At 35.4% G+C, this 72089-nt stretch overlaps 2 protein-coding genes and 1 long non-coding RNA gene across 3 annotated transcripts; 1 reads left to right on the top strand and 2 right to left on the bottom strand.

Annotated features, from left to right (window-relative positions):
- Nucleotides 1–14085: 14085 nt before the first annotated feature.
- LOC129896858 (uncharacterized) lies at nucleotides 14086–16819 on the top strand. The gene is made up of 2 exons (XM_055972834.1): nucleotides 14086–14207; nucleotides 16281–16819. Exons 1-2 carry the CDS (start codon nucleotides 14101–14103, stop codon nucleotides 16516–16518), a joined length of 345 nt encoding a protein of 114 aa, XP_055828809.1. The 5' UTR covers nucleotides 14086–14100; the 3' UTR covers nucleotides 16519–16819.
- A 799-nt stretch (nucleotides 16820–17618) lies between these two features.
- Nucleotides 17619–28557, bottom strand: LOC129896149 (uncharacterized). Its single transcript, XM_055971982.1, has 7 exons — nucleotides 28362–28557; nucleotides 28147–28291; nucleotides 26169–26270; nucleotides 23349–23461; nucleotides 18694–18968; nucleotides 18505–18595; nucleotides 17619–18159 (listed from the first exon to the last, which is right to left on the bottom strand). Exons 1-7 carry the CDS (start codon nucleotides 28503–28505, stop codon nucleotides 17716–17718), a joined length of 1314 nt encoding a protein of 437 aa, XP_055827957.1. The 5' UTR covers nucleotides 28506–28557; the 3' UTR covers nucleotides 17619–17715.
- Nucleotides 28558–30404: 1847 nt separating this feature from the next.
- Nucleotides 30405–49262, bottom strand: LOC129896049 (uncharacterized). The gene is made up of 5 exons (XR_008767907.1): nucleotides 49185–49262; nucleotides 47205–47451; nucleotides 46954–47023; nucleotides 31375–31508; nucleotides 30405–30608 (listed from the first exon to the last, which is right to left on the bottom strand). It is a non-coding gene; the product is annotated as an uncharacterized LOC129896049 (long non-coding RNA).
- Between the last annotated feature and the right edge of the window lie 22827 nt (nucleotides 49263–72089).

Raw genomic sequence — 72089 nt, 5'->3', positions numbered from 1 at the left:
GATAGAAGAAAATTCATATCTCACTGTAGGTTGCTCTAAATTGGTTGATTCTTGAACGATATGAAACTAGACTTCCATATCTACAATTCTTATGAAGACACCAAATCCTAATAAGGAATTTATCTTATTCAAACGCAGCTTCGAAAATGAGTATTCTGTTAAAAAGAACTCATCTTACCTACCATGGAAACATCTAGATGCATTTGACATCATGCATGACATAAATTGTCCTCCATTTAACATCATCCATGACATCAATATATTCCATTAAATTTTCAGATTTTTCTTTATAATTATTTTATTTATTGTTAGGTCCCTCTTTCCCACCTATAAATACCCACCTTATTTCCTCATTTTATTCATCAAGCTTTCTTAAGCATTTCTTCTCTCTATATACTTCTTCTCAAATATAGTTTTAGTTTTAGTAGTATAAAAATACTACTCCGGTGATTCTTATACTCCGGGTAGTACACAAAACACTCCGGCAAGAAGAAAAGGCTAGGGATCCAAGAGTGTTCCAATTCGGAGTAAACCTTTGGATTTAAGGTATGTAAGGCTTTCATAGCATTGGATTGAGTTCATCCATGCACCCAATATTTAAATTTATTATAATTGAGTTATAGTTGAGTTTTATTCAAATCTTGAATTCTAGATGAATTAATTCTTCTTCTATTGAGTTTGATATATTTATGCATTAATATTATTATTGTTATCTCTCATATTATTGGAATTATTGTTCATGGCTACTTTCCCATGAATCCTAATTGATTTGATGTTCATGAATATTTTTACATATGTTTTGAGTAAAGATGTTGGCTTTTTATTATTTTTATTGATAAAAAGAGAGTTATATGAATTAATACTATATATGTATTTTATTGAGTTTTGAAAGAGTAAAAGAGTTGAATTTGAATGAATTTGAGAAAATGATATTTTGAGCAAGATGTTTTGATGAGATGTAAATGATGTTTTTGGAAGTATAATGATTGATGAACATGAAATGAGATGAGTTTGATGATTTAAATTAAAGTCCAATGAGACTAGATGATGAGTTTAATATGAGCACATATTTTGGGAGTAGTATTGAGCACCGAGTTGGGTAAGAGTTTAATTGACTCAAACTCCAGAACTACGTAGCCAGCGTAGGATGGAGGCTATGCCTCTTAAGTCCCAAAAAGAGGGCTTTGATGAATGGATCCAAGATGGTGATGTCCTTTACCCTGGCAAGGTATTGGATGGATGTGGCAACGACATCACTTCGTTGTATCATCGCTAGCTCATAAGTGATGGTTGTCGGTTAGAGAAACTCCCAACCGAGTAAGCATTGCTTATTACTATTATTTTTATTATTATATTTTAAACTTGCATTACATATTCATGTTGAGACGATGTTGAGTTCTGAGTTGAGTTTTTTTTAGAGGAGTTTCTTGATATCTGTCCTTACCTTCCTGCCATTTTACATACTCGTACATTCCACGTACTGACGTCATTCGACCTGCATCGTTTTATGATGCAGATACAGGTGTTAGAGATCCTCAACAGGCGCATCGTTGAAGATCATTTCTTTTTAGCTATTTGGTGAGTCCTTCTTGTATTCGAAGGAACTCCTTATCCTTTTATTATTGTTGAGTGTGATGTTTCTTTTGAGGTAGCCATGGACATGTCATTGGCACCATCTAAGAGTATTAGAGGCTTCATAGACAGAGTCTGATGATGTAATCGAAGTAGTTCTCCTTAGAAACTACTTCTTCTAAGAATTATCTATTTTTCCTTTGATTATGACAATCCACATTAGTATTATTAAGTCTTCCGCTGATGAACAAATGAGTAATGAAACCAAGTGGTTATCTCAGAAGCCAGAGATGGTTTCTGAGTGCCGGCCACGCCTAGGGTACCCTCTCGGGGCGTGACAGAGTTTCCCGATGGGCCGAGTATGTTATCGTGCGCAACTTTATTACTCCTTCATCGAATCTCGGGCCGAGTATATAGTTTAGAATATATATATATTCTTCATATATATATATATGAAGAATACAATGATAAAATGCCAAATTCAAAATACTAAATAATCTAAACTAGATGAAGTTATTCATCGAATCCCGAGCCGGATATATATATATATGATGTTATGATGAAAATGTGGATTGAGCCATATGTTCCTTGGCATTGTTTTAAATTATAGATCGAGCCGAACGTTCTTCAGTATATTTTACTATGTGATAATGGCACCGAGTCCCATAAAGGGCCAGGTGCGGTACGTTATATACACTACTCTTTCACCAAATCCCTCACTAAGGGTTCGGATACTTACGTAGGCATGCATATGAAAATATAGGGATACACTTGTGACCCGAGCCCCTTAGTGGACCGGATGTACTATGATGACATATATGATAAGATTATGCCGCATATGATGATATGATGTCGTATACGATGACCTGATGAAATAGTATACATGATGAAAGGGGATGAGGATATGGTGATATGGTAATATGATGAAATAGTTATGATACCGAGTTCCTTAGCGAGCCGGGCACAGTATATGAGGATGTATATGACTACGTGTCCTAAGGTGTAGGTACATTAATTTGTTAATTATTACACTTGTCCCCTACATCTTTGTTTCAGTTATGGTCTCAGTTATGATGTGTTATGTTTTACATACTCAGTACATATATCGTACTGACCTCCCTTTCTTTGGGGGGGGGGGGCTGCATTTCATGCCCGCAGGTATATATACTTACTTTAGAGATCCGCCAGCTTAGGACTCCCACTCAGCTATGTCGAAAGTGCTCCTCTATTCAGAAGCCTAGCTTTTAGTGCTGATCATGTAATGTATATAGTTATTTATTCAGGGGTACGGCGGAGGCCCTGTTGTAACACCCCTCAAAATTTTTCCTTAAGATTCGGACCTCCCTTGTATACGTGTAGGGTCAAATTTATTTATTTTGAAATATGTGCATGAGTTGAGATGAGTCTTTGAGAAATTAAGCAGTGTTGGAGGTGATGTGGGGTCACAAAAGACCCCTAGGACCAAGCTATGTCCAAAAGGTTCATCGTGGCTAAGTTTTAGGATGAGTTCGTATATGGGGTCGACTTCTAATGACTCTATATTTTGAAAGACGACAATCTGGGTGGCCCACGACCCATCAAATTAAAGGTCGTCGAGTCTTCTTTCCAACGCCACTGAGAATGTAATTTTTGGAGTTCGGAGTCAAAAGATATGACGATCCTAAGATGAACTAGCACAGTAGGGATTTTCAGGCCTGGGTTGCATTTGCTGGAAAACTGGGCTTGGCGCCGCAGTGGGGCGATGCGCCACTATCACGCCAGGAACACGCCTCAGTAGTTTGGCCCCTGGCGCGGCGCGCCACTACGAGTTGTGCAGGGTTTTCAAGCCAATTTCCAAAACCCAGAAAATATTGGCCTTGGCGTTGTAAGGGTGCGACGCACCACTATCGCGCCAAGAATGTGCCTCAGTAGTTTGGTCCTTGGCGCGGTGCGCCACTAATTGATGTGCATGTTTTTAGGCGAAATCTGTCTGGCGCTGCAATGGCGCGACGCGCCACTATCGCGCCAGGAGCATTTTTAGCCTATTTTCAGAACTCTTGAGAAGGGGCAATTTGGGAAATTACCCAAATTATATATTTATCACCCTTGGTCATTTTGGGATCATAATTTTTAGCTCTCTCTCTCTCTCTAAAAGTCCTAGGAGTTCCTCTCTCTCTCTCTCTCTCTTCTTCTTCTCCATTTTCAACAAAGAATTGTTCCAAGAGCTTCAAGATTCTAGTTCTCCATTGAAGACCCAACAACAAGTTTTCTTCAAGAGTCTATTCTAAGGTATGTAAGACTATCCAAAACATGGGTTGAGTTCACCCATGTGCCCTATTCTTGCTTTGAGGTTAGATGCCCATGAAAATGGAGTTTCCTGGGATGGTTTATATTTGAAGGAATTTTGTTCCCTATTTATTTGATTCTATATGTGTTGATGTTGTTGAGCTAAAAAGTTCCTAAAATCTTTATGTTAGTATGATTTGATGGAGGTGACTTGTTAATATGCTTTGTTGATTTTCTTAACCATGTGATTATGTTGAATGTGTTAATTCCTTTAAATATGTTATTCCACTTGAATTGTTGGGCCTAAGCCATAGAGTTGTGATGAGTCTTGAGGAGATGTCATAAATGCTTATCTAAATGAGGCTTGATTGAGTTGACAGGAGGATAGAATTGACGAGTGGACGAGGTCCAAAATGGGACTTGCCATTATGCCTTAATTGAGTTGAAATGAGAATAGAGTTGATGAGTTGGCAATGTCCCACATGAAACTAGCCGTGAGGGCTTGTTTGAGATGATTGGATGGAGTCTTATGAGCATAGAGTCATGGGAGGAGTATCGAGCACCGAGGTGGGCGAGAGTATAGTCCGTACTCGAACCCTAGAAACTACGCCGCTAACGTAGGTAGGGATGGAACCGTTAAAGTCGGATGCTTCCCATGGGATCGAATCGTTAAAGTTTGATGTTTCCCATTTATTTGTCCTGAAATGAAAGGACTTGACTAATCGATGAAATCCATGATTAGGGAGGCGTTCATGCCCTGGCAAGGTATGGACGGACGTGGCAATGACGTCTGATTGTTGTACTATCACTAGCTCATAGGTGATGGTTGTCGGATAAGAAAAACTCCCATTTAGGTCTTGATAGTAATCCGACTCAGTTGAGTTGAGTGGCATGAGATTTGGTCTGGTCTAAATCATTTCTTGTTAGACTTAGGACACTTGAGTGAGTTGTTATATATATATGAGTTGAGATCCTGAGTTGATATTGATGCTTTCTTGATGTTTGTCTCATCCGACCATTTTACATACTCGTACATTCCATGTAGTGACGCCATTTGGCCTGCATCGTCTTATGATGCAGCGATAGGTACTAGAGATCATCAACTGACGCTCCGTTGAAGATCCACATACACTTCCAGCCAGTTGGTGAGTCCTCCTAGTTTACGGAGGATGTTGAGTTCCCTTGTATAGTTTTGTTGTTGTTCCTTTTATTTTGGATTGTTGGTAGCCATGGGCTTATTATTGACACCTTCTAGACTTTGATAGTCTTCATAGACTAGAGTGTGGAAAGGTTGGACTGCTATTTTTGAAGAAGTTTTATTATATTGTATCAATGAGTTGATAGTGATTGACCCTTGTTGACATCCAATTTTGACCGACCTATAATTATTTTTCGAATCACTATCTTAATAGATAGACATTTTTAAAAATTATTTTCTTGTATTATATATATATGTATAAATTTATATATTTTTTAGTTTTTACAAAAAATAATAATAATAATAAAAATCATATATTTTGGATTTCATAGCTTATAATATTTTTTTTATTTGTTAATATTATTAACATCATTTTTTATCGTTTATGAAAATAACAAGCTTTGTACATTCAAATATTTTTCCACATTATTTAGTATATATTATACGTGTGTGTATTTTCTTCATATAAAATATTACTGAACTAAGTATATTTTATCAATTTACTTATTAATATTTATTTGTGCATATCGTATACCTAATTTAATACGACTTATATACATATGCATATAAAGTTATTACTTATTTAAGTTTATTGTAGATTTTAGTTAGTACGTATGTCATACATCTATTTTAGTGTGCATACGTTGCAACATATATATATATATATATATATGTATATATATTTGTATAATATATACATGAATATTTTCTTTATATAAAAAATATATTATTTACTAAGTTTATTTTATAATTTTACTTATTCATATTAATATATACGTATTACATATCTATTTTAGTATGTTTTATGTGTATATGTATATAAAAGGTTATTATTTAAGTTTATTATATATTCTTACTTGTTTATGTTAATATATATTACACATCTATTTTTAGTACATATTATATACATGTGGTATTTATATATATATATATATATATATATATATATATATATATATATACGCATGTATTTATATAGTATGTACATGCATATTTACTTTATATATATAATATTACTATTTGATGAAGTGTATGATATACGTTATTAATTAGATGACTATCTATTCAATTTTCCTCCATTTTATTTTAAGCATAGTCTTTTTTATCCAATTTAGTACATCTCTAATTAGTCCACTTCCAATTTATTTCAATTCTAGCCTAATCAAATGTAATGTGGTCTAATTTTAAATCTCAATTTTAATCTTGTCCGTTCATTGATAATCTATGGACATGACTAATCCTAATATTTTTCCTCCTATTTTTCTAATTACTCACTCCCCAAAAACCCTACCACATTTTTTTGGTCATCTTCCCAAAGAGAAGAAGACAACAACGCCGCCTCCCTCGATCTCTCTCTCACGCTGCCTCTTCTCCATAGCGCTGCAACAACGAACCACTCCAGCGAGCTCGCAGCGATGGCAACGCTGCCATCAGCAGCCATGGCGCACAACAGCGAACCAGCGACAGCAACGACGCAGCGACGACGAACATCAACAGCGGCAACACGCGAACACGCCGACGGCGACACCACGGCAAGCTGCTGTACAGCAGCAGCACCATCTTCATCGCGCCGCCACAGCAGCGAATCTGAGCAGCCATGGTGTTCACTTTGTCTTTTTTTTTTTGATTTTATGTACAGGTCTGAGCCTTTTGAGAAGGATCCTTAGGAAAACTCCTGTTCTCTTCATTTGTTGGTGCTGTAACAATGATAATCCAGTTAAAGACGGATCTATACAGATCCGTCATAGGTATGTTAATCTAATTTATTTATTACTCAGTCTTCTATGAATTAGTTCTAAAACATTTTTGTAAAAAAAAAGGTTTAATCACCATGTATTTTATAAAATTAACTTGTTTGCAGGTTATCTATGCCTTTAATATATTTCTATACGTTTGAATATAATATGCCCCTTTATGATCTGATACGTTTTTGAAATTAAAGTTATTGATTCTTGACTTTGTGCGTTTTGATTGATAATTAAATTGTCAATTCTTGACTTAACTTGATGAATTTGGGTCTGATAATTGCAATCTTAACTTATTATGTTCTCTAATAGCTTCTTATCAATTATTGGTAGTAGATCCTTTTTAGCATGAGTTTTGGGACTTTTGGACAAAGTTAGTTGTCTTTTAGCTTGACTTATTCATCACTTTGATTTGGTTGCTGAAAGTCTTGATCTTGTTTTAATTTTGTGGACAAAACTTTGAAAATCCTACTATCCTTTTGAAAATTTTGTCCTCACTGACTTATTGGGTTGAAGTTTGAATTTTAAATAAATGAATAAATAAATAAATAAAAATCCTGGCCAGTTGTCCTTGTTGACTTCATTGCATTTTACCCACGAGATCATCAATATAAAGAGACATAGAAACAGACACAAAAGGAAAAAAAAAAGAAGAGAAAAAAAAAAGAAGAAAGAAAAGAAAAGAAAATATTTCTACTTCATATTCTTAACACCTCCAATAAAAACAAAAGAGTTTCTAGCATACTTTAATATTCTGTTTTCAGTTCTTGGTATCGCTGTTCAGACTTTTTATTTTCTCATTCCTCCCAACTAAGATATCCAGGTTAGTCCCAACTTTTCTTTACATATATGAATCTATATTTATTTTTTTGAAATGTATTCTTATCTTTATTTGATTGCTTTGTTAAGATAAAATTGTATAATTATGTTATACCTCTATATTATTAGCGTACTGCTTGTATTTTCTTTATGATTTAGCAGGATTTGGATTTCAAATGCAAGACATGAAATGTTCATTTGGAACAAGATTCAAATAGTTTTAGTTCCTCTCCTATTATTTCTATTTGTGTATTATTTTTTTCTTAATTATTTTGACATGTAATACTAAACTCTGTATATAATAAAAGGGGGAAGAATACATGGGGAGGGAATATACTTGCTACTTGTTTTAGTGATTTATTTTTTAGTTCATCTTAAATTTATGTGTGCTTGGAATATTTGTGAAATTAGTTATACTAATTCATTTCCACATGCTTAGGTCCATTTATTCACGATACGATTTTTTTTTACAAGAGGTTTGCTTTAATAAAAAAATAAAAAAATAAAATGATCTAAGAATAATTTGTTAAATATTGTTTATCATCCTATATGTTTAAAAAATAATTTGTCTATTTTATATGTCTTATATTTGTTTATGACAAATCTCATTAAATAATTACTTTGATGATATTTCTACATTATAACTTGTATTTTAAACCTAAAACCAGGAATATAGTTTTTTTAAATAATAGTTTTATCATATTAAATATTTAGACATTATATATGTAGGATTTACTAAATAATTTTGAATGTAGTGATAATCATATTTAGATTTAAATGTCATTTTGTGTAGACATCATGTTCATAGGATTTACAATTTTAATTATATCATGTTTAAATATTTTAATTAATATTTTTAACATTCTAGTCATTTGGAAATCATGTGCATAAGATTTTATGTTAAATATCATATAGCAAATCATGTCTATAGGACTTAATGGATATTTAAGTATTTATAATATTATGGGTCTTACTAAATATTTTTTAAGCTCGTTATATGGATGTAATAAATATTGGCAAAATATTATTAGTTAGTTTCAATATGAAATAATCCCTAGCTTGAAAGATTTTCTTTGATATTTTATTTAGGAATCACACCAATAGAATTTTAATAATTATCATATTATTTTTATATCGAAACTATGCCTATAAAATTTTAATAAATGTTTATCATGATATTATGTATAGAAATTATGTCTATAAGATTCTAACAAATATTTACTGTATTATTCCATTTTGAGGCCATGTCTACATTTTAATAAATTTTCATTTCATTTAGAAATCATATCTATAGTATTTTAATAAATCTTCAGCATGTTATTAGCTAAAATCATATTAATAGGATTTATAAACACTATTAGTTAATAACTAAAATTATCAAGCATGTCTTCTTTATTACAATCGCCTTTGTAATTAACATTGCCTTCATATATTTAAAATAATGAAATTTATTGTTTATCTTATTCAAGTTTTATATTTTATAATATCTACGTCTGATTATATGCACACATAATTATTATGACTTTCACAACTTATCTGTGTTTTCAAGCATGCTAATTAATTAATCTAGAGGCTTATTTGAGATTTTATTTGCTAACTGGTTGTCCTATCTGTTTTGTTTGACGATAGGTCTAATTAGGACGCCTATATTTTTTTTGGTCTAAAACCTACCCTAATAGTATATCCAATGCCTCTTGGACATTAAGTTGGGTCGATAGACACGCTTTAGGACGTTAGTTTTTATTTCTTTTAGATCGCTTTAGGATTATAATAACAAATGAACATAGAAAGGGTAGGGGTAGATAGGCCCTTCGGAAATGATAGAAGTTGACCCGAGCAGAAAAATGACAAAAACTTTATATATTTTGTCTTCCGATTAATGAGCCGGCGCTGATCCGAAGAAAATAAGAACGTAGATAATTTTATTTCCTGTCGACTTCTAAATATTTTTGTTTGTATATATATTTGGGTTAGTTTAATATTTTAAAACTCAATGATTTTTTTGCATCCTTAATCTTATTAGAGATTTCACCCAAATTAGATTTACAACATATTACATATTTATATATCTACACTTGCCTATTATCTTATTCATTTTCTTTTATAATGGCTACAAATAAAGTAATCATTGCTAATACTAAATATTTATTTTACCATAAATTAAGTAAGTTATTTATTCAAATGATTTTAAAATATACATTTGTATTTTTATATATTTTAAGTATATTATTTATTATTTATTTTTACTATACAATAAACATATTATTATTAAATTTGGTTCATTCATATATAAGACGTATATATATGATATACCTTATATTTTTCTATTTTTCTCAAATTTAATAAGAACCCTTACTCTTAATATTTCTAAAACGAACAAATGAATAAATATCCCTAATCATTTTTCTAAAACTAAGTTTAAGGACTATCTTCGGATAGGCTCTGAGGGATGCCTAATACCTTCCCCTCGAGTAACTAAAACCCTTACTTAGAATCTCACAAGTTTCGCAAATCAAAACAGAGTTTACATTTACAATGGTTTTCCTAATATTTTCCTTAAAATTAGGTGGCGACTCTAAACAAACAATTACAAAATCAGAGGCATAGCCATTTTTTATGTTGTGAACTATTTTGACCCGTTCTAAAATAGGGTGCGACAGCCCTCGGTCCTTATATTATGAATAGTGTGTCTATGATTGAGTCTCCCTCTGAGTGAATATGAATGAGTGACAGTGTGATTGAATTAGGTGGTTCGCTTGAAGGCCAGAAATGGCTTTCGAGTGCCAGTCGCGCCTAGGGTACCCTCTCAGGGCGTGATACCTGTCCCGCCTTATGTTTTTATTTCTTTTACTCTTAGAGGTCTGTAGACATGTATGTGGGTTGTATATGTATGTGTGAATAGTTGTGCCTATATGTTACGATAGCCTCGTCGGCTTATATATTGTCTTTTCTGTTGGCACGCTATGACTCAAATAGGAGACATGTTTACTTATAGTTAGCAAGGGTACACACGAGTGTCCATTTCGGGCATCCGTCATGGCCTACGGGGTTGGGTCGTGACATAAATTAAAGGTCATAATATTTGAGTAAAAAATAAAGGCGGAATGATCGGGGAGACCCTTGTACTTAGCTCTGTTTGTAAATTGGATCCTTGTACTTATGACTTTACTAATTGAGCCCTTAAACTCATTGAATCACAATATTTTAAACCTATTTCTCATCCGATGTGTTTGTGTAGTACACTCATTTTACACATAAAATTTCATATTTTTTTAATAACATGTCATAATAATAATAATTTTTTCAATAACACATCAAAATTAAAAAAAGTGTAATTTGCTCTCGCTCATTGTACTCTCATTTCCCCCATTCTCCACTTCATCTTCCTCTTTTCCACCCCGCCCCTCACCCAAAAATAAAAACCACCTTCTACTTCCACCACTTTGATCTTCTTCCCACCCAAAAACGTTCTTAATCACAAAAAGTTGTTAGTATTGTAATGTGTTAGATTGTAATTAGCCTTTGCACATACTTAAAAAAGGATTCTATTTATTTTGATTTGGTAAAAAAATATATCAAGAAAACTTTAAGTTGGGAAAAAATATTTTTATGAGTAAATTCAAGTAATAGCTCTTGAAAAATTAAGTTTATAAAAATCATGAACGATTATATTTTCTAGCAATTTTTCTTTTTTTGATGATCATGGTGATGAGGGTGTCTGCCAGAGAAGAAGATTAAAGAAGAAAGTAGGATAGATTGAGGGATGAAACAGAAGAGAGAGTGATGAATGAATGGATGAGTGGGCTGAAAAAGAAGAATGGAGAAAAGGTGGGGGTGGGGGCAGGGCTGAAGAAGAAGAAGAGAGAAGGGGTGACAGTGGGAGTGGGAGTGCGGCGGGGCTGGGGCAGAAGAAGAGGAGAAAAGGAGTGGGAGGTGACAATGGCAGTGGGGTGGGGCAGGGTTGGGGTTGGGCTAAGGTTGAAGGGATTTGAGATTATTATTTTTTTGAATTTATTATTATTGTTTTCTCTTATAATTTTGAGATTTTTTAAATAAAACATTGCATTCACTTGCTTTAGAATTGTGTAGTCACGCATTTGTCCAGCTCAGTATTTTAATGCTAAGTTCGATCAATGATTATAGGGGTTTAAAAAATAGAATTTCATCGAATTTAAGTTTTCATTTGGCAAAGTGACAAGTAAAGAGGGTTCAACTGACAAATGAAGCCAAGTACATAAGTCTCGAAGGTCATTTCGCCAAAAATAAAAGAAAAGATTACACAAATTTCATAGTGTTAGGAGCTAATTCCATCTTATCCCTATTCTTTTTCAAATTACAAAAAATTCTTAAATTTGGTGGAATCCGGATATCATCCCAAAACATCCTCATACATCACGTAAAGTGATGTATCCGACTGATTCATTGCGTAAAGTGATATATCCAATCGGTACATCGCGTAAAATGATGTATACGACGTCCTAATACATAAATAATTCTCTTTCTTCATCATCAATCAAATCACTGTTCGCGACCCAGAATTTTATTTTCTCATCAATCCAATCCCCATTCATATTTTTTTTCTTTTTCTTATCAATGAATGAATCTCTTTACTTGTATGACTTAGATGTCTTGTATATCTAAAAAAGCGATTCGATTGATTGAGATTTGAAAGTAATGTATTAGGCCGATACATCGCGTAAAGTGATGTATACGACTGATACAAGTGATGTATCTATACATCACGTAAAGTGATGTATCTGACCGATACATCGCGTAGAGTGATGTATCCAAGAATCGGAGAAAGTAGAATTTTTTGTAATTTTTTCAAATGGTAGGTAATTTTAAAAAATATGATAAAATAAGTTGTGTATTTTGATAATTTTTCCAAAATAAACACAACTCTAAAATAAGAACAATCCGTGAACAAACTTTGATTTTCACCTACAAGGGCCTGGAACCAGATGATTTTTGACAAATAGCCACTTTTATGGCTACCGAAGGAAAATCAAAGATAACTAAAATCAAGTCACTTTTTAATAAATAAATAATATTTTTTAGATAATAATACACTCCACGGATCACCGGCATACAACTGTTTTTTTCTCCATCTCAAACTTCAAGGATGCTATCTTGAAGCTTTACTTATAAAAATTCGAATTTCAAGATATTATCATGAAGTTTTAATTCTACAATTGAAATTCTATTATTTTAAATTTTATTTTTATCATGCTAATATTCACATTTTGTTACGCTTAAGTCTTTGATTTAACTGTGTTTTCTGTAAATATATCTTCCTATCCTTACTGTTATAAAAATAAGCTACCTAAATCAATATGTACATTTTTTTATAAGAAAAAAGAGTCAGACTTATATTTTGAATTATGTGAAATGGTTTCAATTTATCTTAAATATTAAAAAGTATGATAATTTCTACTATTAACTTCAATACTCAAACCTTACTAACTCAAATTAATCACTTTGAAACCTCAAATGAGTCTCAATGTAACTCAGACAATGATCAATTATAATATTAATCTGAATTGCAATATATGTCAAAACTCTATTGATACAAATATATCATCAATCATTTTTAGATCTCCAATAATAGTAACAGAGCTCTGTATTAACCCCTCAATCAATTAAAATTTGAACAAATTAAATAGATCAAACTCTAGATTGAATTTATCGCCCTTAGGTGTATCATATTTCCGTCTTTTGAAGGATTTGACTTTATGTGAATAGAAAATTTAAAAACGTAGAAAGAAATTTTACTTTTATATAGAATTAGAGCTAATTCGGATAATAATAAGCTAGAGTTTGATCCCAATTTTTTAAATATTCTTGACAAGAGATTTTTGGGTGAAGTTTTTGTGAAATTTCACCATACATTTGACCACAATGTTTTTCAAGAATATTTGACTGTTTCAAAAATATTTTTTTGTACTCATAAGTTCTAAAAATTATTAAAAATATCACAAATTTGTATTATTATTTTATAATAAACATATTCCGTTAAAAAAATCTTATAACATAATTGATAACAACCAACAATAACAAAATAACAATATGTGCAAGAACAATACATTAATCACATTTAAAACAAATTTGTTTTTTGTAATTTTTCACTCAAACTATTATTTTGCGGAGGAGGTATATAGAGATGTTATTTAATGATGTTGGTTGACCACGTTAATTGAGTAAGTTGGTAAATAAATATTAGTTGAAATTAATAAATGATATGTGTTTTTATTAAATATAAAAATTGAGATGATTATTAAATTTTTAAAACTTCCTAAACATTAGAACTTGGCCCAAGTTCTAATTTTTTCTAAAAGTTGAAAACTTGTGATGTTTGTCAAATATATTTTTTAAATAATGATAAATTATATGGCGAAACACCAATTTCAATTTTGTTTTTCAAAAACTATTTGGGGTGTGTAATTTTCGTAAAATGGGTTATTGTACAAATCGGCCCATTGTACATCCGGGGCGGGTATATTCATGTCAAACAGGTTCAAAGGGAAGATCGTCTTCACTTTTTATGGTATCACAGAAAAAATGGCTGCTCAAGAGGAAGTAAAACAATTGGCAGAGTGCTCAGTCTCCAAGTTAGTTTCCTTTTCCTTCATCAACAGCATCTTTACTTATCCCTTACATTTTTGTATCTCCAATATTTTCTGAATCTATAGGCACAATACCCATTTTTTATTAGGAAGGAAATTTTAGGTTGAAAGTTTCTATGCTTCTTCCTTCAAAGAATCAATCAATTTTTTTGTAATTCTTTCCGATTGAGAATGTTAAATTAACAAAGAGGAAAATGGCTAGTAATTTCATCATTTGATTTTCAATATTTGTCATCTCTAGAAAATTAATTGTGAATCAAAACAATAATTAAATCCACAATAATTTGACATTTTCCTCCCATGTGTTAATTTATCACTAAAGGTGCCGGTCAATGAAGTAGAAATGAAGAGGATGAAGTCCAGGACTTTTTTTTGGAAGGGGAAATGGGGGAGAAGATTACAAGGTGGAGAATCGAACACTCGGGTAGCCAATCAACTGAGCTACTAATATTCCCCAAGTCCATTACTGAAATACCAGTAGAAGCAAAATAATTAGGCAATTTATTTCAAGTGGCTTAAACAGTGGAAAAAATCACCCAGTATGGGAAATGTTGAGGGTGTCTCAAAGGTTAGTGTCTTGTTGCTTAATTTGGGGGTGATATAATATTACAGAGACATTGAGTTATTCCCTCTTATCTCTTTTCTCTTCTCTTTTTGATATTGCGAGCTATTATTTTTTTAATTTTAAACACTTGTTTTAGGCAGACATTTTACTCTTAATAACTGTGTGGGTCAAAGCAGGTCATGTTTGATAGAGTGGAGGTAGTACCAAATATAAATGCTTTTGTTCAATAGGAAGATTAGAACAATGTCCAAGGCAAGGGTGAGAATAATGGTGTCAGTATAATATTTGTAAAAAATATGGTGTCAGTATAATATGTAGTGCCACACCCTTTCATGCCATTCTAGTTCCTGCCAAGGTCATCATTCCTTGTGCCGCATATGATAGCAGTAACATACAGTGATATGTGAACATGAAAGTTATGAGAAACCAGTATGATGGATGATATTTATCACCACACCGTTTGGTCGAATTTTCATGGCATTGATTATGTGTTTCGTTTTCTAAAATTGCTATTTACTTCCTTCTATTTTAAATTGTGTACATCTTTTCTTTTCTATCCGGTGTATGTTATTTGGAAATAAACTTTCATGAGCTTCTGGTGGTTATCATACTGTATAAATGAGTCACTTTCATCTTGTCATTTGAAGTATTTCTTCTTTGATTGAATTCAGTGTTTCTATTTTGTCTTGGAGTATTCAGACAACTTCAAGCTACAACGGTCATGTTCTTCTACCTTTCTCATTTTTAAGTATTCTTTTGCCCTGAACAACAGTTATCCCTCAATTAAACAAGTTGGAGTTGGCTATATGAATCCTCATTGACAATGTTTCTTCGTTTACATTCATCTCATGCCAACACTTTACAAAAAATAAAAATAAAAAAATAAAAAATACTAGAAGTTCTGTAGTCCAGAACATATAAGATTTCTCTGCCTTTACGAGCTTGTGTGATGATTTTCTCCTAGGTAAATTTTTTGAAAGAAAAAGGGTAACAAATTGGAATATATTTGATCTCCGTGAGGATTGCAGCTGTGACGTAATTTCTTATTCGTATCATGCGGTTATTATATTCCCCTGTCATTGCATTTATAAAATCAACAATGAAAAATTTAATGTTCATGAATGTCTTTTATGAATCTATTATGCAGAGAAGTTGAAATTCATGCTCCTAATACATGTTTTTTTTTCTTCTCTTGAGATGGATATTAAAGCTTAAACTTTTAGATGGTTGGAAAGATTGAGGCAGTTTTCTTATTATGGGTTCTAAAAACGAGTGTTTTTCCTCTACTAGTGAGTGCTTTGAGCTTACCTCCTGGGAATTAGGCAATGCATGGGATACCTCAAAATTCTGAATGTGAATTTCAATGTTTGTATCTGTCATGAGAGAAATTGAATTCATCCTAGACTTTGTTCTAATGAACTTGGTATAATCATGTTGCTTGTCTTACTTATTCTAGTCCGAAGCTTTCTGGTCTGATATTTAAATTACTGCAGTGCTCTGGGGACATGGGTTTTCTCTGTAGCTGGTGCACTGCTTGCAATTCCAGTGGGTATAAAACGGAAATCTTTGGCACCCCTCGTATTCTTTGGCACAACTGGTACGATGCTGGATATAATTATGGGTATCAGTGCTTGTGAAAGAGAACACGCAGAGCGGCAAATGAAGCTTATGGAAGAAGCACAAAGATCTGCAGCTGTTGATACCTTGGCTGATGCAGCAACTGAACATTGATGGCATTCAGGTCGTTCTGGATTTTGGCTTCAACTAATAGCTGAGGTTCATGTAGCATTGAGTATTGTTGGCCTTCAATTTCCGGTTTACTTGGCTTGTAACTTGGATATTGTCATTAGCAGAAAAGAAGGGAAATAGTGTATGGGGTGATTGCACTTGTGATGTGGCTAAAAAGCTTTCTATTAGTAACCATGTAGAAGTCCTTACTCCATCATGGCCTGATGGTTTTGACATTTTCATGCCTTGAGTTTGTTTTACATTCTTGTTCTTATGAAAGAAGTTTACATTTTCATGCCTTGAATTAGTAACCTCGTACTCCAGGTCTTCGTTTTTAGGTACAACTCTCCGTTATAATTAGTCTTTTTTAACTATCTGTCAATCCGAGAAGTGCAACCAAGGTCATATCTATATCACGATCAAGACCTAGTTCTAGTTTCCAACGTAGCTCTTAATTTTCAGACCCAAAACTTACATGATTTCCTAGTGTATAAGTAAATCAAAATCGAAGTTCTGGTACAAACATCTGAAGTTCATCTGAAATGCTTTTTGAGAAAACTTGTTTGGGCATCTTCTGGCCTTGGACTGGAGTAACCTCCATTCACCTAAACCTTTAGCCACAAAAAGAATTTCTATGTGCAAGTTTACTGCAGGACGATAACTTAGCCTCTATCTAAAATAAATGGGAGTCATCAGCTATATGAATCCTCACTGAATTTGTCATTCCATTTAAGCTTATCGCAAACCCATACTATACAACAAATAGTTCTCTTCATTTTCTATTGGCATATAAGTAGCTGAAAGGACTAAAATACTTCTAAAGAGAATAGGACTTTTAAGTAACCATACATCACTACAATGACATTTTTCCTTTACATGATGCACCCAACTCAACCCAAGCTTTCCACTCCAGGAAAACATACCCTAAAATCAATTTTGTCCATAGAAGAAGCATCCATTAGATGAATACAAGGACAAAACGAACTATGCAGAAGCATTTACGGGGATATTATTCAAGATAGTAGATTCACCTAAATAAGAGAGTTATTTCACACTTGAGTAATAGGGATATTATTCTTAATTTCTTCATTCAAGGAGTCCAATCCAGAAAAAGAACTTCCAATTATTGAGTTTATGAAAGACACATGAATTCTTCTGAGAACATTGATATTTGAGACATTTCAGATTTTAAAAAAACTCCTATACTAAACTGACATCAGATATAAAGGACGGCAGAGAAACAGAGATCATCTCGTACCTCCCACATTCGCAATCTCTTGTTGCATTAATAGTAACTTTAAATTTTAAAGGACTGTTAATCTCCTGTTGCAGTAGCAACTTCAACAAAATTAACCAAACCAAATAGAAATTAGGTCTTACATCAAATTTATTTTTTCCTTTCAATTCCTTGCCCTCATTGATGCGTGATGTGTCAGGGACCGGAATATCTTCCCCAGCAACACTATGTTCACTTTCAGCCGTGCCCTTCCTTCTGCAGACTAAATTTGAAGCATGATTATTTCCATCCTTCAGCCTTTTGTAACAAGAGAACACTTCTTCAGCTCTGATGTTTCCAAACAACACTTCAGCTGCCTTGTTTTTAACAAGAAGTGGAGCATACATTGAATCATCCCACACATATAGCTGCAAAATTGAAATAGTACACTTAAAAAGTCTCCAGATAAACTAAGAGAAATGGGTTAGGTGCAACTTATGGCACTTAAGCTATTTTCTGCTATGAAAGTAAATATGTCACACGTCTATCATTATAATTGAGTGACCGCAATGTCAATGAGTTTGAAAAACATCTACGATACTGGTGTCAACTAGAGTTGTGAAGTTTTAATACCAAAATGGAACATAAAAACTTCAGGTGCCAAATGCCATGGCTTGGAATGAAAAATGCAATATAAGTAGTAATGGTGACAGTTTTCTGGAGCTAATTTTTACAAGAAAAAGAATGTTACCAGCTGAAAGAGAAAATCTTACCATGAAAGGTCGATATATCATGCTCACTGCATGAAGGTGATTGGAGCTCTCCTGACAATAGAGTGATGAGGCATTTTTAATACTGCCTGAACTGTTGGAAACCACAATGATATCACACTTACTAAATGCTATAGACATATTATGAGCATATACATATGAAAAGAGGACTGATTCAGCTTTTCCTATTACCTAGATTCGTAGCTCAAAGGAGTACCACATAGATGACAACCAACAGTAATTAGATCGTCAGCCACGTTGCAATCTGAGTGCACATACAGCCTCTTGCTAATGAACATGCTTTCAACATCAGATTCAGGAAGATGTCTCCAGGTAATTGGCAGAAATAATTCGCCAACAGATGCATATAAAGTTGCCTTGCAGGAATCAGGAAGATCAGACAAAACTTTAAGAGAGATGGAATCCTGAGATTTTGTCTCTTCATGCGCTTTCCAATTAATTGATGCCTGCTTCCATTGCAAATCCGTGAGGCCAGCTCATTATTATATGTCATAAAGCAAGTCAATTGACAAATACCCTTTTAACTGAGGTGATTTGACAACAGATGTGAAGTAATACACGAATATGCGCTTATCACTATTACATGGATACCAATCAATCTTGAAATACTTAATAATTCAAAATCAGTAATAAGCAGTAAAAGCCAGAGCTTTCTTCCCTCAAACAAGTTATAATTTGATAGAGTACTTGAACCTTCCTTATTTTGACAAATATCATATCCTCTTTACCAGTAAAAGTTAGTGGTTTTAATTTCAGCACAACTGGGATGAATTATCGTATTGTACCCAGCAAAGTATTAAATATTAAACTCCATTCCTAATCTTGAACTTTGTAAAAGCTAAAATAAAGAAAAATTATCCAAACAGATATTTCCATTAGTTCCTAAGTAAATACAATAATGATTGAGGGTAAAATAGGAGCAACAAATTAAAAAAAAAAACTTTTTAATTAAATCATTACTTTTAATGGTCCCAGTAAAGGCATGGAAAGTTTCTACTAGAGGAGTTTTAAGATAATTCTCAAACTATTGGGGATATCCATTTAGTTCCAATGAACTAGAGTGGAGGTCCAAGTATTCACCCAAAGTTAATTCATTAACTACATCTGCTAGCCAAATTGTTTTCTATAATATCAGAAAACATTTCATTAATTAAATAAAGAATGAAACACACTTATAAGTTGGTGCAAAACTGTTCTTTCTAGCAGCCACAGGTGCAACAGTGCACTAGGATATCCAAATCTTAAGAACTAGAACTCCTTGGCTTGAGCCGAGTGGGGTGGGGTTTGATCTGATAACCCAGCCTGAAATACATAACCATGTGTTCTTGCTCGGGGACGGGGACGGGGATGGGGACAGGGTTGAGGGTAAGGAGGGGTAAGTGGGTTAAAGGAGCGTCTAGACTGAGAGTAGGTTCTTGGAACATTGGGACGTTAACGGGAAAATCCATAGAGCTAGTTAAGATTCTAAAGAAAAGGAAGATTAATATAGCTTGTGTGCATGAGACCAAATGAATAGGCTCTAAAGCTAAGGAGGTAGACGGGTATAAGCTTTGGTTCTCTGGTATATCAAAGTTCAGGAATGGGGTAGGTATTTTAGTAGACAGTGATTTAAGGGATCTGGTGGTGGAGGTTAGGAGAGTCACTGATAGGATGATGTCGATTAAGGTGATCGTTGAAGGGATCACGTTGAACATTATTAGTGATTATGCACCGCAAGCAGGCTTAAGCGAGGAGGATAAGAGGCGCTTTTGGGAGGATTTAGATGAGTTAGTGGGAGGCATACCGCCTACTGAGAAGCTTTTTGTAGGAGGGGATTTCAATGGACACATTGGGTCTATTTCGGGAGGGTATGATGATGTGCATGGAGGCTTTGGCTTCGGGGACAGAAATGGAGGAGGAGTTTCACTTTTGGATTTCGCAAGAACTTTTGGGTTGGTGATAGCCAATTCGAGTTTTCCGAAGGAGGACCACTTGGTAACCTTCTGTAGTTCGGTGACTAAGACTCAGATAGATTATTTACTCCTTAGGAAAAATGATAAAGGTCTGTGCAAAGACTGTAAGGTCATCCTGATCGACAACCTTAAAACCAGACATAAGCTCTTAGTGATGGATTTAGGGATCAAGATGACGAGGAAGAGGAGGGTCGGGGATGACCGACCTAGGATCAGATGGGGGAGTTTGACCACGGCTAGTGCCTTGGAGATGGGAGAGAAATTGAATGATATGGGGGCCTGGGATAGTAGCGGGGATGCGAACAGTATGTGGGATAGGACGGCTAATTGTATTAGGGTTATAGCAAGGAAAGTGTTGGGAGTCTCGACAGACAGTCGTAGTCGGCATCGAGGGGACTGGTGGTGGAATGGAGAAGTGCAAGAGAAGGTAGAAGCAAAGAACATGGCGTATGCGAAGTTGTTGGAAAGCAAGGATGAGGTGAAGAAGTGGACGAATGGAAAACTTTATAAGATAGCGAGGAAGAAGGCAAAGTCGGTGGTTTCGACGGCAAAAACGATAGCTTTTGAATGCCTTTACGCTGAACTAGAAGAGAAAGGCAGGGATAGGAAATTGTTCAGGCTAGCCAGGGCGCGGGAGAGAAGGGCACGCGATGTGGATCAAGTGAAATGCATCAAGGACGAGCATGAAAAAGTATTGGTAGACGAGACCCTCATTAAACAGAGATGACAGTCCTACTTCCATAAACTCTTGAATGAGGAAGGGGACAAAAAGATTGTGTTGGGAGATTTGGAACATACAGGGAGGCATCCCGATTTTGGGTGTTGCAGGAGTATTACGGTCGAGGAGGTTAAGGGTGTTGTTCGTAGGATGCGTTGGGGAAGAGCAATCGGACCTGACGAGGTTCCTGTGGAATTTTGGAAGAGCGCGAGCTCGATAGGTTTAGAGTGGCTGACTAGGTTATTTAATGTCATCTTTAAGATGACAACGATGTCCGAAGAATGGAGGTCGAGCGTAATGATCCCTCTATACAACAATAAGGGGGATATCCAGAGTTGCAACAACTATAGAGGTATCTAGCTTCTAAGTCATACTATGAAAGTGTGGAAAAGAGTGGTGGAGATGAGGTTAAGGAGAGACGTGTCTATTTTAGAGAACCAATTTGGATTTAAGCCGGGACGCTCAACTATAGAAGCCATCCATCTTATGAGGAGACTGGTGGAGCAGTATAGGGAGAGGAGGAGGGACTTGCAATGGTATTCATCGACCTAGAAAAGGCCTTCGATAAAGTCCCACGAGAGATACTATGGAGATGTTTGGATGCTAAAGGTGTACCTGTGGCATACATTATGGTGATCAAGGACATGTATGAGGGTGCCAAAACCAGGGTAAGGACAGTCGGAGGCGACTCAGAGCACTTCCCAGTTGTGATGGGGTTGCATCAAGGATTAGCTTTTAGTCCATTTTTATTTACCTTGGTGATGGATGGATTGACGCGACAAATTCAAGGTGAGGTGCCATGGTGTATGCTTTTTGCGGATGACATAGTCTTGATCGATGAGACTCGTAGCGAAGTTAACGCTAAGCTGAAGGATTGGAGACAGACTTTGAAGTCTAAAGGGTTTAAGCTGAGTAGGATCAAGACAGAGTACTTAGAGTGCAAGTTCAGTAAGACACCTCAGAAGGTTGACACGGAAGTTAGGCTTAGTGACCAGGCCATCCAAAAGAAAAGTAGTTTCAAGTACCTTGGGTCTATTATGCAAGACAGCGGGGAGATTGACGATTATGTCACACATCGTATTGGGGTAGGGTGGATGAAATGGAGGCTCGCTTCCGGTGTGCTATGTGACAAGAAGGTGCCTCCACTACTTAAGGGAAAGTTATAAAAAGTAGTGGTTAGACCGGCTATGTTATACGGGGCGGAGTGTTGGCCAATTAAGGTATCTCACGTTCAAAAGATGAAAGTTGCTGAAATGAGAATGTTGAGATGGATGTGTGGGCATACCAGGAGTGACATGATTAGAAATGAGGCTATTCGAGACAAGGTAGGAGCGACCTCGATGGAAGACAAGATGCGGGAAATGCGACTGAGATGGTTTGGGCATGTGAAGAGGAGAGACACAGATGCCCCAGTGCGGAGGTGTGAGAGGTTGGTCATGGATGGTTTCAGAAGAGGTAGGGGTAGGCCGAAGAAATATCGGGGAGAGGTGATTAGACAAGACATGACGCAATTACAACTTACCGAGGACATGACCTTAGATAGGAGGGTGTGGAGGACCCACATAAGGATAGAAGGCTAGTTCATAGTCTTGACATTCTTCCTTATTAGTAGGCGTATTAGCGCACTATAATTCCCTGTGGTCTAACGTCTATTATTATCTACTATCTATTACTTTCATTACTTCCATTACTTTCTCTACTTTGATTGTTCTATCTTATTTGGGTTGATTTCGTTACTTGCTTTTCCATATCGCTTTGAACTTCTTATTCTTATCTGACTTCTTTTTTGATTTTACTGAACCGAGGGTCTTTCGGAAACAGCCGTCCTACCTTGGTAGGAGTCAGGTCTGCGTACACTTTACCCTCCCCAGACCCACGTTGTGGGATTTCACTGGGTCGTTGTTGTTGGACAAGATAGTCTACAAATAAATTCATTCTGCAGCATAAGTACATCCAAATTAGGACTTGATCAACAGTGGAAACTAATTAAGAGAAGAAGAGAAACCTCCTCCATCTCAGCCATGTGATGGGGTATGGGGGAAGTAAGAAATTGGAGAAGGAGAAAAGGGTGCTTGATCAATGGACTCCTAGTCTCTACTCAAGTGTACGTTATAACAAATTTATAATAGAAGTTCCAAGAGAGAGAGGATATATACTTGATGGTTTTTCAATTCAACAGCAGCTCCCTGCTGCAGCCATGCAACAATTTTCTGAAGCTTATCCTTTGATGCCGTACCGATTCGACAGCTGCGCATCAGATCGTCCACACCTGCAAAGGCATTAAATCAATATCTTAGCCCAGATCCAGAGCAGACTGGTCTAATTTCAGCCGAACTACAGTGATATTGAAAGAAATACACTAAATAAACAGTATAAAGCTTATGAAATCTTTTTGATCCCATTCTTATATTTCCTTTTTTTTATGCTAGTGAAAGTTTGTGAAGAACTAATGTTGAGACAAAATATAGTTTTTAAGTACGTGAAGTCTCATCAGAGCAGAAATTAATTTATTTCAGACACTCATGACAAGTGAAGCATGGCTAAATCAAATTTGGTTGATTAACATGTTTTGGTGGTGCCACATGGGAGTCGAAGACTAATTTTTCAAACCTCCTTGCAACTCTGCAAGTATAGCAATCCGGTGACGACCTCAGTACTACAAGAGGAGTCTGACTCGCATTCAACAATTATTTGGCAGAACTATATGAAACAACAACAACAACAACAACCCAGTGAAATCCCACAACGTGGGGTCTGAGGAGGGTAAAGTGTACGCAGACCTTACTCCTACCAAGGTAGGACGGCTGATTCCGAGAGACCCTCGGCTCAATAGAAGCATAAAAAGAGGTCCGATAAGGCTAAGAAGTTCAAAGCGTAATGAAAAAGCAAATAACGAAAGCGACACAGAACTATATGAAAGTTTAGATTAATCTATATCAGTGTTGTGAAAAAGCGCTAAAGCGCTCGCTTTAAGCGTGAAGCGAAGCGAGGCGAGGCACTAGCGCTTCAATACCGTGAAGCGAAGCGAAAACAGAAAAGCGTGCGCTTCATGGAAGAAGCGAGAAGCGCGCTTCATGTTGAAGCGAGAAAAAAGCGCGCTTATTTGTTAAAAGCGGCACTAGGGTTTATTTTAAAAGAACAAATCTGTAAACTTACAATTAATTATTCGTTGCTGTGACTTCTTCGAGACTTCGTCAGTTCAAACTTCAACCAGGTTAGTTTTTCTTCTCTTCTTCTTCTCTTCTTCTCTTTCTCTTTCTATTTTTATTTCTATTCAGCTTCAGCCGCTGTGATGTTCTTCTCTTTTTCTCTTCATCACTTCTTCTCATCTTCTTTTTTTGTTTCTATCCAGCCAGCAGTGCAGTTCTGCGCAACTGCTGGTATGTTTTGGCCCTTTTTTTTTTGATTTGGGTTCTCAGTGACCTCTGTTTTGTTAAGCTATGCTCTGTTTTTTTCTATCTGTATCATGATTTTCTTTTTCTCATAAATCATTTTATCATATAATATTAATTAATTTGTTGAGCTGAAAAATTTGGTTGAATTTTTTATAGTGATTTTATTACACAAAACAAGGGTTGCTTTATTACACAAAACAAGGGCTGCTTTATTACCCACTGCAGCTGCTTTATTTTTTTTTAATACTGCTGCAGCTGTTTTATTAGGCTAGTGGGCTGGTGATATGAAGTGGAAAATGGTTATTGGATGTTTAATTAACTGCATAAAGGGAATTTATCAAAAAGTGGAGCCCATAGACCACTTTCATGGCCAATTTTTGATTATTTATCTATGCATATTTTATATTTTATATTTTATATTTTTATACTAAATAGCGCTTTTTCTGAAAAAAGCATGCGCTTCGCTTCACGCTTCTCGCTTCTGTGAAGCGAGCCCCCGTCGCTTTTTTCCGCTTCTCGCTTCTCAAAACATTGATCTATATGGAGAAAGGCCTAATGATCAAGCTGCATATAAGTTTTTTTTTTCATGTTAGTAAAGATTACGTTAGCTAATAGATAAGCTTCCTGTTACTACAGATCGAGGGTGTGATTTCCTAAGATTACACATTTACGGTTGATGAGAAGTTTGTAAGAGGTTAACAGTAACTGATTAGAGAAATAAATTTCTTTATTAGATATTTTTTAAGGCTGAGAGCATGTTTTATTGGTTATGGATTCTTGTTGTTAAATCTCAACTTTTTTTATTTATGGAGAACTGCTGATTAGACAAGGAGGGATCCATATTTATTTTCTGAGTAACTGATCCAACACCTCAAGGTTATTCTGTTCTCGTTCTAGTGAGGACTGGGCACATGTGAGCATTGTTATCATTTTTAACAAGTTTAATAATTTAACGCATATCACAGCAAGGTACTGCAAAAAAAGAAAAAGAAGAAAGGAAATACGATCAATTTATCGTAATCAATAGATAGCATGTTGGTTAACTGCATTATGATATGCAAGGAACAAAAGTTCATTGGCATATCACATTATAAATGGGCTTCCAAAGAGGTTCAACGAAACAAGGAATGCACTTCTTTATCCTGTGCAACAAAGAAAGAAAGAGAGGGCGAACAAAGACTTGCAGTATAAAGTATTATATCATGAAGATAGAAATGGTGTTCAAAATGACAGATATCAAAGGAGAAATAGGCATTTGAGCTGCCTTTATTTTTTGTTTCATCAGTTTGTAACTCAATATACTAGCCTCCTGAAGGTTAATTTAGTGGCATCACCCAATTATTCAGAGAAGATTACACAGATTTGGCATCCAAACATGCATAGTCTTCTTGGGCTCTGCCCCCTGGAAATCAGTAAATGCTAGGCAGCAATTAAGGACTTTTTTAAAAATTATCGTCAGCCTTTACAACAATTGGTCTAGTCATGTATTCCTGATACTCCAAAGCTTGATCATATCCACCAAAGATAATGTATCACAGAACCTTATGAGTTGTAGAGAGAGAGAGAGAGATAAGAGAGTACCTTTAGAAGTAAATGATTTGTATGAATGGACTATACGTTGCAAAGTTGAGCAATGTACAGTTCTAGCCTCAATTAATCCGCCAACTCTTGTAATCTTAACATCTGAAATTGAAGAAGTTATATGCATTACCTGATGATTGGAGCAACATCATTATTTGAAAACTAAAGTTTAGAACACACACTCATATATTCGAGAATATTTAACAATGGTGATTAATATGTTAACCTGAACAACAATACAAGCATAGCAGATTCCATGGAAGTGAGAAGCAGAGAGGACGAGACAACTATATGAGATAATGATTTTAGAAAGTCTTTTGAGGCAATGACTGAGCAGTGAACACTATTAGACCACAAACAAATTCAATGCTGCATACTATGTTTGAGAAACTGTTTGCATATAATTCAAACTGAAACTTGTTATTTTCCATGGGCTCTTGGTAAATCAACAAGAAATAGGCAAATGAAAACAGAAGACAATAAGGAAGTTAAATAATTTCAATGCCACCAGTCATATAGTAGTAAAGAATACCTGCCTATTGCCCATTCATTAAGGATGACAGATAGCGCAGGGCAGGTTAGAGCAAGTCTTGACCTGCCTATCCTATTTAGTATTTTTTGAAAATTAGCCCAGCCCTGCCCCATTAAATTTTTAACAAATTTTAATCTTGCCCCGCCCCATCCGTTAAGTCTTTCCCCTCCCCTGCCCCATTAAGATTGCCATCCCTACTGTTCACGCTTATGAAGATGTTATTATGATTTAAAAGAAGCTTCAAATACCTTGGGTCTATTATACAGGAAGATGGGGATATCGACGACGATGTTTCACACCGCATCAGTGCAGGGTGGATGAAATGGAGGCTCGCCTCCGGAGTGCTGTGTGACAAAAAAGTGCCACCAAAACTCAAAGGCAAGTTCTACAAAGTGGTGGTTAGACCGACCCTATTGTACGGGGTGGAGTGTTGGCCAATCAAGAAACTTCATGTCCAGAAGATGAGAGTCGCGGAAATGCGAATGCTGCGGTGGATGTGTGGGCACACTAGGATGGATAGAATTAGGAATGAAGATATCCGAGACAAGGTGGGAGTGGCATCGGTGGAGGACAAGATGCGGGAAGCGAGACAGAGATGGTTTGGGCATGTGAAGAGGAGAGACACAGATGCTCCAGTGCGGAGGTGCGAGAGGTTGGCTATGGACGGTTTCAGGAGGGGCAAAGGGAGGCCAAAGAAATATTGGGAAGAGGTCATTAGACATGATATGGCACAGTTGCAGCTCTCCGAGGACATGACCTTAGATAGGAGGCTATGGAGGACTCAGACTAAGATAGTGGGCTAGGTGGCCGATCGGTTCTCCATAGTAGTCGTAGTCGCGCTCATTTGTCTTAACATAGGATTGTGCATGGGTTTACTGCTTATATTAGTTGGCCCAGTCTACTTTGGGTATCCTATTTTATCTATAGTAGTTAATGCCCCTTTATCCCCGATCTTTCCTACCCTGACTTTATCGCTTTATCGCTCTCATTATTCATTATTCATTATTCATTATTCATTATTCATATCTTTATATTGTCTGTTATATGCCTGGCTTTACTGACCTATGTCTTGTTTTTCCTTGTTTTTCCTTGTTTCTCCTCCCTTGTTTCTTCTCTCTTAAGCCGAGGGTCTTTCGGAAACAGCCGCCCTACCTTTTAAGGTAGGGGTTAGGTCTGCGTACACTCTACCCTCCCCAGACCCCACATGGTGGGATCACACTGGGTTTGTTGTTGTTGTTGTTGTAATTTCTGAAATTCAAATCCCATCTGTATTCCTGTTTGATGTTTATATGTTGAGTTATAGTATATATATATATATATGCCACTATTTTCGAATTTAACTATACGTATTGCGTGGAAATATTTGAAGACTATTATACTAATTCTCTGCTCATGATAAACAAAAACATAACAGTGGATAAATATTTTATTCCTGAAAAAACTTACTTTGAAGCAAAATGATATCTCCAGCAAGCAATGTGGAGGCCAATTGTTTGTTCCATATTGTAACAGGAAAAAATGGGCGGGTGTCGTCGGCCACCTGTATGTCCGTCCTTATGACCTCTGCTCTACCTTTTCTCCATAGCTTGTACTGCAAAATTATATATATATGCTTCAGTAAACCCACTAAGAGTAGATAACAGAAGAAGGAGAGGAAATACCTGAATTGGGGTGATGTTGTGAACAAATACAAGGAGTTGAACGTACTCGTCGATGTGAGATGTTGCTTTAGAGAGATCGATTAGAGGACCATAACATACTATTGCCGCCATTTTCTTTTCTCTCTTTTGGTTTGGCTCTCCCATGTTTTCTTCCCTCTTCTCTATTGGGCTTTCCAATGACCCGACCCTGTTTCATTATGGGAATTTTCAAAAAGGAAAAATTATTAGGAAAAATAATTTTTAATAAATAATTACTGATTTTAACGATACTTTTTATTTATTATCATTTATAGCAATATATAGCAATATTATGATATATTTATTATGTATTAAAAGTGAATTATGCATGCAATATAAATGTATTATAAGTGTTTTAAAATATATTATGCTTGTTTGGTAAGAAATTGACACAATGTATTATAAGTGTATTAAAATATGTGATAAATAAATTATCCATGAATAAAACTTGTATTATATGAGTTTTATAAATTATTCTCGCTAATATGTATTAAAATTATATTATAATTGTATTATAAGTGTTCAGTGAAAAAAAAATATTATTGCTATAAATGGTAAATATTTTCTTAATGTAGTACATTTATGTAAATTTCCCTTTCAAAAATAACTACACTCTTTAAGCTATAGTAGTTTCAATATTTACAATCTGCCGCTCCAGTTTGAGTTTGCTATATGTTGTATGCATTGTATCTTTAATGAATCTGTAAAAATAATATTAATATAACTTAACTAATTTGAGTAAATTGTGGATGTGATCTTTTCAAATATGGTAATTGAGCAGAAATTCCTCTCCAAAATCTTCTTATTCCAAATTGAATTCTCAACTGTCATTCTGAAAAATTCAAAAACACAAAATCGAAGACCAAAACAAAATCGAATATAAAAATGCTAAATCGAACATATTTACTTTGTTGTTCTTCAATCCACAATCAATAAGGTGTGTTCTGAATTCCATTAAATTCCTTTTTCATATGTGAAGTATGCAACTAAATTCTAAAATACAAAATTCATAAGCGATTTTGTAACTATATTAAATACATATAGTGGTTCGGTGTGAATCTTAAGTACTCACTTTCAATCCTTAGCATCGATACTGATTATTGTATTTTAGTTTATGACTTATTATTTTGGTTACACATTGATACATATGCAATCCTATCATGTTTTAATTCCGAATAGAAAAGTCAAATTTTATCAGATAATTGTATTTATGTACATTTGTATCTGCCACTATATGATTATTTGTATTTATATTTATAAACAAAATAATCTGTATTTGTATTTATATTGATATACAATTGTGTCTCTGACTATTAGATTGTTTCTATTTGTATTCATATACATAAATATAATCAGTCTTATGGTTAAAGATACAATTATATACACCTTACTAAATTGTATTAAATATGTATACTTGTATTTTTTAGTAATGAATTTAATTGTATTTATGTTGCAATTATAGCCTTATATGTCATGTGTCAAAGGTTGTACTTAGTTGATGAAGGAATCAAATATCAACAAATTTGAAATGTTCAGAATTAGAGAATTTGACATGAAACATACATGTCCCTTGAAAGACAAGGTTTATTCACAACGCCAATCAATCAGTAATTTAGTTGAAGGAATTGTTGTACTCATCTGTTACCATATGTGTTTGTATTCATTTGTTACAATTACTATATGTATTTTGTATTGGTATCACATAAAAGTATAGTATTAGTGATAGTTATTATTTATGTTTGATTTGTTTTTATTAGTGAAACTATTTAGTGTTGGCCTCCAATACAATTGTATTTGTATTTATATGGTATCATGAATATCTATTTAGTTATTACTATTGAGAGTTAAAGTGTAACCGTATCACTGGCAAATGAGTTTATATCAATGAAAAACAACTCATTTTGTATATGGTGTAGCTGAGAAGGGTTTATATCATTAACACTAACTATTTATATTTATTTTATTAACACATAATCTGTATTTATATCGATAGATACTACATCTGAGATTCTGATCAATGCAAAGTTCTATTGTTAAAAGACTTTTATTTATAATGTATTTGGCATTTGTGACTGAATACAACAACATATGAATACATTCATGTATAATACTAGATGGTTCTTTCCCGTGCTCAACATTTTAAATTCTGATATAATTTTATTTATGTTTAATCTACGTAAAGACTCATCCTTCTTCTTCCACAAATAGGACCTCATCTTTATTTTTTTCCTGCAATCCCCAAAACATAAAAGTAAATGAGATATATATAAAATAAGAAATACAATTTAACAATATCTTCAAAATCGAGCATATAAATGTTCATGTGGGAAAATAGTGCACCTTAAACAAAATCAAATTGGAAGTGAAAGCCAAGACAAATTAGTCATGAAATAATTACTGCTTATTCCAAGAAATGATGGCAATGGCATATATTTGATTGGTTTAGAGATGAATTAAGCAACAAGAACATCAGCTTTATCACCCATTATATATTTTATTATATATTCAAACATATTTGTTTTCTCCTCATCTTTAGTATTTCATCTTAATATGACATGCTTGTTTGAAATTGCGCTAAAGTAGAATATCAACACACATGATGATTTATAATATTACTGATACATAAGTCAGATACTTCCAAATAGCATGTGTCTACTAAGCAACGATAGGGGAGTTTTTCCTGGGCATTCAGGTTCAAAAGTGCACTTGATAATAAATAATGCATTTTTGGCATAAGAGACCAAGTCAAGCTTTATGACATTCTCTTTTCATTGCTACACATGTTAGAACTAATTCAAATGCCAACAATCATTTTTATCTAATAGCACTGAAGCTGCCCAATACTGTAGTCAAACAACTTTTTGGTAAGTCTTCTCTAAGTACAAGGATGTAGCATCAACATCCAAATCAAAAAGTTTGATCTCACCAATTAGGCATTCTCAAATGACACAAACTTTAGCAACAACAGTAATAAAGATAAGTATAAGATACCAACCTACCGCTGGAACAACGAGCAATTTCATAATCCAACCTCTAGATAAACTTTCAGACTCAGTCCAGCTAAATGAAGCCAAAGAAGGCGCAACTCCTCTCAACAAAACTGTGAATGTTGCAGCCACTGCTCGTTCCCTGAAAATAGGACAAGTTGAACATATTTATTTTCATCTCATCTTTAGTGTTTCATCTTAATATGAAATACATGTTTGAAATTGAACTAAAACATAATATCAACCCACATGGTGATTTATAATATAACTGACACATAAGCCAACTACTTTCAAATAGCATGCAGAAGAAGTTGTTGTGTCTATTGAGCAAAGACAGGCGAGTTTCCCCTTCATTGTAGCCTCAATTATACTAAGTCTAAAGTCTAACAGAAAAAGGAAATGTCTAAATAAAAATTTACGTCTTATACATCGCTCAATAGTTATTCAATGATTTTGCCGTACTGATAGTTAGACCATTTATTTTTCTAATACACAAACACGTGTGTTTGCGTGCACAAAAGTGTTTGCGTGCACAAACACAAATAGAGCCTTCACTTCAACAGATTAGTATCAAAATCAAGATATGAAAGTTGTATGAAAAATAAAAAATAACACAAATATTTGAACTGTTCATTTTGAAAGTAACAACAGAAAAAAATTATCTTATCGTGTTACGTATGTACTCACGGTCTCTGGAAAGTTCTATAATAAATTTTTGAGGTATTTTAATTTCATCTTTATACTGAAAAGTGAACCAACAATTGCAAAATATATTTCAGGATATAAAAGAATTAAAAAACGTAGGAATAGTTTTAAGGATTGGGAAACAATCAAGTTCCATTTTCCAAATAACTCATGTTAACTTATTAGCAGCTCAATAAATATATCAAAACTTCACATTTATTTCTCAACATATGAATTTTGCAAATCTAGAAGAAACAATTATAAATGTGACATTACACAATTTGCAAGTATAAAAAATCAGTAAGATCTAATCAACAATTCAGATACTACTTTAAGAACCCGTATGTAATTTCATATAACCTGCTTTTGGGGTGGAAGCCAATGAATTATAGAACAGAACAAGACATAAGGATTAGGGTTTCTTTTTTGTGAGGAACGGATGAGTAAATAAATAAAGAACATCTAATAACTGCATATCACCGGAGAAGAGTTGAACCAAAATTGAAGAATATCTGAAAAGATGGGACAACGCAAGAGAGAAAAGTGTCCAGTCATAATGTTCAAGACTGATATCGCAAAACATTAAATTTGAAAGGCAACTTAAGTAAAATTATAGAATATATATATATATAAAAAAATGATTTCCAGAGCAGGATGATGAAATGCTTCAAACAACTTTGGTAAATTTTGATAACTCCATCAAAGGAGTTAGACCTGGAAGAGAAAGGGGCAAGATGCCAGATGAAGAAGAAGAAGATGAAAGAAGGAAGAAGAAAGTAGAATATACAGAGAAATGAAGAAGAGAGTTGTAGAGAGAAGAGAGAGCAGAGACGTATAGAGAGAGAAGAAAATATCTTGCCAAATGACAAGTTGTATTTTATTATTCATCAGTGTATTACCTTATACTTCAACTTGTATATGTACAGTATTTATATTCTTATACAAGTTGACATTTAACTACCCATAACAACCTGCTAACAAACTCTTAACTACTTTTAACAACTTATAACAATACTATAACCTCTTTTCAACCTTGGTAGCTTGCAAGGTTAACACTCCTCCTCAAGCTCATGGTTTGAAGAGGTTCATAACTCCAAGCTGGTTTAGTAACTGTTGATGTTGAGATTTTCCTAAACTCTTGGTAAGTATATCTGCTAGCTGGTCTTTTGTATGTATGAATTTGGTTTTCAGCAATCCTTGGCAGATTCTTTCCCTTACAAAATGACAATCTATATCGATATGTTTGGTTCTCTCATGAAAGATGGGATTTGCAGCAATTTGAATAGCAGCCTTGCTATCACAGACCATGTTAACAGGCAGATCAATCTGAACTCCTAGCTCTTTAAACAGACTTACCAGTCAGGTGACCTCAGCTGCACAGTTGGCCATACTTCTAAACTCAGCCTCTGCTGAGCTTCTTGATACTGTCTCTTTTTTTTTGATTTCCAGGAAATTAGTGATCCACCAAACTTTACTAGGTATCCAGTGACAGATCTTCTTGTTTCCAGACAAGCACCCCAGTCAGAATCACAGTAGGCAGTCAAAGTATTTGTACTTTGAGATGGCATTAATAGCCCAAGGCCTGAAGCTTCCTTGAGGTACCTGACAACTCTCAGTGCAGATTCCATATGTGACTCCTTAGGATTGTGCATATATTGACTCAACACCTGGACTGGGAAAGCTATGTCAGGTCTAGTCATAGTGAGATACAAGAGTCTCCCCACAAGTCTTTGGTACCTTTCAGGGTGCTGCATGTAATGACCTTGAGGGTGATTTTCGTAAATTTGTACAAAACACGCGTGAACAGTAACACGCGTGAACAGTAACTTTTTGGGCAGAAAATGCCCCTTTCTTCTCATTTCAATATTTTTCAACATTTGTTTGAGTTCTTGAACTCCTTGAGGTGATTTGAGAAGAGATTTTCGAGGCAAAGTGTTGGGTAAGTGATTTTTGACCTAAAACCTTCCTTTTTCATTAAGTTTTTGACGATTTTAACTCTTAAATTTTAGTTTCAAACCCCAAAAATCCTTGTTTCTTCCCTAATCCGAATTTAAGGAAAATTGTGATTTCCAACTCGTTTTGAGCTCTATTTTTATGGGTTTTTCAACCATGAGTTCCTTATTACCAATAGAATGGGATTGTTCAATAAATTTACAGATTTGACCCTTTTCGAAAATAGTTAATTTTTGGACCATTTTACCCCCGGTTCCGAAACCTATCAATATGGGTGTCATTGGACTCCTTGTGACGTGTATGTTTCATTGTTGATAGTGGGTTGTCATTCCGAGCGCTGAATTCGAGAGTTACTTGTCCGGTGGAGGTATTCGAGTGCGGTTTCGGCAATTGAGGTAGGTTTGGCTATCTTTCTTTGAGATTGAGATGGGGTAATTAATCATTCATATGTTATAGACTTTGGGATGGGGTTGTAGTATGAGTTGAGAATGTTATATATATTGTGATGTCCGTGTGGAGGCTTATTTATTAATGTGTTGCCGTGACGGGGTTTATTTGTATTACATAGCCCGTGTGGGGGCCTTATTTGTTATCTTATTTGCTTTGAGAGCATGTGAATTATGATTTGCCTAAGAGAGAGGCTTGAGTATATTATTTGTCTTGTGATGCCGCCTGAGAGATTGAGTTGGGGGTTTTGAGCATACTTGAGTATTGAAATATTGTTGAGAAAGGGGTGAATATTTAAATGAAAGTGTGTTCTTCCCGTTACTATTTATTGAGGGTGAATATCATGTGTAGGTTAAGTTTTGAGAACTTTGAACCTTATACCACATGTGAGTTGATTATTACTTCCATGCATATGTGTTTTGATGCATTCATCCTCATTCATCATATCATGAAACATGGGAAGTTGAGAAATATGGAAATTCTTTTTGAGAAAGAAAATGAAACACCTTTAAACCTTTGTATCTTGAGTCCTTGACCGAGGCAGTTTTCCGGCAGGGTAGTGGATGCATTGTGATCCCAACCTTTGTATCTTGAGTCCCTGACCGAAGCAGTTTTCCGGCAGGGTAGTGGATACATTGTGATCCCAACCTTTGTATCTTGAGTCCCTGACCGAGGCAGTTTTCCGGCAGGGTAGTGGATGCATTGTGATCCTAACCTTTGTATCTTGAGTCCCTGACCGAGGCAGTTTTCCGGCAGGGTAGTGGATGCATTGTGATCCCTTGACCACGAGGAGGTGGCAAGGATAATGAGATATTGTGATTGAGGTATATGGTCTGCGAGACCCCCATGGGTCCTGCTTGGTAGCACAGCTCGGCAGGTGTATACGACAGGCTGTGCGACAGTCTTGATTCCACCGTACCACCACATCATTGCATCATCATATTGCATTGCATTGCATTGACATTTGTGCTGCTTGAATTATTTGATTAATTGTGATTATGAGTTGTTATTATACTTTATTCGTGCCACTATATATATAAACTGGCGGCACCGATGCCGAAGTGGGACTTTTCTATATGCAGGTGGAAGCGTTCCTTAGTTTATTTCATAGGTTTGATTAATTCCTTATACTCAGTCAGCTAAAACCTACTGAGTACATGTGAATTGTACTCACCCCTACTTCTGTGTCCCTTTTTGATGCAGATACTAGTCGGGGTACCCCACGTGGCAGTTAATATTCTAGCGGATTGTGTAATTCTCAGATTAGTGGTGAGGTCCCAGAATTCGGATCGTCACTAGTCTATCTTTATTTTTCAGTCTTTTGTATCATTCAGAGACTTATGTTGTATCTTCAGATTCGAACCTTGTATTAGATGCTCTTTATACTTATGACACCAGGTTTTGGGATAATTTCTTCATTGTTTTTTTTTCTTTTTATTTAAATCGTGGAATCACTTTCCTCTTTGGAAGTCTTGTATGAATTTTATTTTTAGGGTTACACATCAGATTGAGTTTTGAGATGTGTGTCATCATGACCTCAGTTTTTGGGTCGTGACAATTGGTATCAGAGCACTAGGTTCACCGGTCTTATAAGTTAAAGAGCAGGGTGTCTAGTAGAGTCTTGCGGATCGGTACGTAGACGTCCGTACTTATCTTCGAGAGGCTACAAGATACTTAATAGGAGAATTTCTTTCTTTTTACTCCCTTCGTGCGATTTATTCATATCAAGTGTTATTTACCTCTGATCTATTCCTTCCGCATTAAAAGTAACTGTCGGGTTCGAAATATCGGCTCTTGCTTAAGGATGATTTAGTGATGCCTATTCGAGCCTGATTATGAGTATGAAGATGTGGAGCAACAAAAAAAAAGTATGGAAGATGGTCGGTTAGACTTTGATAGTTAGATTTCAAATTTTAGATATCTAATTAGCCCACTTTGGATTCCTTTGAGATCTGTGGTTCCACCTATGTCTTCTAGCGTTGCTATGTTTACTTAGGAGCAAAAGAGATTTGGAGAGATTCGTCAGGGTATTGTCTCCCAAGTTTGAGGTTATCACTGTTGGGAAGGCTTATATCTTTTTGACCAAGTGTCAGGACAGGTTGTTCAAAATTGGGTATCTTGAAGGCACATGGAATGTCTTATTTCTTTTTATAATTGCGGGAATGGCTAAGAAGTGATAGAGGTCTGTTCTTGCTCATAGACCTGTCGGTCCTCCTATGATGAGTTGGGAGTAGTTTACTTAGGTTGTTTTGTGATGGTGAGTTTGAATAAGGGGCAAATATGTGATTCTTCTTCTATTTAGCCAGGGTCACAAGTTGTCTGCAATACACCAGTTTTAGTTGTTTGAGGTGCTTTATGGAGTACTCGAGGTGGTGGTTGTAGTAGTTCACAAGCTAAGGGTGACCATTAATTATGCTATGCTATACTAGGTAAATTTGAGGCAGAGGCCTCTGATGTGGTTATTACATGTATTGTTCTGGTTTGCCATCATTTTACGTCAGTATTATTTGACCCAGGGTCTACCTATTCTTATGTGTCGATTTATTTCGATGTGGGTATTGATTATGTGAGTGAGTCCCTTATTGTGCCTATTACTATTTCTACCCCAATAGGTGAATCTTTAGTAGTGGATCGGGTATACAAGGGATGTTTGGTGATATTTTCGGGTAGAGAGACCCGTGCAGACTTGATTTTACTAGACATGCTTGATTTTGATGTGATATTGGGTATGGACTGGTTATCTTCTTATCATGCTATATTAGATTGTTATGCAAAGACCGTGACCTTAGCTTATCCCGATTTACCTAGCTTAGTATGGAAGGGTAATCCGAGTTCGTATCCTAAGGGGGTGATATCTTATATTCGTACTCGTCGCTTGATGGATAAGGGTTGTTTGTCTTATTTGGCTCATGTACGTGATCTCACCACGGAGTCATCTCATATAGAGACTACGAGGGTGGTGAGAGAGTTTATGGATGTATTTCCTACAGACTTGCCGGGAGTTCCTCCTGACCGTGATATCGATTTTGTGATTGATTTGGAGCATGACACTAAACCCATCTCTATTTCTTCTTATCGGATGGCTCCGGCAGAATTGAAAGAGTTGAAAGAACAATTGGAAGATTTGTTGAAGAAAGGGTTTATTAGACTTAGTGTATCACCGTGGGGTGCACCGGTTTTATTTGTGAAGAAGAAAGATGGTACTATGAGGATGTGTATTGACTATCGACAGTTGAACAAAGTCACTATCAAGAACAAGTATCCTCTCCCTCACATTGATGATTTATTTGACCAGCTTCAAGGTGCATCGGTGTTATCAAAGATTGATTTGAGGTCGGGTTACCATCAGTTGAGAGTTCGGGAATCTGATATCCCGAAGACTGCATTCAGGACTCGTTATGGGCATTATGAGTTTGTGGTTATGTCCTTCGGGTTGACTAATGCCCCGGCTGCTTTTATGGAGTTGATGAACCGGGTATTTCGACCTTATTTGGACTCGTTTGTGATCGTGTTTATTGATGACATCTTGGTTTATTCCAAGAATGAGGCGGATCATGTTAGGCACCTGAGGACAGTCCTTCAGAGATTGAGAGAGGAGAAGTTGTATGCAAAATTCTCCAAATGTGAGTTTTGGCTTGAGTCCGTGACATTCTTGGGTCATATAGTGACCAAGGATGGTATTATGGTTGATCCAGCCAAAGTTGCAGCGGTTCGTGATTGGGTTAGGCCTACTTTGGTTACCGAGATTCGGAGTTTTATTGGGTTGGCAGGCTACTATCGTCGGTTTATTCAAGGATTCTCTTTTATTGCAGCCCCCATTGACTAGGCTAACTCAAAAGACCGTGGCATTTCAGTGGACTGATGAGTGTGAGGCGAGCTTTCAAAAGCTCAAGGAATTATTGACTTCAGCACCTATTCTAGCCTTACCCGAGGAGGGCGTGGCATTTATTGTGTTTTGTGATGCTTCGGGAGTCGGTTTGGGTGGTGTATTGATGCAAAAAGGTAGAGTTATAGCTTATGCTTCTCGACAGTTGAAGGTACATGAGAAGAACTATCCTACCCACGACTTAGAGTTAGCAGCGGTGGTGTTTGTTCTGAAGTTGTAGAGGCATTATCTCTATGGAGTGCATTGCGAGGTCTATACTGACCACCGTAGCCTTAAGTATATCTTTTCTCAGCCGAATCTGAACATGCGGCAGCGTAGGTGGTTAGAGTTATTGAAAGACTATGACATTACCATACTTTATCATCCGGGAAAAGCTAATGTGGTAGCGGATGCCCTGAGTCGCAAAGCATCTAGCATGGGTAGTTTGGCCTTTCTTAAGGCTGTGGAGAGGCCTTTGGCATTGGAGGTTCAGTCATTGGCTAGACAGTTGGTCCGACTTGATATTTCTACACATCATGGTATTTTGGCCTTGGTGGAGGCTAGGTCTACTTTGATGGACCAGATTCGTACACACCAGTTTGAAGATGAAAAGTTGAGGGCCATTCGAGACAAAGTGTTAAGTGGTGAAGCAAAATCAGCCTCTCTTGATTCGGAAGGAGTTTTGAGGATTAATGGTCGCATTTGTGTGCCCAAGGTTAGTGAATGGGTACGTATGATATTGGAGGAGGCTCATTGTTCCAAGTATTCGATTCACCCGGGAGTGGCAAAGATGTTTCATGACTTGAAACAACACTATTAATGGTGTGGCATGAAGAGAGACATTATTGATTTTGTGGCTAAGTGTTTAAATTGCCAACAAGTGAAGTATGAGCATCAGAAATCGGGTGGTCCTATGCAAAGGATGCCCATTCCTGAGTGGAAATGGGAGCGTATCACTATGGACTTCGTGTCTGGATTACCCATGGCATTGGGTAAGTATGACTCTGTCTGGGTGATTGTGGATCGATTGACCAAATCAGCTCATTTCCTTCCGGTGAAGACTAGCTACAATGCGGATCAGTTAGCTAGGATCTATCTTCGTGAGATTGTTAGGCTGCATGGGGTGCCTATCTCTATTGTATCGGATCGGGGTTCAGTGTTCACCTCTCACTTTTGGAAGGCATTACAGCGTGGTTTGGGTACGCGACTAGAGATGAGTTCAGCATTTCATCCCCAAACCGATGGTCAGTCTGAACGGACTATTCAGGTGTTGGAGGATATGCTTAGGGCCTGTGTGATTGATTTTGGTGCCCGATGGGACCAACACTTGCCCTTAGCAGAGTTTGCCTATAATAACAGTTATCACTCCAGCATTCAAATGGCACCATTTGAGGCATTGTAAGGTCGTAGGTGTCGATCACCCATTGGATGGTTTGATTCTGTTGCGGTTGATGCATTGGATACTGACTTACTTAGGGATGCTGTGGAGCGGGTACGTTTGATTCAGGGTCGACTATTGACAGCTCAGAGTCGTCAGAAGAGTTATGCTGATAGGAGGGTTCGTCCCTTAGAGTTCATGGTGGGTGATTGCGTGTGGCTTAAAATATCGCCCATGAAGGGTGTGATGAGGTTCGGAAAGAAGGGCAAGCTTAGCCCAAGGTTTGTTGGCCCGTTTGAAATCCTGAGGAGAGTAGGTGGAGTGGCGTATAAGTTGGCCTTACCCCCTAAATTGTCAGCTGTCCATCCGGTGTTTCATGTTTCCATGCTTCGCAAGTACATACCGGATGAGTCTCATGTGATTTCTTATGATGCGGTAGAGTTGAGTCCGGATTTGACTTATGAGGAGGAGCCGACAGTTATTCTAGATAGGCGGCTTCGTAGACTCAGGACCAAGGAGGTCGCTTCGGTCAAGGTGCAGTGGCAGCATCGGCCTGCTGAGGAGGCGACTTGGGAGTTAGAGTCTGATATGCAGGCTCGATACCCTCAGCTTTTTGAGACCCCAGGTACTTTATTTTATCTTATGTTCGAGGACGAACATCCTTTTTAGTGGTGGATATTGTAATGACCTTGAGGGTGATTTTCGTAAATTTGTACAAAACACGCGTGAACAGTAACACGCGTGAACAGTAACACGCGTGAACAGTAACTTTTTGGGCAGAAAATGCCCCTTTCTTCTCATTTCAATATTTTTCAACATTTGTTTGAGTTCTTGAACTCCTTGAGGTGATTTGAGAAGAGATTTTCGAGGCAAAGTGTTGGGTAAGTGATTTTTGACCTAAAACCTTCCTTTTTCATTAAGTTTTTGACGATTTTAACTCTTAAATTTTAGTTTCAAACCCCAAAAATCCTTGTTTCTTCCCTAATCCGAATTTAAGGAAAATTGTGATTTCCAACTCGTTTTGAGCTCTATTTTTATGGGTTTTTCAACCATGAGTTCCTTATTACCAATAGAATGGGATTGTTCAATAAATTTACAGATTTGACCCTTTTCGAAAATAGTTAATTTTTGGACCATTTTACCCCCGGTTCCGAAACCTATCAATATGGGTGTCATTGGACTCCTTGTGACGTGTATGTTTCATTGTTGATAGTGGGTTGTCATTCCGAGCGCTGAATTCGAGAGTTACTTGTCCGGTGGAGGTATTCGAGTGCGGTTTCGGCAATTGAGGTAGGTTTGGCTATCTTTCTTTGAGATTGAGATGGGGTAATTAATCATTCATATGTTATAGACTTTGGGATGGGGTTGTAGTATGAGTTGAGAATGTTATATATATTGTGATGTCCGTGTGGAGGCTTATTTATTAATGTGTTGCCGTGACGGGGTTTATTTGTATTACATAGCCCGTGTGGGGGCCTTATTTGTTATCTTATTTGCTTTGAGAGCATGTGAATTATGATTTGCCTAAGAGAGAGGCTTGAGTATATTATTTGTCTTGTGATGCCGCCTGAGAGATTGAGTTGGGGGTTTTGAGCATACTTGAGTATTGAAATATTGTTGAGAAAGGGGTGAATATTTAAATGAAAGTGTGTTCTTCCCGTTACTATTTATTGAGGGTGAATATCATGTGTAGGTTAAGTTTTGAGAACTTTGAACCTTATACCACATGTGAGTTGATTATTACTTCCATGCATATGTGTTTTGATGCATTCATCCTCATTCATCATATCATGAAACATGGGAAGTTGAGAAATATGGAAATTCTTTTTGAGAAAGAAAATGAAACACCTTTAAACCTTTGTATCTTGAGTCCTTGACCGAGGCAGTTTTCCGGCAGGGTAGTGGATGCATTGTGATCCCAACCTTTGTATCTTGAGTCCCTGACCGAAGCAGTTTTCCGGCAGGGTAGTGGATACATTGTGATCCCAACCTTTGTATCTTGAGTCCCTGACCGAGGCAGTTTTCCGGCAGGGTAGTGGATGCATTGTGATCCTAACCTTTGTATCTTGAGTCCCTGACCGAGGCAGTTTTCCGGCAGGGTAGTGGATGCATTGTGATCCCTTGACCACGAGGAGGTGGCAAGGATAATGAGATATTGTGATTGAGGTATATGGTCTGCGAGACCCCCATGGGTCCTGCTTGGTAGCACAGCTCGGCAGGTGTATACGACAGGCTGTGCGACAGTCTTGATTCCACCGTACCACCACATCATTGCATCATCATATTGCATTGCATTGCATTGACATTTGTGCTGCTTGAATTATTTGATTAATTGTGATTATGAGTTGTTATTATACTTTATTCGTGCCACTATATATATAAACTGGCGGCACCGATGCCGAAGTGGGACTTTTCTATATGCAGGTGGAAGCGTTCCTTAGTTTATTTCATAGGTTTGATTAATTCCTTATACTCAGTCAGCTAAAACCTACTGAGTACATGTGAATTGTACTCACCCCTACTTCTGTGTCCCTTTTTGATGCAGATACTAGTCGGGGTACCCCACGTGGCAGTTAATATTCTAGCGGATTGTGTAATTCTCAGATTAGTGGTGAGGTCCCAGAATTCGGATCGTCACTAGTCTATCTTTATTTTTCAGTCTTTTGTATCATTCAGAGACTTATGTTGTATCTTCAGATTCGAACCTTGTATTAGATGCTCTTTATACTTATGACACCAGGTTTTGGGATAATTTCTTCATTGTTTTTTTTTTCTTTTTATTTAAATCGTGGAATCACTTTCCTCTTTGGAAGTCTTGTATGAATTTTATTTTTAGGGTTACACATCAGATTGAGTTTTGAGATGTGTGTCATCATGACCTCAGTTTTTGGGTCGTGACACTGCAGTTGTTGGTCATCAACTCTGTCTTCATGTGATAAGTGTTCATCATATTTCACTGATGTCAGCTTCTTGTTTTGTTCTAATGGTGTTCCTGCAGGTTTAGCTCCTCCTAGCCCACATTCAGCAATCAGTTCCAGTGCATATTTTCTCTGAGACATGTGAATTCCTTGACTAGATCTAGCACATTATATGCCTAGAAAGAACTTCAACTCACCTAAGTCTTTCATTTTGAATTGCTTTTGTAGTCCTCATTTTGTGTCCTCTACTAGACCAGTGTTGCTACCTGTAACCAGTAAGTCATCCACATATACCAGTACAACAAGTATATCACTATCAACTTGCCTGGTGAATAAGGAGTAGTCATAGTGGCTTTGATGGAATCCCAGCTTCAGTAAGGCCTCAGTCAGCTTCAAGTTCCACTGCCTGGGAGCTTGTTTGAGTCCATACAAGGACTTGTGGAGTTTGCAGACCTTGGTATTAGACTCCCCCTGTCTAGCAAACCCATCAGGGATGGTCATATAGACCTCTTCCAGCAGGTCCCCATTGAGAAATGCATTGTGGACATTCATTTGGTGAATGAACCACCCCCTAGAGGCAGTAAGGGCCACAACAGCTCTGACAGTAACCATTTTGGCAACTGGACTGAAGGTTTCACTGTAGTCGAGGCCTTCTTGTTGGTTGAAACCTTTGGCCACCAGTCTAGCTTTCAGCCTCTCAACTTCACCTGTGGATTTATACTTGATTTTGTACACCCACTTACAGCCAATAGGTCTCTTGCCGGGGGTAAATCAACCAGAGACCAGGTATGATTAGCCTCCAAAGCATCAATTTCCAACTGCATTGCCTGAACCCATTGAGGATCAAGAGAGGCAATTTTATAGGATGTAGGTTCAGTGATGGCTGAGTAAGCAGCTAGACAAGAGCTGTAAGAAGGAGAGACATGAGAGTAGGATATGTGTGCTGCAATAGGATAGAGACAAAAGTTGCCTGTAGAGGTGGTGATAAAGTCTTGAAGCCAAGATGGTGGCTTACTGGGTCTGGAGGATTTTCTGGGTGGGACAGGAAGGGAAGGAGGCTGAGATAGTAACTCAGGAGGTGATGCAGGAGGTAAATGTGGTTGGATGGACTCAAAGTGTGGCTGTGGAGAGGAATAAGAGGTGTCTAGAAGTGTGAGGACTGGGAATAAAGGATTAGAGGAGACTTGGAGATCCTTGAAAGGGAAAATATCTTCTTTGAACACTGCATGTCTGTTTACAAAGAAGGATTTGGAGTGAAGATCAAACAGGAGGTACCCCTTTTTTTTATGAGGAGTATCCCATAAGGACAGCTGGTATGGCTCTAGGAGAGAATTTGTCATGGATGTGTGGGGCTGTGGCATAGCAAAGGCAACCAAAGATTTTAATGTGAGCTAAGGAAGGAGGATGTAAATGAAGCATTTCAAAAGGAGTTTTGAACTGAAGGAGTTTGGAGGGGATTCTGTTAAGGAGATAGACTGCAGTAGTGACACACTCACCCCAGAATTTCAGAGGGACATAGGATTGGAACCTGAGTGCCCTGGCCATCTCCAGGATAGTTCTATGCTTCCTCTCAGCAACACCATTTTGTTGAGGAGTATAAACACAGGTGGTCTGATGAAGAATGCCAAGTGTAGATAGCATATTCTGAAATGTAGCACTCAGAAACTCACAGCCATTATCAGTTCTCATTATCAGTTCTCAGAGTCTTCACATTTGTAGAGAATAAGTTGTGAACCTGTGTGAAAAAATTTCTTAACACCATAATTGTGTCAGATTTAGAAGCTATAAGAAAAATCCAAGTAAACCTGGAGTAATCATCAACTACAGTCACAAAGTATTTCTTTCCATCATGAGTGGGTACCCTGTAGGGACCCCAAATGTCACAATGAACAAGTTCAAACACAGCATTTGACACATGAGAGCTTATAGGGAAGGGAAGTTTAGTTTGCTTAGCAAGTGGGCAAACTGTACAAGTAGAATGTTCAATGTCTAGTATTTCAATACTGGATGATTTCTTTATTATATCTACAAGTACATGGCCTAGTCTTAGATGCCATAGAGTAGTTGTGGCAGATCTGCTAGCTGGGATGACACTGCTACTTATGGAGTTTGCAGGAGCTACACCTTGGAACTGAGTTGAACAATTATTGACTTCTGCATTTGGAGCACCTTCCTTCAGAATGTAAAGCCCTTGATCCTCTTTACCAATCCCCTTGACCTGACCACTGAAGAGATCCTGGAAAACACAGAAGTCAGGGAAGAAAGTTGCCATACATTTGAGTTCTTTGGTGAGCTGTGATACAGAAAGAAGGTTACACTTGAAGTCAGGTACAAACATAACATTTCCAATGGATTGATTCCCAAGAATGTTTGTACTACCAACATGTGAGACTGACACAATATTTCCAGTGGGCAACATTACTTGTCTCCTTTCAGATGGTGATATAGTGTGAAAGTCATTTAGAAGTTCAGTCTTAGAGGTCATATGGTTTGTTGCTCCAGTATCAACTATCCAGCTTTTATCTACATATTTTGAGACTAAAGCAGATAGAGCACTACCTGTTGTAGCTGCTTTAGCTGAGTGTTCTCCTCCATTTTCACCTCCTCTGGCCAGCATCTGCAAAATCTGATTGTACTGATCCTGTGTGAAGAAAGCTGTAGGAGAAGATGTGTCACCTATGGAATTTGAATCTCTACCTTGAGTAACCTCAGCTTGATTAGCATATGCATTTGAATTGAATTGTTCCCTCTTCTTCTTTGACTTCCATCCAGCTGGATAGCCTTTCACTTTAAAACGTTGTTCCTTAGAGTGTCCCCTTTAGCCACAGACCTCACACACAATAGTTGACTTCTGGAATTTTTGTGGCTTGTATTGGTTGTCATAGTGCCCTCTTCCTGGGTTGCCATCACCTCCTGGTTAATGGCCAAAGGTGCCACCCTGATTAGGACCATTTCCCCTATTTTTACTGAATAGAGCAGTACTTTCAACCATTTTTGAGGTGACACTTTCATGACATGAACTTGCTAGGTTTCTTTGGCTTTCATGATCTACTATTAGAGAGTAAGCTTTGTTTAGGTTGGGAATTGGATTTTGCATCAATATCTGACCTCTAGCAGCTGAATAGGACTCATTCAGTCCCATAAGAAACTCAAGCAGTCTCTGGTACTCAAAGTGTTCTTGGAACCTCTTTGATTCAGCACACGAACACCCTGGGCATGGCATGATAGAATCAAACTCATTCCACAGCCCTCTCAGATGTGTGTAGTATTCTGTAATAGTCATAGTTCCTTGAGTGAAACTATGAATTTCCTTGTGCAGTTGAAACACATGTGCACCATTGATTTTGTCAAATCTCTCTTTCAGATCACTCCAGACCTTGTATGCATCACCAGCATAAACAATACTACTCAACAATCCAGGTGTAACAACATTCATTATCCAGGACAAAACCACAGCATTACACTTTTCCCAGATGTCAAACAACTCAGGTGCAAACTGAGACTTAGGAAACCGTCCATCAACAAAGCCTAATTTGCCTTTCCCTAATAATCCAATGCGCATAGACCTACTCCAAACAGCATAGTTTTCCGAACCTATGAGCTGAAGGGAGATTAGAGAGCTACCTGGAGTATCATTCGGATGGAGATATAGAGGGTGATTGTGTCCTACAATTGGAGATTCAAAGCCGGTTGGACCAGCGGTTGCATGTGCTCCGTTTAGGTTTACATCACCAGTTTCCATAGATCCGGACGTAGTCTCAGCTGTGTACATATCTATTGACAGCTTAAACCCTAGCTCACAGTTTGACTTCTTCTATTGGAGTATAGACCTCCGATTGTAATCTTCTTCTTCTACCCTACGATCCTTGTAGGCTCTGATACCATGATAACTCCATCAAAGGAGTTAGACCTGGAAGAGAAAGGGGCAAGATGCCAGATGAAGAAGAAGAAGATGAAAGAAGGAAGAAGAAAGTAGAATATACAGAGAAATGAAGAAGAGAGTTGTAGAGAGAAGAGAGAGCAAAAACATATAGAGAGAGAAGAAAATATCTTGCCAAATGACAAGTTGTATTTTATTATTCATCAGTGTATTACCTTATACTTCAACTTGTATATGTACAGTAATTATACTCTTATACAAGTTGACATTTAACTACATTTTAACTACCCATAACAACCTGCTAACAAACTCTTAACTACTTTTAACAACTTATAACAATACTATAACCTCTTTTCAACCTTGGTAGCTTGCAAGGTTAACAAATTTGTTGCCATATATTGATATGGTAATTATTCAAGAAAAAGTTGAACACGATATAAATGATATGAGGTTGAGAATTACCTTTGGAGCAATTATGTGGTATTATTCCCCAAACCTAAGTAATCTATTGCCAACAGATTCTTCGAAAGCACTGCCAAAAGAAATGCTTAGTATGTGCGCCATTCACTATATGAAGCCTAAAAAGAATGTTTTAGAATGCGAGCTAATGAAGTACTTCATATAGCTTTGGCAAGTTTGTTGCCTACATTGATATGGTAATTATTCAAGAAAAGATTGAATAAAATATTGATGATATGAGGTTACAAAATTACCTTTGCAGCAATTATGTGCTACCATATACCCCAAACTTATGTAATCTGTTGCCAACAGATTCTTTGAAAGGAGTGTCAAAAACGAAATCTTAATCTGCGCCCCATACACTATTTGAAGCCTAACGACATTTTTCATGAGGCGATTTCTCAAATCATTCTTTTACTTCAATTCATTAACAAAGTGCCCTCCATGCTTCTCTGCCAGACACTTCTTCACATTATCATCATCAACATAAGCACCTAAAGCCTGCCAATTAATATCACCACAGATGAAGTCCATCAAAAGATTAAACATCACTTGTACTCACCACAGATGAAGTCCATCAAAAGATTAAACATCACTTGTACTTTGAGATGCAGAGATTCTAAATTGCAAAAGGAGAAAAAGTAAGCATAATGCATATCTCCCCGGATTATCTAAATGAAGGTCCTATAAAAACGACAATGATATTCTCAAATATGAGATTCATGGATGAAAAGTTACTATCCTTTAATTGTTTTTTGAGATAGTTACTATCCTCTATTGTTTATATATTAAATAAGTCAATTTCAACATACGTGATGTGACTATAGATTCCAAAGCTTTAGGATATAGTTATAACTAATGAGAGGCCCTTCTTCTCATGTGATAATTTGGGTGCTTTTACCTCTATGACTATTCTGAATATCTTAATTTACCTTCTTTCATGCATATATTTTTTTCATTGTTGCAAACAACTGCTATTGATACTGGTCTTTTGATCATTTGATTAATATCTGGGAGTTCAACCTAGGACTAATTCCAAGAATGCAACCTTAATTTTTTGGTAGATTTTCAGTTCCAATCTCTGTTATATCGACAGGTAAATTTTTCATTTTTAATATAGTACAGTATTCAATGTCTTAGCCATAATACCATGTGAGTAAGAATATCTTGAAGATACTAATAACACTGATACAAATTTTTGGGGTTTGCCAGACGAAGGTACTCTAATGTCATTAGTTTATTCTATCGAGGTAGACCTGTCTTCGCTGTACTTCAGATTTATTCTTCAGTTAATTGTTTACATATGATTGATGCACTATAGATTCAACTATAAGAGTCTGGTTGAAAAATAACACTTCCTTCTTGTACTACTTTGAATGCATTTTGAAAACCATTAAGAAAATCACATAATTTCAGTTTTCACATTCTTGTTTCTATGTGGAAATCATCCACTAAAGCTTCCATCTTTTAACTTCCCACAATTATATTTCACAGCTTGTGACTCATCTATTGCTACTACAGTAGCAGAATCGTAGCTTGGTGTACGAAGCATTTTGTATACACAGAGTTCGGGGAAGGGCCTCTCCGCACCCTAAGGGGGTGTAATATAGGCAACCTACCCTGATGCAAGCATCTATGTCCGATTGCACAACTTGAACCTATGACCAGTAGATGTTCTAGTTTTGTTCTCCCCGGTTGCAAGTCCATTTCAAATTCAAAATCCCTAAGCATACTTTCAAACATTTTATTAGGTGCATCAATTCTTAAACTAAGTTAGCGACAGTTGAAATGAAATATTGTGCACTTTATTAGAAGGAAAAAGAAGAAGAAGAATGGGGCATAAAACTAAAAGGGACACTGATATAGAATTTGCAATACTTCTCACAGGCTTGCACCTGAGTATCTAAATTCAGACACACAGAAAATCTAAAGAACAAAATGGTACGAAAGTGCACTAATACAACAAAGATTGTTTTAAAACCTCAGCAACACAAATTGTTCACACTTTGAACAATGAATTCCTCAACATCAGAGGAAAAAATGATGCTGGAGAATTGTAGAGAGAAAGCAGGATGAAAAAATTCACTGATTTTTTTATTGATGGAAGAATGGGAGGAAGTGTTGAATGTTTTTTTTTCTTTACAGAAACACAAAAATCAAAAATACATTTAAGAAAGACTGAAAGTTGAAAAAATAAAGGTTGTTATAGAAATGAAGAAGAAATTGAAAGGAACCTGGCTACACCCAGATGAGAAGAAGAGAACTTTTGATGTTGGCAAATGAGTTCTAACAAGTGCTCTGTGTTTTCATTTTGGTTTGAGATGGGAAAGAAATAGATTCTTCTAGAGCTTTTAACAAATCGCTTGGAATTACCATTTTAGCCTTACATGAAGAGAGATTTACAAATATACCCTGATCGTCCTATCATGGCTTTTCTATATAATAATAATAAATAATAATAATATCTGATACTGTCATTTAAATATAAAAATAGAGAATGAGGTAAGAATAATTTTTTGTGTAGATACCAATTAAATAATGAAAGAATAATTTGCAATATGCGTTGCACTTATATTTGAATACAAAAATGGTGCTTACAATTGAATATAGGTGCAAATAAATATAATGTTATATTATATTTGAATTCAAATGATACCTACATGTGAATACAAAATGTATATGAATACAATTATTTTGCTGGTTTATCATTTGAATAGACCAGTAAATCTATTTGATGAATGTAATTGTCACGTCCTAGGAGGGTACCCTAGACGTGACCAGCATTCAGAAATCATTTCTGACTTCCAAGCGAACCACATAGTCTGGTCATACATCCGTTCATTTATTCAATCAGCGGAAGACTTAAAATAAAGAGACAAATAGGTGAACAATTTCAATCAACAATCTAACTCGAAGAAGAAAGTTCATAGGCCAACAAATCAAACTCCGATCTATGTCATGAGAATACTTGGACAAGAACAATTCAAGGAATATAAATACTCAATCAACCCATCTATATCTGGTCTATGAAGTCTTTATCACTACTGTCTAAATGGTGTCAATGACAGGTTCATGGCTACCTCAAATCAAAATGAAGAGAGATTTATTGCTACCTCAAATCAAAATGAAGAGACTAAAATCAAAGTAAGAATAACATAAGTGGTATCCTCCGAATGCAGAGGGGGACTCACCAATCAGCTGAATGTGAATAGATCCTCAACGGTGCGCCTGTTGATGATATCTAGAACCTGTCTCAGCATCATAAAATGATGCAAGTCCAAATGGACGTCAGTAGGTGGAATGCACAAGTATGTAATATGGTAGAATGAAACATGCATCACGGTAGAATAATATCAGTTCAGATATCTCAAATCAGAAAGATACGAAACTCAATCAGGATGTCGTTAGTCTAAAGTAAAAATAAGGTTTAGACATAGACCAGTCATATACAATCCAATCCAATCATTAGAGTACTATCAAGACCTATCTGAGAGTTTCTCTTATCCGGCAACCATCACCTATGAGCCGGTGAGGTACAACAAGCCAACGTCGTTGCCTCATCTGTCCAATACTTTGCCAGGGTAAGGGACGAATCAACCAATCAAGGATCCATAATCAATTAATCAAGTCCACTTTAGGGATAATAAGGGAATTTATCCGATTTACGGTACAATCCTCGCCTACGTAGGCTATGTAATTATTGAGTTTGAGTTGTTAGTTAGTCTCACTCAATTCGGTGCTTGATACTCCCCCCAAGGCTCAATGCTCATAAAATTCTATCCAATAAGTTCAATCTAGTCATTTGACAAGTCTCATTTGGACTCTTATCAATTCTATCATAATTAAACCTCTCAACCAATCATACTATCCAATCAATCCCCAAAACACCTTTCAAGAGTAGTTTAAATATGCATTTATGACAACATTTAATTTTATTCAATCATTTGGGTTTAATTTGTGAAAAAAAAAATACAAAGGACCTTCAAGTTTCATTAAGGCTACATTCATGTTCAATCCCATTCACATTCAAGACATTCACAGTTCATGGTACTAGACTCAATCATTACATAGGGACATTCAATTATTGGCAAATTTCTAGTTAGGACTCATGTAGCAAAAGGTTGAAATTATTTGTAACAAGTATTTTAGTCATAAAACAATCATCAATATCATATTATACAGAATATACTAAGGTTTAAGGAAAACTTTCAAGAAATTACTCATGAAAGACCCAATTTAACTCAATTCAACACGTCAACTAATTAGTACATATGGAAGAATTCAAATCCATGTTTTCGTTAGCCTCACATAACTGAAAGAATTATATTCTTGAAGACTTTGAAGAACTCGACGAATGCTCTTGGAACCCTATATTTTTTCCTCTTGAAATAACTTAGAACGTGTTAATTTTGATTTTTTTTGAGTGTTTGGAATGAATGGGGAGGTTATAAGAATATAAGATAGACTTAGGGAAGTTAATTAAGGATAAAAGGTCAAGAATACCCGTCTGAGAACGTAAGAAAACCATAATTATTTTTTTTAAAATGATCTTTTAATGAGTTTCGTAGGTCGAATCGACGAGCTAGAGGTCTCCTCGCCGAACTATTCGGCCAGTCACCACAAGGGTGATTTAGATCGTCTAAAATAATAGTTTGTGGAGGTTTTCAGGTCCATTCGATGAGCTAAGTTGGGATTTCGCCGAACTATTCGGCGAGTCGCCAAAATGGCTAGTGAGTTCGCCGAATTGTCCTGTCTGGACATGCTTCAGTAAAATAATTATAACTTTCTACTCCGAACTCCAAATAAGAAAAGCTTGGTGGTGTTGGAAAGACAACACGTAGATATTTAATTTGATAGTTCATGGTCCAATAAATCTTAATATTATGAGAGTTATGATCATTTGAAGTTGATCCTTATATGATCTTATACGAAAATTCAATCGGTAAAGTATCTTTGAACTCGACTTAGTACTAGAGGTTACTTATGACCCTAATTCACCTCTAATACACATCAAATACTTAGAAGTTGATCCAAAAATATATATACAATTAGAAGTCATTGGGCACGGGCCTATTCGCATAAGAAGAATGGCTCGGGTCTTAGCTTAAAATCTTCGGGGTATAACAATTACATAAAGGTTAAATCTAAATGCATGTAAATATAAAAGTTCTAAATGTTGGAAGACTTTATATCTAACCGATAAATACAAAGTTCTAATAGTTATATTTGAATACATATTTTAGATGAATATAATTATCTAATAGTTGAATTTAAATTTATGTGAATACAAATGTTCTAGCTGTTGGAAGTCTTTATAACTTATGAAACGTATTTGGTAATTACCTTTCAATACAAATACAAAGAGTACAAAATACATATTTTGATGCAAAAATAGATGTCTAACTATTGAAAGGCTTTATAAATGTTGAAGTGTGTGTGGTACTTGCCTTTCAATATAGAAAAACTATGATTACAAATACATATTGACACTTGTGATTGAATACAAATACAGTAAATACAATAAAAGAAAAACAGAGGAATACAAATATCAAATCAATTTGGTGGCATTATGCACAAGCACCAAAAACACAAAAAATCTCTAATAAGATCAAGACTATTCTTAGTTCGATTCTCTGCATATAACTTAGCAGCAAGAGTTGCATCGCCAGGGCTTGAGTTATACCAAGATCAAAAGATGGAGGAACATTGACAGAGTGAGCATTGTACTGTATACCTTTTGTTAGCCTCTTCTGTTCCGCCATTAAAGTATGAAATTTAGGAGTGTCTTTTGGTTAACCCTAACTAAAATTGAAGAAATAGGATAATACAAATAAGAAAAAAAATGAGTTTAACTAAAGAAATGCAAACCCAAAATAACTAAATGGAAGTTACTTGATTCTAAGGGATACTGCACTTGAGGGAGTTTCACCTCTAAAGTTGCAATATGGGAAAACAAATGGATCAAAACTACTATTTTGACTTGATTTGGAATCAATAGAGAGAGAGAAAAGAAAGAGAATTGAGAGAGTAGAATAGAGCAGGATAGTGAAGTTACCTGATGTACGCCATATGGTGCGGTTATAGTGTAGAAGCTGATTTTTTACTATAAAATTAATAGTAACGGTAATAATTTTAAACTATACTTGAATATCATAAATACATAACATATATTTGCTATGTTGTGTAGTAAAATTACAAAGGGCTAATACTTAAGTGTTTGGCTGATCCTTTGGTAGGGTGTATGAGAGTAATGCTAAATAGAGTGTATTAGTAATACTTACATTAATTATGCTTGAACTATTTTTTATGCATTGTTTGGTTTGGTGTATTAAAAATAGAATGCATTGCATAATTTTTTTTAAAAAATATTTATTTACAAAGATATCCTCCTCCACATATATGGTGGAGAAGATTAAAAAGAATTTTGATAGGCAATTGGGTCTTTAACCATACTAATACATGCATTAAATCTCCTTGTATTACTAATACCATGAATTTTCATGTATTAGTAATACAATCATTAATACATAATAGAGAGTATAACTAATGCAATCAATAGTTATACGCAGGTTGGAAAAGTGTATCAACGAAAATATAAGTAATACATAAAAATAATATATGCATTATTTTTTCAAATACACTCTATCAAATGACCCCTAAGTTTTTTTTGTTATTTTGTGATTTCAATAGCTTAATGACTTAAATATTGTTCTTTTTTGTTATGTAGTGATCTGCTATTTTGTGACGTTAGTTGGTTTGGTTAGTTCTTTTAAATTTAATTGAAAGTTACGCATCTGATGAGATATTGATCAAGAATAATGAAGTATCAACTAGGAAATGAGAGAAGAAGAGGAGAAAGAAGAGAAGTAATTGAGAGAGAATAGAGTAGTATTTAAATTATGATCCAATCAATATATATGTCATGACTAACTAACCGACCGTGCGGGCACCCACTCCAAGACCTAAGTAGGAGAACCTTATCCTCTTATATGGAATAAGCATTGCAGAAGTTACAGGAGATTTAAATAGTAAGAACTCTGGTTTTATATAAAATATTTTCTAACCTCCCAAGAATACTAGTCTAAACAGGTATAAGAGCTCTAAGTAAATAGGGTATAAAATAAAATGAAGAGACATAGCTCCGACCACAAAGGGAGGAAAAGTAGAAGCTGATGGAGGATCGTCTTCACCTTCACTTAAGAAACTCCATTGACCCTGCAACCAGACTATGCTAAGTGGCATAACAAAAGTAGTATCAGTACAAACAACACACATTGATCGACATCATCGATCAATCTGATACTCACTGCATAATATATAGGAAAATAAGAGAGAATCATCAACAATAAAGGTTTGTGTCTCTACCCACAATAACTTACAAGTAACTCCTAACTCTCACCTTTATAGTGCTTCACCCACTTACTAACCACGGATTCACTATCAAATCTGATATTTGAGGTTAAAAACTATGGGTTATACCTAACAGGGTCCTCAAAGAACACCTAATATCAAGCCAGCTAGTTACCATACCCACTCACAAGGCGACACAACTACCATTAGCCTTAACCCATTTACCTTACTAGACATGATCTAGTCGTCCCACAAAACACACATCTTAAGTAGATCTAGCCCTTACGTATCAATAACAACGACCACTACCACCTGATCGAATCCTAATGAAAACAACTCACTGCTAATGAGCAACCTCCACTCTTAAGTCCAAAATAGAATATCACAAATATTACAACATGGCCTTACAATGTTCCGCAGTCTTACCCATAAATGAGTCTATGCTAACTCCCATTCCTTCACTAATAACAGCCATAAACTCGATGGTGTTCTTTCATAAAATTTCTACCCTTTAGTCTATTAGCAGTTACACTCAGTATTCCATAAGATGACAGATATCATCGGGTCCTCTTATGGGACTATCTACACACACTTGTCCTCTCATGGGATCCAGATTCAACCATTTATGTATCGGAATGTGATATCCAATTCAAAAATATATTAAAATGTGATACTCAATCCAATAATGTGTTAGAACGTAACACCTGATCCTCACAACAACAACAATCCACATTTACAGTTACAATAAGAAAACATAATCAATGCATATACCATTACTCAAGCTCTTGTACTATATTAAGATAAGTTGCTAACCCCTAGGTTTTATCACAAGTTTAGATACGAGAATACCACTACTAATTTTCCCCAAACTTATTATACAACTTTCTTACCCAGGTCACATTAAGTTTGACCATTGAAAACACATGTATTTCTGCCCATGACCCATGACCCAGAGCCTAATTATGAAACCTCTCACTAAATCTCTTTATACTATGCAACAAGTACAGATTTAACTACTTAGATAAGAGAAGCCTAGCCTACTTGGACGCCAAGCAGCTGAGGAGAGGTAACGTAGCTCTAATCCTTGGTTCCAGATGTCTGACGGGCAAGATAGGCTTGAAATATGTCGGTTGAAATTCCTCCAGGGCTGAGATTCCTTTCTTCCTCCCTCCATCCTTCCCAAGTCTTAAGCAATCCTTTTGAGGGTTTTTGCAATAAATCTCACCCATAACTTACACTTTGGGAGGAGTGGGAAAATAAAAAAAATTATGACTTAAGTTTTGACCCACGACCTTCCACTCTAGCGGTAGGGATGCCACTGGAGCAGCGTTGTTGTGGCAGGTCTATCCCATTCTGGTGGGATTGTGGGGCCCAAGAGACAATTTCTCCAAGATTTTTCTCGCTCTTAGCTAACGATGGATTCGGATCATTACAATACATAATGTGTCACGACCCAAACTAGGACTTAGCCATGACATGACGATTAAAATCTCGAGAGACTCCAACTAAGCCTCTTAGCATACATTCATGGGATATAAGTTAAATAAAAAAATAAAAAAAATTAAGATACGAAAGTATAGTCTCAATAAAAGGAACATAAGTCTCAAAGGAGCAAAAGCGACAACATAGACTCCATGAATATCTAACATGCCTCTACTAACTCGATGGGGGCATAAGATAAGATCCTAGCTCACCCATGACAACATAAGAGTAAAGACGTAGTCAAATGACAAAATGAAAGTAAAATGTCATATCCTTGGAACATGAGGACTCACCACAAAAGTACAACTATATCAAGCTCTAGCCACGAATGGGAGGATGAGCGTGATTATCAGACCCTATATTATGATATAATGTAGGTAAAAATATGCATTAGTACATGTAATGCACTAAGTATTTGAGAAGTATGCATAAACAATAAATGTAGGACATAATCAATATGAATTATGAGATGCAAGACCAATATCTTTAAAACATGAGTTAAACTATGAAAATATTAAAATATTTATCTCATTGGTCAATGCATCAAAATCTCATAATTATCATAAGAACTCATAACTTGCTTTAACTGGTGTGGGATAGGACCTTTAATCGGTATATAAGACCATGCGAGCTAATACATAGAATCTGATGACTCTCACATCGAGATGGGGGAGGCTACTATCACGATACCACCCCGTAGGCTATGATGGGCGTCCAAGCCGGACACTCATGTGTACCCCTGCTAACTATAAGTAAACCACGCTTAACCTGTAATTTGGCACAACCCGCCTCCTAAAGGGTCAACTTATCAATAGGTAATATGGCACATAAGCCGACAAGGCTGTCATAGCATGTGGGATTGTTCTATTATATGGATATACGCGAGCCATTAAGGCTGCCACGACAAAGGGAACGTCCCAAAACATAAGTCATATAGATACAATAGAACACACATCTATACACAACCCACACATATCTCTACAGACCTCTAAGAGTATTAACGGTAGCATATGGTAGGATAGGGCCCCCGCCGTACCCCTGAATAAACAAATATATACATCAAAGGATCAGTACCAAAAACTAGGCTCCAATACAATAGAGCTTTTCCCAAACTCGCTGAGTGGAATCCTAAGCTGGTGGGTCCCTAAAGCGCGTATCTGTACCTACGGATATGAAACGCACCCCCCCCAAAGAAAGGGGGGTCAGTACGATATATGTATTGAGTATGTAAAGCATAAAATTACCACAATGAGATTACAGCTGACATAGGGATGCAAGGGACAACTATCACGACCCAACCCCGTAGGCCATGACGGATGCCCAAACTGGACACTCGCGTATACCCCTGCTAACTATAAGTGAACCTGACCCCTGCTTGCGTTATAATGTATCGACAGGCATGATAACATATAAGCCGATGAGGCCATCACAAAATATAGGAACAACCATACACAAATACATATACAACCCACTTACATGTCCACAGACCTCTAAGAGTAAGAAAAGTAATATAAGGCGGGACAGGGCCCCCGCCATACTCGTAGATAAATAAACATATACATCGAAGGTTAGTACCAAAATCTAGGCTCTAGCACAATGGAGCGCTTCTGAACTGCTGAGTGGGACTCATACGCTGGCGGATCCCCAAAGTGTGTATCTGTACCTGCGGGCATGAAATACAGCCCCCTGAGAAAGGGGGGTTAGTACGACATATGTACTGAGTATACAAAGTATAACTGGAAGCATATCTAAAATAAAAAGAGCTAGGGGATGAATTCGTTACGTAAGAAAACACTGTACCTGTACCTTGTGAATCATAAAAACATGCATGCTCATATTATACAATATAGTCGTCCCTTTCAGGGACTCGGTAAATCATAACTATAGGACCATCATAGGGTCCGGCACCATTACCACCTTATCACATCACATCATCATACATATATATATACATACGTACCCGACCCTCTAGTGATGGACTAGGTGAGTTGTTTATGTCATTGCATTATTATTTCCCCATATAGCGTACCCGGCCCTTTAGTGAGGGACTCGGTGGATAATGTAGTGAACTGCACACGATTATGTACCCGACCCTTTATGAGACTTGGTGAATGCTCATATAATCATATATCGTACCCGACCCTTTATGGGACTCGGTCATACCCGACCCTTTATAGGACTCGGTCATACCCGACCCTTTATGGGACTCGATAAATAATCATATCATCATATATCGTACCCAGCCCTTTGTGGGACTTGGTCATACCCGGCCCTTTATGGGACTCGGTGAAAGATGTATTAACAACATGCACGAGTAGAGTAATGAGTAACCATATACATTTTAGATCGTAATTGAGACTCGATGGAATACTCAAAATGTACTATCATTCAAAAACCAAGACAAAAGTCATATCAAGTACCTTTTGAGTGCCACTATGGATTAGGTCAAAATGGAACTTTTGGAATCATATTCCCGTATCAAGTCATCATCAAATATCTTTTGGGAGTCAAGAATTTGTCTATCCTAATGGCTTTGAAAAGAGGAACTTCCTTGGAATCGTATACACTTCATCTATTTGTTTCATAAAGATCATGCCAAGAAGAAAGAAAGATTAGCTTTACATACTTACTACTTCTCAATGTATAGAAAAACTTGAGAAGCAATAGCTCAATTATTGCAAGAGTTTCAACATTAGAGGATGAGTAAGAAACACTTAGGAATGGAGTCACCTCCAAGATTGTATCATCTTTTACGTACATCTAGGACATGCCAAAAGAAGAGAAATGATAGGCTTTATATACTCTCTACTTTCCCTCATAGAGTCATCATATACATATATCATCATATACTTATGTTGAGACATGTCAAAAGGAAAGAAGGGTTTCTTTACATACTTATGCCAAAAACATGCCAAAAGAAAGGAAGTAGCTTCACATACCTCTTATGGATTACCCTTCACCACGTTCACCTCGTCATCTTTTGAACCTATTTAACATGAAAGAAATACTAAGGTTAATAACCTTTCAATTTCCAATTTCCAACTGTACAACCAAGTATCCATAGGAATCATTTTCTTATCACAATACACTACTCGACTTCGATTTAACTCTAACGACTTCAATTTAGTTTGTTTCTAACGTCAATCATCCTTATACAATTTTTCCACCTCCAGCCTCATTTAAGACATGTAATATACTTCATAAAAACATCATAAACTCTTCTTTGAAAGTGAAAACTTTACCTTTCCCGAAACACGCCAAAACTTTCCAAAACTCGCCTCGGAAGTTCTCCTAGCACAACTGGAACTTCATTGCTGTTTGCTATCCTTTTAGTGTTGTTCCAAATCATAAATTTACATTACTAACACCTTTATACCCTCATGGTGTACTTTAGATAATTAATTCACCGAATGAAATTGGAGAACTTACCCTTTTTTTCTCCCAAAATTCATAGCTCTCTTCTCTCTACCTTAAGGTTTCTCTTCTTTTTTTTTCTCTAGAAATTTCCTTGGATAAGAATGACTTCTTTGGATAAAGAGGACCATAAATCATATATATAGAGGCCACCTTAGGGGGTGACACGTGTCAGCCTCTAAGTGGTGACATGTGTCAAGCCCTCATCAGGCCAACGCACCACACCTCCATCCATGGTCTGCCACTTGGCAGGTGGGGCCCACCCCATGCTTCAGCTGCTGCCATGTGGCACTTCCAGCTGTTGCCACATGACACTTCCAGCTGCTGCCGCGTGGCACTCTCTCTTGCTGCCATGTGTCCTCTTCTTTTCCTCCTCGTGGGTTCTTAATCTCGTCTTACTTTACGAATCTATGTAATCCTTGCTATGCAAGCTTGGTATGAACTCAAGTAGCTTAATAATGTAAGATTTTCAAGTTTGTAGCTTACGTATGTATGTCGAGTCCTACGACTCATTACTTGGCCTCCAACTTTTTCCAGATTCTTATAACCATATTTCCAATCTTCCCTACTATGGGGTATCACATTCTCCTTTCCTTAGAGATATTTAATAGCGTTATAGATTATCCGGCTCACATGGTGACTTCTAAGAAGATTAAGAACCTTTCAAGGTACAAAAGTACGGGGTATAACAACATGTATAATAATTAATAAATCACTGTACCTGCATCTTATAAAATGGAGTCATGTGTATCATTATCATATATCGTACCCGGCCGATTGTGGAATCGGTGTTACAAATGTGCCATCATGTCATCATATGCATATATATATATATATATATATACATACTGTACCTGGCGTTTTAGTGAGGGACTCAGTGAATAGAGTAGTGTATATTTATACCGTACCTAGCCCATTATGAGACTCGGTCTCAGGAATTAACGGAATTCTGTTCTGAGATCCGTATCTTTGGTTGGTATCAAAAATTACTTTTTTACCTTTAACTCTATAAAACTCAAGAATTTGCACAATTTACAATCCATTAAGATTTTGGCATTTTTAACTACACAAACCGATCAAATAATAGTTGGGACACTAATAATATGGGTAAAATGGTAACTTCACATAAATTTTAAAAAATGACCCTCAAGGTCATTACATCCCCATACATCCATGTGTACTAACTCAAAGATCTTAGTACTGAAATTAGAAGCTTTAACTGGAAAAGGTAATTTGATCTGCCTAGCACAAGGACAAATTGAACATTTCTTTCCAATTTCCTCTACATATAATGTTTGACTAGGAAACAAAAGAGACAAAACTCTAGATGGCACATGACTAAGCCTTTTATGCCACATTATATGCCTTCTTGAACAACAACAACTACACTATAATTCTTAACAGAAAAATCAAATGCATTCTCCCTATGTCCAAGAAGTTTGTAATTCCTGAAGTAGATAGTAAAGGCTAGCTCTTTATTTACCAATCTCCTTCACCCTTCCACTGTAAAGATTCTAAAAAATACAGAAGTCATAAAAGAAGGAAGCTAAACATTGAATTTGCTTAGTAGCTTTAAATACTGATAAAAGATTATATTTGAATTGTGGGAGGGTAAACACATCATGAATAGTTATCACGACCCGACCTAGGTCCTAGTCATAACACGACGATCAAAACCCCAAAGGGCTCCAACCAAGCCTCTTGTACATATCATAAGCATACGCAAGGTAAAATAAAATCGGAAATATCATAAGAGAGTCTAAACTATGAATAGAAATTTAAGAATGTCACATGACAACATAGACTCGAAACATTTGTCCAACTAGATGCCTCTACTCATGAACATGGGCGGGGGCTAAGACATGTACCTAGATCACCCTCAATATGAAACATAACAAAATCTTTGAAAAATATTAACCAACTCAATGACTAGTCCCCGATAGATAAGGACTCACCATAAATACCGCCGATAGGAAGGCTTAACTAGCCACGTAGAGGAATATGATCTTCAACCTCAACCCCTACATTATGAGATAATGTAGGCAAAAAGTATGCATTAGTACGTTGGAATGTACTAAGTATGTAGGCAATGCAATGCATAGAAAATCATGTTTGTACAAATGACCATTTTAAATAGCATGGTAGGAGAAGTAGTAAAACTCATAAGTAGTCTTTAAAAAGGATCAATGCATAATAAACCATAAGAGTATCATATAAAGTAAAAGGTAGGATTAGTCATTTAAAATATAAAAAGGACCATACATATGTGGGATAGTAACCATAACCGACAATAAGAACATGCGAGCTATAACATGGAATCCCAATGTTGCCCCTACATTAGAGAAAAGAAGAATCTACTTGCCAAGATAGACTCTACCCCGCTAGGCGGGTCATGCATATGATATATGTGGATCCACTAGCTAGGCCAAAAAGGCAATCCTATGGTGGCACCTAGTTATGAGACAAGAGACTTTATATAAGGACCCTTTATTTCGAGTTCCCACCTTAAGTCCACATTTGGTGCTAAGTCAAATCCCACGGAATACATACATAACATAAAAATCATAATTTCACATATCATAGTCATTATCATAGGTTTAAAATCATAGAGTAGCTCATTTTCATAACATAAGTGCAATGCGGGCATTGTCCTTCCACATTACAAAATCATACATACATAAACATAATTCATACTTGGAAATTCATGATCATAGCTTATACTTAAAATTAGGGTAAGACGTGAATGCATGATCAATTGACTTGAAAACCATGAAATTTGACTTGAAAACATGCATGATCATAAGTTTTACATCAGCCCATACATAATTAATAAAGATAATATCATTTGGAAGAAAATTGAAAATACTCATATTTTACATCATGAACCCTAAAAATTAAAATAGGAGAATTCATGGAAAAATTCTTCAATTTAATGCAATAACCATCTATTTCTATCAAAATAGACTCACGATCATACTTTGAATCATAATTCATGCAATAGGAGTAGAGATCATAATACCCATAAAATACCATACTTTAATTTGATAGAAAACTTGAAAAATTGATTGGGATTCATGAATGAAAGAATCCATGAATCAATACCCACATACCTTAAGTGAGAACATTGTTGACACCCAATTTTGGTCGACCTATAATTATTTTTCGAATCACTATCTTAATAGATATGCATTTTAAAAATTATTTTCTTGTATCATATATATGTGTATAAATTTATATTTTTTAGTTTTTACAAAATAATAATAATAATAATAATAATAAAATCATATATTTTGGATTTCATAACTTCTAATATTTTTTTATTTGTTAATATTATTAACATCATTTTTTTATCGTTTATGAAAATAACAAGCTTTGTACATTCAAATATTTTTTTACATTATTTAGTATATATTATACGTGTGTGTATGTTTTCTTTGTATAAATATTACTTAATTAAGTATATTTTACCAATTTACTTATTCATACTAATTTGTGCATATTGCATACCTACTTTAATACTACTTATATGCATATGCATATAAAGTTTTTTTTTAATTAATTAAGTTTATTATGAATTTTAGTTAATAGGTATGCCATATCTATTCTAGTATGCATACGATGCATCATATATATATATATATATATATATATACATGAGTATTTTCTTTATATAAAAAATATATTACTTACTAAGTCTATTTTTATTATTTACTCATTCATATTAATATACACGTATTACATTTATTTTAATAGATCTTATGTACATATGTATATAAAAAAGGGGTTATTATTTAAGTTTATTATATATCTTTACTTGTTTATGTTAACATATCTATTTTAGTATGTATTATATACATGTGATATTTTATATGTATATACGCAAATATTTATATTGTATGTACATGCATATTTACTTTATATATATATTATTATAATTTTATAAATTTATGATTTTACTTATTCAACATGTATTTGACAATTAATTAGATAACATTTTTATTTTTATAACTACTTATAATTATATTCTAATCAAATTTTAATGTAGTCTATTTTTAATCTCAATTTCAATCTCAACCGTAGATTGAATTTGATCGGACGATTCCCATTCATTCTCATCTTTTTCACACCCCCAAAACCCTAAACTATCTTATTCTTCCTCTTTCTAACAAAAAAACAAAATGACTCTCTCTCTAACTCTTTTCACCTAAGTCTCTCTATTCATCTTCTTCTCTTTGGAGAAGAAGAAAGACAAGATGCCGCAAAACACCAACAACACGAGCAGCAGCTAGCTGCTCCGCGTCCTTCACCACGCAGCCGCCTCCAGACGTCGACGTTCAGCAGCTCCGCCGTCAGCCACCAATGGAGGATAGCACGCGAGCAGCAGCTGCAGTGACGCCAACAACAATACGCAGTAGCCACAATATTTTTCGGCAAGCTCTTCTTCTCCTAGAAGCTGCTGATAACAGCAGCAACCTTCAACAATGGCGGACAGCAGCAACCTTCAACAATGGCGGCCACCAGCTGCAGTGAACAACGAACCAAACGATCATCGGCGACGATGTGCAGCAGCGATAAAGCACGGACAGCAGCTCCTCAACGACGGCAGCGCCGACCTTCTTTTCCGACGAGCAGCGCCGCCATGAGACAAACAAAACAATAAATCGAAAACGGATCTTCATAGATCCGTCTTGGTATGGTTTCATTTTACGTTTATTTCATTATATATATATTATGTTATTTTTTTTTATATTTTTTTTTTTGCAAATCTAAAATTGTGTATATGTTGGTATGATTGCATTTAAATTTTATGTCATTATATGTGTATATAGATATATATGTTATGTTCCTTGCAAATAAAAATTTCATAAGATTGTGGCGTATATGTTGGTATGTTTGTATTTAAAATTTAGTATACATGTCATGTTTCTTATAAATCTAAATTTCATATGATTGTTGTATGTTGGTTTGATTATATTTTGTATTCTAAGTTCTTGATAAGTTTCGTGTTTGGATGATCTAGATCTTCTCATATTTAACTATGTTTACAGATTTTTGTTTTTAACTAATATTGGGCTGTTCATAATTTGATAAACTCAAGATTTAAAGATTTTTGTCATTCTTAATCGATTGAGATCACATATCATGTTTATGATGTTCATGTTCATGCTCATATTACTACTTTTTAATTATGCACAAGTTTAAATCGTTCTATTGAAGACGGATCTTTACAAATCCTCTCAGGTATTATCGTTCTAATTATTAGTGATTTAAACATTATTTGTTGAAGATTGATTTGTTTACAGATCTAATATAATTTTTGTGGTATTATTTGCTATGTCAAGATCATAAGTTGTTAAGTTTAATTTGTCTACGGATCTAATATGAGTTTTATGATGTTGTTTCTTATGTGAAAATCGTGAAATTGATAATCTTGCCTTAACTTGAGTTCAATGATTTTATTTTAGTTGTGATATAGATCTACGAAAATTTGACTCTGAATTTTTGTTTGACACATTTATGTTAAAAAGTTATAATATTTTTTATATTTTGTTTGGATCCATACAATTGAATTTATTTTTCTTATGAAATCTGAAGTATTATCACACTTTAACTTTTGTTTGAATATTTGGTTGAATAATTGCTGTACATTTATTGATAGTGGGTCCCTTGGCATGACCTTTTTGACTTATAAAACATCTTTTGAATAAAGTTTTGATCAAATCTAAAAAGAAGATGGGGTTTTGATTTTTGTGGAGAGAATTTTGAAAATATTGTCATATTTTTGAAATGAAATACACCATCACTGACTTATTTGTCAAAGGTTTGAAATTCAAAATCTAGCCAGTAGATTTTGTTGATTTCATGATCTTTTATCCATGTGTGTATCACTATAAAAAGAGACACACACAGACACAGAAAGGGGAGAAAAAAAGGAAGAACAGACAGAGAGAAAGACACAAGAAAAAGGAAGAACAAAACAGAGAGAAAAAAAAAAGATACAAGAACACAAAAACAAAAAGCAAAGAAAAGAACACTAGAACTTAGAGAAGCTTTTTAACAAAATACTTAATTGCTTTTAAGCTTTTTCTTTTGCCTCTTTGCTACTTCGACTTGTTTGGATCTCGGATATTGCTACCGTTTTTCATTGACATAAAACTCACATTAACCGGTTAGTACTTTCTTTTCCTATTTTATTGTACTGTCTTTACTTTAGGTTCTTACATATTATATCTTGTCAAAATAAATACATGAAGTATCCAGGTTAGTTCCCATTTTCTTTGATATATTGGTTTATTATTTTGAAATGTGTTCTTGTTCTACTTGCTTGCTTTGTTGTAGCAAAATTATATAATCGTGATATACCTCTATATCTATTTGTATATTGGTTGTGTTTTCTTTATGATTTAGCAGGGCTTGAGCTTCAAAGTTCAAGACACGAGGAGTGCGAAAGTTTAAAATGTCATTATTTCGTTTACATTTTATATTATTTATTCATTTACCTTTTGTTTTAATTTTGTAATAATCTTGTAAACTCTACTCTTCACAATAATAATAATGAAATTGGGGACTGTCTAAAGGGGGAGGGAAAATCTACGTACTACTTGTATTTATTATTTACTTTGATATAATTTTATGTGGTTGTTGCGCACGCTAGATAAATATACTGAAAGAAATTAGTTATTTTTTATGCTTATATTTAATTTTAAACGAAATATGTTTTATCACAAAAATAAATATTGATAAACTCTACATTTTAATCAATCTGTCAAATTTTAATATTTTTATTTATACGTATTAAATAACCTGTCCAACTCGCGTATTTTATTCAAACTATCAACCATTCTATTATTAAAGAATTATATACACAAGTTTTTGATAGATAATTTCTAGCATATTAATTGAATCATATGTCATGATTTAAGCTTAACATTTTCAGCATATTAATTGAAACATCATCTACGTGACTCTAGCATGTTAATTTATGTAGAAATCATGTTTAGGATTTAATAAGTTTAATAGGCTACTTCAATAGATGCAATACCTATATATTTGCTAATAAATATTTTTATAACATTATGTCATATAGAACTATGTTTATAGAATTTAATAATATTGCAAGCATATAAACCCAAGATTTGCATCGTAAGAAATATACTTAAATCATGTCTTTAGTACTTAATGGATATTTTTAGTATTTTTGTAGAAATTAAGTTATGCTTATAAGATTACAAATATTTTCATCATATTGATTCATATAGAAATTATATCTATAGAATTTAATAAATGTTCCAATACATACTTTATTTAGAAATCATGGCCATAAGATTTTTAACCATATAGAAATCATGTTTAGTGTAAATCATGCATTTAAGTTAATAAATAGTTTATACGTTATGTAAGATTCATGTCTATAGGTCGTTATAAGTATTTTTAGTATGATATTATTAATAAAAAATTATACCTTTAGATTCTTAATAAATATTTCATCGCCTCATATTTAAACTATGCTTTTGGAATTGTAACATATGTTTATCATAGTTTTATATAAAGAGATCATGTCTATAGGATTTGATAAAATATTTATCATGTTATTTTTTTATCATGCTTACAATTTTAATCAATTTTCAACATATCATTTCATTTAGACACCATGTCTATAAATAACATTTAAAATAAATTGCAACATATTAATCGTCTAGGTATCGTTTATAGGGTTTAATATTATTTCAAGCATATAGAAATTGTCGGTAAGAACATTTTGAGCCTATTGTATTCATGAGTTCTAACAATATTTCTAGCATATTTTATCATATAACAATCATGTTTATATATGTTATAATTCTAGCATGCCAATTAAATAGATATTAGGCCTTCATAAATATATTTTTTCATAACATTATATGTAGAAGTCATGCCCATAGGGTTCTAATAAGTATTTCTCATGTTATTTTATTTTTTGAAATCATGTCTATATTTTAATAAATTTCAGCATATCAACATTTAGAAGATCATATCTATAGTGTTCAATAAATTTTCAGCATGCTCTTAACTAAAGTCATGTTAATAGGGTTTTTATAAAATATTATTAGTTAATAATTAAATTATCAAGCATGTTTTCTTTTATCACAATCATCTTAGTAATTAAGTTTGCCTGTCATATTATTCAGGTTTGTACGCACACACATGATCATGATGACCTTCACAACTTATCTGTGTTTTCAAGCATGTTAATTAATTAATTTAGAGGCTTACTTGAGATTTTATGTGCTAACTGCTTGTCCTATCTGTTTTGTTTGACGATGTGTCTAATTAGGATGCCTATATTTCCTTTGGTCTAAAACCTACCCTAAATAGTACATCCAATGCCTCTTGGATATTAAGTTGGGACGTTAGACACCTTTTAAAGACGTTAGTTTTATTATTTCTTTTAGATCGTTTTAGGTTTATAATAATAAATAAACTTAAGAGGGGTAGGGGTAATTAGGCCCTTCGGAAATGATGGAAGTTGACCCGAGCAGAAAAATGACAAAAACTTTATACATTTTGTCTTCCGATTAATGAGTCGGCGCTGATCTGAAGATGATAAAAATGTAGATATTTTTATGTCCTTTCGATTTTTAAATATTTTTGTTTGTATATATTTGGGGGTAGTTTAATATTTTTAAAACTCAATAATTTTTAGGCATCATTAGTCCTATTAGAAGTTGCACCCAAATTACATTTACGATGTATTATACATCCATATATCTACACTTGTCTATTATCTTGTTCATTTTTTATAATGGCTACAAATAAAATAACCATTGCAAATACTAGACATTTATTTCACCATAAATTAAGTAAGTTATTTATTCAAATGATTTTAAAATATACATTTGTATTTTTATATATTTTAAGTATATTATTTATTATTTATTTTTACTATACAATAAATATATTATTATTAAATTTGGTTCATTCATATATAAGACATATATATGACATATCTTATATTTTTACTATTTTCTCAAATTTAATAAGAACCCTTCTTCTTAATATTTCTAAAACGAACAAATGAATAAATATCCCTAATCATTTTTTTCTAAAACTAAGTTTAAGGACTATCTTTGGATAGGCTCCGAGGGATGCCTAATACCTTCCCCTCGAGTAACTAAAATCCTTACTTAGAATCTCACAGGTTTCGCAAATCAAAACATAGTTTACATTTACAATGGTTTTCCTAATATTTTCCTTAAAATTAGGTGGCGACTCTAAACAAACAATTTCAAAATCAGAGTCATAGCCACTCTTATGTTGCGAACTGTTTTGACCCGTTCGAAAATAGGGTGCGACAAACACCAATTAATTTGGAAGAACTTGAGAGTTTTGATGGAGAGCTTGAGTGAATTTACTTGAAATTTTCAATGGAGTCCTTGAGAGGTTTTTGTAGAGAGAGAAATATTTAAGTAGGTGAATTGTAGAAGAATAAATAAAATTAGGGGTTTAAGTTAATTTATAGAGTTGAATTAGATCCTAAAAATATCTAGGTTCATTAGCTAACAATTTAGGAAAAAGTCTAAAGTGCCCTTACTAAAAACTACATTCGGCCAGAAAACCCTTGTTAGGTCCACGATGCGGAGGCAAGCAAGTCCGCGACGCGGAGGCAAGCAAGTCCACGATGCGGACTTGTCGCAGACCTTACTGGTTTGCGCAGTTCCATGAGAAATCTATCTTTCAATCTACGGGTACTAAAAATTCACCGAAATAATTTTTCTGCAGGTTTTGACCCCCTTATCGATATTCCGAACTCAGATTTTCTAAAAAGATTAAAGATAATGTGTTACATGAGCGGCCTAATTCCAAGGTATTCTTAAGGCACTTGTGAGCATTTTTTAGGGATATTACAATAGTATTGTGATCAGATATATTGCTAGAACCTATGTGTGTAACTTGTGGCACATCCCTATTAGGCAATGTGACCATCTTAGAGTATGCAGGTTCAGATATAGAGTCTTTGTTTAGAAGTTCTATGTATGAAGCCATATGATTAGTAGCTCCTGTGTCAATGATCCATTCAGGTGGATCAGATTTTACACTCAAGGCTCTACTCATACCTATCATGTTGGCTGAGGAAACAGGCTGAGTTTGTTGATTTAGCAGCCTACAAATTTGTTCATATTGCTCAGGTGTGAACCTATGAGGCATAACAATTAGACCAGATTGCACCGTAAGAGTCTGGCCTACATATTGTGTTGAAACATCCTCCATCACCTGATAAGAATTGTCCATCGCCTGAGGATTCTACATATGACTGGTATCTTGTGCACCTAATTCCTGAGATACTATATTGTGTGCACTGGCACCGGTCTTTCTTTGCTTGTACTTGTTGTCATAGGCCCTGTTCTCAGCACCACTCTCTAACTATCCATGCCTAGGATGCCCTGGTGGATAGCCAATTAAACTATAACAATCCATCTTGAAATGTCCTTTCAGTTTGCAGTGATCATCGGTGGCATTAGGATTGTAGGTAAAGGTGTATGGCCTTTTGCCTTTCTGATAAACATTTTGATATCCTTGATTAGGACCCTTAGAATACATAGCCACATCAGTAACACCAGGTACAACACCTAACAGACCTGATGCACCCATTGTTTGGGCTATACTTTTTTTTATTTTCATCACTTATTATCATAAAGTAAGTCACATTTACAGATGGTAAAGGAACCATCAACAAGATTTGGCTTCTTTATTAAGATTATGTATCATTCAACCCCATGAGAAACTGATAGAATTTTTGCCTCTGTAAGTACACCATAAAATCTTTTGATCTCTCACAATTGCAGGCAGGAGATAGACCATGGATTCAAACTCATCCCACAAATCCTTCAATTTGGTGAAATAAACTGATTCAGACTAAACACCTTGTGACATAGAGGATATTTCTTGATGAAGATTGAATGCTCTAGACCCATCTATCTTATCAAATCTTTCTTTTAGATCTTGCCAAACACTCTGAGCAGTTGAGACATACAGCACACCACCCAGTAAGCTACTGGAAACTGAGTTCATAAGCCAAGATAAGACTATGGCATTGACTCTTTCCCATTGATTCCACAACTCAATAGGGAAGACTTATTTCCTTCAAGATCTATCAATAAAACCAAACTTATTTCTTCCTAATAACGCAATCCTAATAGACTTACTCTATACCATATAATTCTCACTTCCTTTGAACTAAAACGAGATAACTGTCATACCTGAAACATCAGAATTAGTAGGATATAGAGGATGATTGTAATCTAGTGGCGCTTGTAAGCCTTGAATCACTTATGGAATTCATGTCCCAGTTGCAGTCGCATTTGAGGATGGAAACACTGGTGGAATTCCAGTTTCAGCAATTTCATTTGAAGATGCATCAATTGTTCCATTTGCATTAGCCATTAATCTTTAAGATTTGACTGAACTTAGATTTTTTAACATAATTTTGAGGAGCTTATTTGTACTTCACAACCCAAGATTTACAGAATCATTTTAAAATTGAACTATATTCAGCATAGCTTTGATACCATGATGAGATATTGATCAAGAACAATGAAGTATTAACTAGGAAATGAGAGAAGAAGAAGAAGAGAAAGAAGAGAAGTAATTGAGAGAGAAGAGAGTAGTATTCAGATTATGATCCAATCAATGTATATAATGATAGCTGGCTAGTTACATTTATAAAGTAGAATATATTATTCATAACTGTAAGGTCCCGTGTGTTTTGAAGGTTGGAATGTGTTATAATAAGGTAAAATAGAGGGGAAATGACTTCGGAGGATTTTTTGGACTCGTATTTTACAAGATGATTTTTTCAAGAAATGCACAAAACAGTGAAGTCCGTGACCTAGGCATGTCACGCTCTTGTTCCCTGATAGTGCAAAATTTATCCAAACTTGAATCAAGCTCAAATTTGGGGAAAAAATGAACTTTGTAAAAAAATGAACTACGTGGGAACATCTTCGCGTCGCGGACTTATTCCTAGATAGTTCAAATTTTAGCAAAAATTTCCAGTTTATGTGGGTCTTTATCCATGGGTTCTTCCACCCATGGAGTCCAAAATCCCTTTTAATCAATCTCTTAATTTTCAGTAAGATTTTCTTATGGTTCATTCTAATTTCTACTAAATAGCATGAAACATGATTAAACTAATGATTATTGATTTATTTTTATGCAAAATAATTTCATATGTATGGATTGATGGTTTGTAAGAATTTTCTCTACTTAGCTCCTTAAAGGTTTTTGAAATTCATGGTGGGTTGTTTAAAGCACAATTTTAATTAATGAATTTCATAGTGTTTATGCATAATTTCATTTACATACATGTTTGAAAGTTGAATTGACTTGAACCCACCAAGTTTTACTCTATTTTCACTAAAGCATGACTTGAAGGTTATGGGCTCCAATTAAATGTTTATGAAAGCTAATGACTATGATTATGAGAGTCTTTTCAATGAAAGATGAATGTTGATGAGAGGTTTTCTCACCCAAGCTATGGATTCTTTGTGCGATAAGGAAAATTCTTGCATACTTGAATCACTGAAGGTTTTAAGGAGCTATTCTATGATTATGTTTTCATAAATAGTGGACGAGTAGTAGATATGGCCCCTCCCACATGATATAGACTTTATGTCTTATGATTTTTCTATTCTGTTGAGAGCTTACCTAGCACCGAGTGGACCTTGGGATAGGCACTCTCTCCCATAGTTGAGGAAAGAGACCCGTTGTAAGATCTCATTGTTCCATAACTACGTGCCACCGTAGGATAAAGGATCACCTGTAAAAGAGGCTTGATTCCTTTGAGGGTCGCTCGTAGTTGAGGCTCGATCCTTCATGTTGCTTAGTGGATCCACTTAGGCATGACAGAGTCTATC

This window comes from Solanum dulcamara, chromosome 7 (genome assembly GCF_947179165.1).
Source record: "Solanum dulcamara chromosome 7, daSolDulc1.2, whole genome shotgun sequence".
Classification (NCBI taxonomy): Eukaryota; Viridiplantae; Streptophyta; class Magnoliopsida; order Solanales; family Solanaceae; genus Solanum; species Solanum dulcamara.
This window is presented reverse-complemented; position numbering and strand designations above follow the sequence as displayed.

Coding starts and splice junctions, on each gene's coding strand:
- LOC129896858 (XM_055972834.1), top strand. CDS start 14,101: ATGTCAAACAGGTTCAAAGGGAAGATCGTCTTCACTTTTTATGGTATC. Junction 14,208..16,280: donor GCAGAGTGCTCAGTCTCCAA/GTTAGTTTCCTT, acceptor AAATTACTGCAG/TGCTCTGGGGACATGGGTTT.
- LOC129896149 (XM_055971982.1), bottom strand. CDS start 28,505: ATGGGAGAGCCAAACCAAAAGAGAGAAAAGAAAATGGCGGCAATAGTA. Junction 26,271..28,146: donor AGATATCATTTTGCTTCAAA/GTAAGTTTTTTC, acceptor CTTCAATTTCAG/ATGTTAAGATTACAAGAGTT. Junction 18,160..18,504: donor TGATATATCGACCTTTCATG/GTAAGATTTTCT, acceptor TCAATTTTGCAG/CTATATGTGTGGGATGATTC.